A 72,089-nucleotide genomic window follows, 5' to 3' on the forward strand; every position below is an offset into this window, starting at 1 on the left:
AGCATTTTCATTACCCCACTCTCAATTTCCTATAATGGTATCCCAATCCTACAATAACAGTTTCTTTTCTAGAGATTGTTTGAATTTTGCTTCCCACCCAACTGAAAATCTCTCAGTATCTCCTTGGGTCAATGGACACCATATACATAGATTTTGAAAAACACCAACGATCGTTTGTCCAATTCTATTACATTTGGCATTATAATGCTATGTACACTCCCATGCTAGCGTGCAACTAAATATAATATAATACAATTTGTCTAATGGGTCAAAATATTTTTTTTTCACAGAAATTCAGAAGCTAGACCGACGTCCAGAAATGGAACCCTACAACTCATGCAACAACAATTTGAGAAATCACACAGTCTATAACTGTGTAAGTATTCTCTTAAAAACCTCCTTAATGTTAAGAACAGGTTTATGTATTTTTCAACCCTTCAAAATAATCCCGTACTTACACGGTTTTGCTCTTTCAGCCCGTCCATATTCAGTGTTTTTTGCCGATGAGTGCATTGGCCTTCCCCCGTATAGCAGATACAGGCTACAACCACGTCGCCCTTAAAACCATCAAACGATGAATTGAATTTATCTTCTTTCGGTTCTCGAAGTACACAAGGAACCTATCCAGCAGTATTGATGGTATCACTCCAGGTGTAAGCAATCCTCAGTGTGCCCCGAACATTCGCCAACTGTTTTGTAAATGCCATGGAGACCTTTAGATAAACATATTCTAGGTTGTCCTTGAAACTATTGTTTGCTTCTTCACCAATTGCAACCTTGAGGTGCACGATCATGATCGCTTCCTAATTTTCATTCGCCAAGATGAAACCATCCCTTTCATTCTATCACTTGCTGTTCCCTTTGCATGAAGATTACCTTCCTCCGGTTACGATATGACGACAACTACGACCAAACCATTCGTAAAGCCGGCCAACATACCCTCTTGAGGGACAGGAAGAACGAAAAATATATTATACATCATATTCTGCAGCAGACAACCCAGCATCGAGGCTTCTGGGGTCCGTCTTAAGAACGTACCAAAAAGTCCGGCAAATAATCCTTGACAAGCCATGACGGCTTTCATTCGCTACCAATTCGCAGAATTGAGTGGTTTTCTACGTCCTGGGATAGTGGGCATGGCATTCTGTAATAAAATCCCGAGGAATTCATGCTGCTTTAACTATAAGAGCCCTACTACAAAATCCTACTCTCACTTCCTGATATGATGAACGGCAGGCACTCCGCGCCATAAAACGAAGTTACCACCGATGATCTTCCAGATTGGGCCCTGCGCAAAAGGTCAACAACTTGCTCACAAAAATTACATTGTCATGGAACACGAAATTCATCCACGGAACGGATTGGATTTATAACGACTACCAAAATTCGCGAAAATGGAATACGGCTTTGAAACCTAGAAAGTACGCTCCCTGTTCAAGGTACTTCTTCATCAGATCGGAAAAAACAAGAACGATATTTTGATTCTCGACACCAAGCGATACTACAAAGCAGCATAAACCCCTGTTTTATTGTCCACGAAAAATATTGGTCAGCAACATTACGGTTTTTGGCTTAACCAAAGAAAGGATATGTCCATATCGGGTGTAAGGTAGATTTTTGAACGTTTGGCTGTTAAATGCATATGCACCAACAGAAAACAAAACAAACTCAGTCAAAAAAGGGAGAGTTCTTCAATCATCTGTCTGATTCACTCGAAAGACCAAGGTACTCCAAAGAGACCTCCGAAAAAGGCGCAGTGATATTTGCGTGGTATCTGATATCAAAACCTGTAACATAGAAGTCAAACTCACTTATCAGCTGATTGCGTTATTCACTTCTTCACCGCATACGTAGTCCAGACAGGTGGACCTAACGCGAAAAGGGGTATCTTTTGGCAACTTCTCGGTGCAAAAACAATGCATAAGAACCCGACATTTTACCACCGTCACTGACTACAATTCCTTGTGAAACCATCGCACCTCAACATCTGCAAGTTTCAAGGTGCAAAAACCTTAAAAACGTGCTTGTGGAACATTGCTATGCGTACAGAGAGCGGAAATCGAAGAAGATTGGTATTCCCACTTATTTTGCAGCTATTGTCAAAAGCTAGTTACAGAAACCGAGGCTTTGGTATGACACTGATGATAGACCCCAGGAGTACGTTATCTCTGCGCGTGTCCCACAGGGCTCCGTACTGGGACCACTGCTGTGGAACATCATGTACAAGGATGTACTTAATATTCCCCTTTCAGAGGAAGCCACGGTGTTGGACTACGCCGACGATATGGCCCTGGCTGTGGTCGCAAAGCACCCGAAGATGCCCAGTTATAATCATGCGAAGCGATCAGTGCTGTTAAGGGTTTCCAGAGAGTTCTGGTCTGACACTTGCGGAGAAAAAAACGGAAGCGGTCCTCATCACCAAGCGTCGTAAAAGAAATTTTGCCTGTATTCAAATTGGGAATCAAATCATCACTTGTAAGCCTGCCATCAAATACTTGGGAGTGATGATACAGGGGAAGCTTAGCTATAAGCAACACGTGCAGTGTGCTTATGACAAAGCATCCACTGCAAGTGTGGTCCTGGCAAGGATGATGCCGAACGTAGGAGGGCCACGGCATACTTCCAGGTTGATTATAGCTAGGGTAGTGAGTTCAATCCTGCTCTATGCAGTTCCAGTTTGGGGAAAGGCATTGCAGGTTACATTTAACGCTAACAAACTGAGTTCAGTCTACAGAAGAACAGCCTTAAGGATGTGCTCAATATTCAGGATTATCACAGAGGATGCAGCATTCGTCATTTCTGGAATGATACCCATTGAAATCTTGGCAAATGAGGTGACGAATATATATAATGCGAAATCTATCTCTCCTTTATCGCAGACCAACATCGTCGAAAGGGAGAGATCTGATGACACGAATGAGTGGACACACAGGCTCATCTTTGCCATCAAAGAGTGGTTGGGGAGACGGCACGGTGAGATTAATTATAATCTTACCCAGTTTCTCACGGGGCACGGAAGATATCGCCAGTACCTGTTCAGGTTTAAACTAGATACCTCACCCGATTATCCAAACTGGAATGAAGTCCCAGAGGACCCAGAGCATATAAACGAAAGGAAAAACCCAGAGCAGACTCTAGGAGAGGTGCTCGTACCAAAATTCGGTGCGAAGAATATTAGCATGTCAGGAAGACTGGAATGTGATCAACTCCATTGTCGCATCTATCCAGAGCAAACTACGAAAGGCTGGGGAGACTAGAGAAGCGCAGTCACGTACGCTGCGTAGAGACGAAAGGGAACCAAGCTAAAATGAGCTGACTCTGCCCCGTGATGTAATACCATATAGTGGTTCCACGGGGCCTGGAGGGAGTCGGGGGTGGTTTTAGTGGGTAAGAATCCTACACGCTAACGTGTCCACGCCAGTGTATTTTGAAGATTTCCACCTCAAAAGAAAAAAGAAGGACAGACAGGCAGATAGACAGACAGACACACATTGACTCGATTCTAATAAGGTTTTGTTTCACACAGGGTTGTGAAAGCGGTGCCTCTTGACATTAACAAAGCAAAAGAGTCGACCTACACCATCTTGTCGAAAATATGATAGGGAAAAACAGGGGCTTACCCCAAGGAAGTGTTTTAAGCCCGGTACTTTTCAATCTGTAGACAACCTCGCTTCACTCCAAACGCAATAACTAAACTGACATCTACCAATACGTAGATTACTTCATCATCCTGCCTTTATCATGCTCTGAGGTGCGCACCCCCCCCCCCCCCCCCATAAGTTCAAAAAGGCGCCAGTGCCCTCTAAGGAGCTGATAAGGTTCAAAAGATCTGCTCCCTGCTCCTAAAGTTTGGTCATAGATAATCCTATGGCAAAAAATGGTCTATCTATTATAAGAATTCCCAGCAAGCCTTTAATAACTTTATGATCTTTGAGGAGGAAAGAAGAGTAGGAAACCTGCTGATCTGGAGTGGGTCAGGGCAGGGAAGGAATGGGAACAGAAACGGTTGGGCGGTTAAAATCCAAAATGAAATAACCAAACTCAGGGACAGGCGTTTTGCCCTATATTGAACTGATGTAACAACATCGGCTGTGGTCTTCGGCTGTGCGATGGAGTCTGACCACCCTCGAGTCAAAGCTGGCTACAGGATGCAAGCAATGACGGCCCTCTCTGCTGAACTGAATGGAATAAAGATGCCCCCGCAAATGGTAAAGGAAAGATCAAAGAAGAAGATAGCAGTAATCACACACACATGGCAGTGTCCGGATAGCTGCGTGGTTAGAGTACAAGGTTATCGTACGGGAGGTCGTGGTTCAAATCTCACTGGTGGCAGTGGAATTTGTAACGTGATTTGATGTCAATTGTGAATGAATACCTGAGTTAAATCAGGGTAATAATCTCAGGCTAGTGCAATGCTGACCACATTGCCTGCTACAGGGCACTGTAATGCTGTAGTGGATTGTTGCGCCAACAATTATTATTATCATTAATAACCAAATCATCATCATCAACGGCTCGACAATCGATATCCGGCTAAGGCCTGCTGTAATAAGGAACTCCAGACATACCGGTTTTGCGCCGAGGTCCACAAATTCAGTATCCCTAAAAGCTGTCTGGCATCCATCTCAGGCAGGGTCTACCACGTTTTCTTTTTCAACCATAGATATTGCATCAGCCCCAAATTGGGACAGGGTATCGTCCGCAACCTATTGAGTCGGATTTTATCCACAACGTGACAGTCATGGTATGGGTCATAGATTTCGTCGACGCTGCCAAGCAGCTAGCTGATACCCTGTCCCCATATAGAGCTGATGTAACAGCGTTGCAGAAGATGTGTTGGACAGGGACCGGATTCCTGGAGAAGAGCTACTACACCATATATTATAGTGGCTATCCAGTAAACCATGTGATTGGAGTTGGTTTCTTAGTCAGCCAAAAAATGAAACCTACTGTTATCGGCTTTGAAAACATAAGCGAACGGTTGTGCACTCTGCGCTTGTGAGGCAAATTTAGAAATATAAGCCGCATTAACGTGCACGCGCCTCCAAAGGAGATGGCAGAGTCAGGGAAGGATACCTTCTATGAGGTAGTAGAACGAACTCTCGAAGCCTGTCCTAGTTATGACATCAAAATCATACTTGGGGATTTTAACCGCCAAATAGGGACGGAGTTCGTATAAAGGCGATACGTTGGTTCCCAAAACTAACATAAAAATACAAATGGTAACGGACTGCAAATCATTCAATTAGCAATGTCACACGAAATAGTTGTCGAAAGTACCGGGTTTTCGCGGAAAACGGCCCACAAACAAACATGGGCCTCTCCAAACGAGACCACTTTTAACCAAATTGACCACGTGTTGATCGTACGCGTCACCTCCCAACCTTGTAAAAATATATAGGGGGACCAATAAAGACAAGGATCACTATATCGTCGGCATGCTCTGATTACAACGCCACCTAGAATTCCTTCTACTAATCAAGTGAGAGTTAAACACCGAAGCCATCCACAGCACAGCCATCCACAATACCTATAATGGGGGGAATGGTGGAGAAGATGAAGCATCAACAAATGATTTTCACAATCACCTGAAGAACTTTATAAAAAATGCCGCCATAAAGATACCAGATTCCTGCCACAAAAAGAATCGGAACAGCTGATTCGACGGTGAATGTAAGCTAGCAACGGAACGGAAGAATACTGCATACCGAGTAATATTGCATTCTCAAAGAACGCGGGCACGCACAGAGATTTATCATAAACTCCAGCGAGCGATGAAGCGACTTTACAGACGGAAAAAGGAAGACTGGGGAACCAACAGATGTGTAAACTCGAAAAGTATAGAGAGCAACCTCACCGGGCGCGGAAGTTTTACCAACAAGTCAGTATACACCTCGATGCTCATCCTGCCGAGACAAGGAAGGAAATCTGATTTCCGACAGAATGAGCATATTGGAGAGATGCGTTGAGTATTTTGATGAACTGCTGAGCAACCAGAACATCAGCGAGCTGGAGATCCCGCCAGCTAAAGACGACGGACAAATGCTGCCACCACAAAGCATAGAAGCAACAGTCAACAAGGTGTGGGACAGCGAATCGATGCCTGACGATTGGCAAAGAGGCATTACCTGTCTCATACATAAAAAGGGAGATATTACGCAGTGTAGCAACTATAGAGATATTACGTTGCTGAGTGCCATCTATAAGATATTCTCCGCTATCTTGCTAGGCCGGATAGCCCCATACGCACACAATACCACTGGCCCATGCCAAAGAGGCTTCACTCCAGGCATATCAGCAACAGATCAGATTATCTCTGTGCGGCAAGCGATGGAAAGCCGCCTATGATAGCATAGCCAGAGTAAAATTGTACACGGCCATGGGAGAATTTGGTATCCCGGCGAAATTGATAAGACTGACTAGGATGACCCTGACCAATGTGTGAAGCCAGATAAAAGCAGCAAGATCACTCTCGGGACCATTCAACATCACCAACGGTCTAAAACAAGGGGATGCGTCCTCTTTAACCTGGTCCTGGAGAAAGTAATTCGCGATGCAGATGTAAATGCGAGAGGCACCATCTACTTCATGTCCACCCAACTCAGTAGGCCAGTGCCTACGCTAATGATATTGACATCATGGGGAGAACACCCCGAGATGTACAGTCTACCTTTATCCAGATCGAACAGGCGGCGCGAGATCTTGAACTGCACATTAATGAAATCAAGACGAAGTACACGGTAGCAACGTCAGCGCCGAAACCAAAACCAAAAGAACGAACAACTTCGAATCGATTTGGTCAAACGAAAACAATGAAGATAGGAGACTACAACTTCGAGACCGTTCATAATTTCTCCTATCTAGGGTCGAAAATCACAACCGATGACAGCTATGACGATGAAATCCGCTCACGGTTGTTGGCTGCCAACAGAGCCTATTTCAGCTTACAAAAACTGCTCCGCTCGAAACGTCTCACCATAGGGTCAAAGCTCTTACTGTGCGAGACCATGATGTTGCCAGTCCACATGTATTCCTCGGAGACTTGGGTTCTTATCAAGAAAAAGTGCAAACTCTTGGTCGCGTTCGAAAGAAGAAGCTTCCGAAGAATTTTTGGCCCCCTACATGAGGATGGACGATTCCGTAGCCTACATAACGATGAAATCTATAAGCGATACCATGGCTGTCAAATTGTGGATAAAATCCGGCTCATAGGTTGCGGTGAGCTGGTCACTTAATCCGTATGGATGAGGATGATCCAGCCCGGAAAGTCTATAAGGGCAATATCTATGGTAGAAAAAGAAGACGAGGCAGACCCTGCCTAAGATGGAGCGATGGCGTAGGTCAGGACGCCACCCAGATTTTAGGGATATCGAATTGGTGGATCTCGGCGCAAAACCGAGATGTCTGCAGTTCCTTATTACGGCAGACCTAGAATCTGATACCGGTTGTTTTTCTCATGACAACAAGAGTACGTAGGTATGCGGTAATAGAATCGGAGTATCACTGAAAATGTTTCACATGAAACGAAAAATACAGAAAGCACCCTAAGCTCACAACTGGTCATTCAAACATGTCTGTGTCCACCTTGGCTTGTAACCCCTATAAAGCTGTCAAGTTGCTACTGAGTAGATTCATCTTTTCACTATTCTGAGGGTAGTATTCTTCAATCCTGGCTGTCTTATGAGATCATTCAAACAGCAGCTCATCGAGAGAAGGAGGGATGAAATCTCTTTGCCTAGAATTATCTAAGGACCCCGGAATAGAGACTTTGAAATAATTAAATTGATTGTGAAACTTCCAAAATAGTTACATAATTTTCACGGCAGGTCCGGATTTTGTCCCTGCAACTCCGCATCTAAAATCAAAAAAGTATCATTTCACAGTCCCTAGGTAGTGGAAGATTGTCTTTTTGGTCAGTAATAATTTTCACATGGAATAATAGTTGAAAATGCCTAATTTGCAATACCTAGCATCCGCGACGCAGTGTGATCCTCCCAAACGTTGGTGGACTCATTCTCTGTAAAAACAATTTAGGTTTTCATCTAAAATTTACATTTAAACGCCATTAAAACTTCCGTTGCAGTCAACTTATTCCCCGAACGCATTAATATAATTTTGCATAAATAAATAAAAAGAATTGCATTAATAGTTGTCGTCACGGTGCATTGCAATCTTTTTTCAAAAGTCCTTAATAAAATGTATTAGTTCTGAGTGGAAATATGAAACCAACCGAAATGCATTGTTTCACAGCTGAATTATGTTCCCGACCCCAGTCGCGCCGACTCATCCAGTATCTTTAATATCTGAAAATCTGACTTGGGCCTGGGACCCATGCATCGGTTCAGATTGCAAAAAAGAGCATTCCCGTGATTTGCAAATGTGCATCGGCAGCTCACTCCCGTACAATCTTTTGTGGAGATTTATGCATGCATATTACCTGCAAAGGGGCTGGACGGAAATTTGGTAATGTTTTCAAGAAGATTAACTTTGCGAGTCCTGGAAATTAATTCAAGTAAAGTTGGAAGAGACTTTGTTAACAATTTGTTCATTTTAGAGCGTTTCAACTTACGGAGACAAGACTTAACGAAATTTCGAAATTTCGTTGCACTACTGACGCCATCCCCAAGGTGGAATGAGCAATTTACATTAAACGGTTCTGATGATAGTAACGAATTAGTGACGAACAATTTGCTTGAGAAGCACATTCAACTTTTCTCGAGATAGTTTCTAGGCGAACAGATTAGGGAGCAAACTTATTCGCTGGAACGTGATCTGAAGGATTCGAACGGAAAGAACTGGAAATTTTCGCGATAAATTCAAAATATTATTCGACAATTTCCCTGCTGGGCACTTTCCGTTCCGCAACTTGGACTCAAAATTGAATAATTTTATGCAGACGAGACAAGAGAAATGCATCAACCGTGCAGACCCCAAAAAGTTCAATGACTCTCCACCGAAAAATGTAAATACACCCAGAACGCCGGTCGTCGTCGCAGTCATCAAGATACTTGTATCTTTTCCTTGGCTCTTGTAATTTTTTCAGTCACCACTTTAGAACATGCAGCGTCCAAGTCTTTTTCAAATTTTTGGTTCGGCGATTCTCAGATCGTGCTAACAAAACACTTACAACACTTTTCCAGCTACTTTAAGAAAACCAACTTACAGAGCCATGGGATGATATACTATCCGGTCAATATGCGTCGGGAGGTAGTGGGTCATAAAAAGGCTACAAAGTTTGGATGCAGTTAAGTGAGGAGACTGGGAGAGGTTACCGCAAGGCATACCTTCAAGTCTTCGTCACGGTTATTAAAGTGTGATGTGAATTATGTTTCTGTGGTTCAAGGATCCATTTCGTCCCGGGAAAGTAATTTCAGCTTAATGGGAGACAAGAGATGAAAAACGAGTCGTCATGAGGAACGGAATGTTAGCAGAATACCAAATTGGCAGGAAGTGTAATTTACAATGTGGTGCTCAATAATGTTGATGAACTTCCTTCAATTTACTTCTTTACACATGAAAGAATGTTCAAATATGAGAAAGAAGCCAAAAAGTCGTTCATCATTGATTGGAAATGGATTATAGGCAAGCGAGTTTATAGATATTCGGGCTGTACCTCATACAAGAACCGTGGGTTGTTGGTGGGGCAGTCAGGGGCCTGAACTTCCAACATGCTGACCTACTGTATGCCAATGGAAGCGATCGACCCCGCACCTGCATGGTAGCCTCCAAAGACTTCCTGGCTAACCTGGTTAACGACCTATGTGATGGCGACACCACATCGGCTAAGCTAACCATAAAAAGTCAACAGGGAGATAAAGAGATACTATGGTGCTCTGCATATTTCCCATATGACGCAGAAGACGTTCCCAGTGGAACATTCATCAGAGCTATCCAATATGCCAAAAGTAGAGGCATGGGGGTAATAGCAGGATGTGATGTCAACGCTCACCACATATGCTGGGGAAGTTCGAACATCAATGCAAGAGGATTGAGACTACTGGACTATCTAGTAGGAACCGATTTGCAGATCCTAAATGTGGGTAATGAACCCACTTTCTTCAACGTGGTCAGGCGAGAGGTCATCGACATCACGGTGGCATCTCCTGACATCGCGGCTCTTATCGGGGAGTGGAGAGAATCAAACGATATCACACTCTCGGATCACAGACGCATTGATTTCGTTATGGGCATGGATCCACCTCTACCAACTCCATTTCGGAATCCGAGGAAGACAGATTGGGTGATGTACCAAATAGAATTGAGCGCCCGAGTCACGATCCCTGGGAAGCGCATCAAATCCATTGCTGGAATTGAGAAAACAACCCAGATGATCACAACTAACATGAGAGAAGCTTTCGAAGAAAGCTGTCCACTCAAGATGCCAAAGAAGGGTAAAACACCATGGTGGAACTCGGATTTGGCAAAACAGAGGAGAATGACAAGGATGCTCCTTAATCGTGCTATGAAGAGTGAATCAAGCACTAGCTGCAATCGCTATAAAGAGGCACAGAAGGCTCTAAAGAAGAGCATAAGATCAGCTAAACCATCATCTTGGAGACGCTTTTGCGAAGAGACTAACTCTTTTGAGGCAACCTCAAAGCTGAAGCGGATTCTGGTCAAAGAACCTAGCCAGAAATTGGGCTATTTACGTTTACAGAATGGGAAGTACACAGAAAGCGATGAAGAAACGGCAAATCATTTGCTTGAAGTACACTTCCCAGGCAGCATCCAAAATCCAATCTCGGGGCCAACAGGTGCATACAGCCCTCAACCGAGAGACTGGAATCTGGCATGCAAAGAAGTATCACTGGAGCGAGTGAAATGGGCATTTAACTCGTTCCATAGATACAAGCCTGCAGGTCCGGATGTCATCATCCCTGCGCTAGTAATAGAAGGAAAGGATGCCCTGGGTCTACACATTCGGAACACATATCGTGCATGCCTAGCACACGCTTATATTCCAATTAAATGGCAGGATGTGAAGATGTTGTTCATTCCCAAACCAGGAAAACCCACCTACACAGACGCAAAAAGCTTTCGACCGAGCAGCCTAACGTCCTTTCTGCTAAAAGGACTAGAAAGACTAGTAGATCGGTTCATAAGGGATACACACATTCCTAAGTGGCCACTTCACCATAGGCAACACGCCTACCAGAAAGGCAAATCCACGGAGATAGCACTTCATGAACTTACGGTAAAAATTGAAAAGACGATGTCCGAAAAAGAATACGCCTTAGGCGCATTCATGGACATCGAAGATGCCTTTAATTATACCTCATTCGCAGCAATTTGTGATGCGGCAAGACAGCATGGAATCGAACCGCTGCTAATCAGTTGAATCCTTCACATGCTAGAGTGGAGAAATATCCACGCATCGGTCGGCCAGAAGTCTATTAAAGCAGGATGTCTCAGGGGGTGCCCACAGGGAGGGGTTCTCTCTCCACTGTTATGGCTCTTGGTAATGGATACCCTGCTGTGGCTCCTGGAGGACAAAAAAGTCTTCGCACAAGCATTTGCGGACGACCTAGCCGTAATGCATATAATCCACAGCTGGTGCCTCCGCAATGGACTCACGGTGAATGCTAGGAAGACTGGACTAGTTATGTTCACTAGGAACGTCAAGTGAGGCAGCTATACACTACGCACCTTAGCAGGGGCGGAAATCCAGCTGGCACAAACTGTCAAGTATTTAGGAGTATATTTCGAAGAACGTGGAAGCATCATATCCAGGAACAATATCAGAAATCCTGCAGATTTCTCTGGTGCTGTAAGAATGCGACCTCGACCCCGGTAAGACCTGGTGACTTTCACTTAAATGGATATACTGGATGTATACATCCATAATAAAACCCATTTTGATGTATGCATGCATCGTCTGGTGGCCAAGACTCAACTTCGCTAACAGCAGGAAGCTGCTAACGCAGATTCAGAGACTTGGTTGCCTAAGTATTACTGGAGCAATGAGTACCACGCCGACTGCGGCACTTGAAGCTATCCTAAATTTACCCCCCATTCACTTGGAGGTGAATCGGAAAGCGGCCAACGACGCATATAGGCTCGATACCATTGGAGCGTGGAAAGGCGGCCAATCCAACGGGCATGCGTCTATCTGGAAATTCCTTGGAAAACATCGGTAGCCCTGATGCCGACCGATCATATGGTTTCCAGATTCGTCTTTGAAAAGACATACATTGTCGTAATTACCGAAAGAGAAGAATGGTCGACAAATGGCCATGAATCTTTTCAGATTACAGACCTAATAATCTTCACCGACGAGTCAGTCATGGAGGATAGATCGGGCGCAGGGGTGTTCTCAGAGAATCCGATTATATAACTGGCCCGACCCCTCGGAAAAATGACGACCATATTCCAGGCGGAGATATATGCCATTTCATTGGCAGTAGAAGAATGTCTGCGACAGAAATGGAATCATTCGAATCTGTTCCGACAGTCGGGCGGCATTATTAGCACTAAATGGCAACAACATATCAAGCCAGTTGGTGTGGAGTTGCCATCAGGTGCTGCTGAAACTTGGCCGACTGAACGAAACATTCCTGATGTGGGTGCCGGGGCACTCTAACATCGCCGGTAATGAGGCGGCTGACAGACTGGCTCGACGAGGGTCTGGATCCACAATGATGGGGCCAGAACCAGCTCTTGGAATCCGAACACCTACTGTCAAGTCTACTCTGAAGGGTGAAATTGCAAGGATTCACGCAACCGAGTGGAGAAATTTGGACTCTTGCCGGCAAGCGAAAATCCTTGTGAAGGAGCCTAGGGCCACTAGAGCGGCATTTTTGTTGTCCCTTAAGAAGTGGGCCGTGAAAACCCTAGTAGGGCTTTTGACGGGACACTGCCCCTTAAACTACCATATGGAAAAGATTGGAGTAGCCAATGTGAGGAGGAGGAGGAGACGGCCCTGCATTTTTTATGCAGCTGCCCGGCATCCTCAAATTTCAGACGAAGACACCTTGGCAAAGTTTTCTTCAATGAAGAATCTGCACACTCTCTGCCTCTGGAGAATAGTCTAAGATTCGCTAAAGCCTGCAAACACCGTAGGCGGGAAGCCATTGAATAGGCAACTTACGGAGATAGTACAATGGGCCTAACAATGGCCTGAGTGCTCGGAGCTGCGGCTCCCCCCAGTTAACTAAACTAAACTAGATATTCGGGCTAAATTTTCACCTAACGTTACCTATCTTTGTAACGCCTGCTGCGGTACCACGCTTTCTGATGCAATTCAGCTGCTGCATCAACACACGACGACTTTGTCGTCGATTCAACATGCAGTTTCAAAATCGCCGAAAATTCTGCCACCGCAAGCTGCTGCTTCATCTGACTGCCACTGACTGGCTTTGTTTATACCCCGCCAGCGACTGCAGCCAACAAAACTGGCACCTTACCTAAGTCGCCCCGGTCGACTAATTCTAATTCTCTGCGTCTATCTGCCATGCACTATTCCGGTGCGCCCATAAAAGATGGTATCAAACCGATGACGTCCGCTTGCCAAATGAAAAATCGTCCTCCATTCGAGGGACAAGTTCCCTACGCAGCATCGGATACGCTACGAACTTCTGGCGTGGATCCTACAGTCGCTGCATTAGCACCACCGCACGCTTCGACGCCCGCCACCGCTGAATCGCAGGCCTTTCCGACCTCATGTCGCCCGAGCGGCCCCCAATTGAACGTCGCCTCCCTACCGAAACAGCTGTTCGTGTCAATGCTAGCGTACTCCACCACGCCCGACGAAATTCTGTCCTATATTAGAAGCAAAACCAGCTCAACTTTGTCACCTCTTTTCTGTGTGAAGCTGACGAAGGATGGCTCTCCTAACCGAGTGATAGCTTCCTTCAAACTGACATATCCCCATGACTTCGATGCTATCGTTCAATCTTCCTTTTGGCCACAGGGGGTCTTCGTCAAGTCTTATGAGAGGTCTAAGCTTCATGAAAATTTTCGGCCCGCCCGCCTGCCTCACCGAACTTGAATGATTCCAATAACTGTACGCTATTTTATCAAAATGTAAGGGGTCTAAGGACCAAGCTGTCGGATTTCAAACTGTCTGCCTTAGCATTCCAACATTTTGTCATCTGCATTTCTGAATACTGGCTGGATGACAGGATTTTAGATTCTGGGCTCCTCAAAAGTTACTCTGTCTTTCGTTGTGACAGAGACTGCGCTGCCCTTGGCAAGGTGACGGAGGTGCCCTAATAGCTGTTAAGTCCCTTCTCCGTACCGAAATCATCTTTTCCTCCTCCTCCTCCTCCTCCTACGACTCTGTTATCATACGTGTCCTTCCGCCAAACGTATGTCCCTTTATCATATGGTGTATATATTTTCCTAGCCTAAGCCCGCCTTTTCTGTACGAGAATTTCTTCGACAGATTATCAGAGGCCCTAATCGTTTTGTTTCCCTCACTTCCTTTCATCCTCTGTGGTGACTTTAATCTTCCTATGCTCTCCTGGCCTCCCCTCCCTAACTTGACCCACCCTTCCCTTCCTCTATCCACTTTCATGTACACCTATGGCGCCGTCTAGTTTAACCTTTCTAGAAACCACTTAGACCGCACTCTTGACCTTGTCCTATCTAACCTTCCTGTGCGTTGTCTTTCCCAATCCCTTCATGCTCCGTCTTACGTTGCCCCTGACGCCACGACAGGCCATCATCCTGCTCTCGTTCGATATTCGAGTTCGATGTTCAGATATCCCGACTCCACTCTCTTGTCGCTCGCAAGCCTACCAAGTTCAACTTTCGTAAGGCGAACTTCAAAGGTCTGAAGTCAGCCCTGACGTCAATCAACTGGGTCTCCCTCCTCTCTCCATTTACGTGTGACCAAACACTCAACACTTTCTATACCATTTTATCTTCCTTCCTTCTTCCTTGTTACGTTCCCTCCTTTCTTAAGTGCTTACGCTCTTACCTCGTCTGGTTCACCACTGAAATTCACAAAAAAACTACGTCAAAAACAGACTGCGAGAAAGAAGTTCCTGTCTTCTAGAAACGTTGCTGACTTAGTTTTTTTCAAATCCCTTCGTTCCTCGGTCAAATCCTTAATACGTAAGTCCGTTAACGAATATTTGTCCAGCGTGGAAGACTCACTAAAACGCGGAAACCTGAAACCTTTTTGGTCCCACATTCGCAATTCCCGCTGCCCTGCCCAGTTATCCACTCCGTCCATTAAATTCTCTGGCTTCTCAGCTAACTCCCCCCAACTATCTTGTGATTTACTTTGCCGCTACTTTTCGTCAGTCTATGATCCCTCCCCTTCCTCCGAATCCCCCCCCCCCCGAGAGTGAATGTAGCCTGCCCCGCATCACCTACCATTCCCTTTCTTACCCTTATCCTTGTCGAATACCTCATTGGCAAACTTGATGCCAATGTCGGACCTGGCTACGATGGTCTTCCAAACCTCTTTTTGCTCAAAACTGGTAAGTCCATCTCCCTTCCCCTACCTCCTATTCAACAACAAAAGCCTCGAAGAGAATCATTTTCCCGGCTTGTAGAAAGAGGCTCTCATTATCCCCATTCACAAAAGTAGCGATCGTTCGCTTGCCGAGAATTACCTTACCATTTCCCTCCTCTCCTTCTGTTCCAAAATCCTGGAAAGATATGTCAGCGTCTGGTTGTCCGCCCACTTTGGCCAACACATAGTAAAAGAGCAACACGGCTTCGTTAAACGTAGGTCCACTGCCTCCAACCTGCTTGACTTTACCAACTTTGTAGCCAAATGTCTAAATTTACGGCAAGAAGTGCATGCCATTTACACTGACTTCGCGAAAGCCTTCGACACTGTAAATCACAAGATACTTCTATCCAAACTCTCGTCCCTAAACGTTCTCATACCACTTGTTTTATGGCTTGCCTCTTACCTTTCCAACCGATCCTGCCGCGTCTCTTTTGACGGCTGTACTTTCCGCTCCTTCTCCCTCTCTTCTGGCGTCCCACAGGGATCTATTCTGAGTCCTTTGTTATTTTTATTTTTTATTCACGTCCCTGTTTGCTCTATGCAGACGACCTTAAGCTGTTTTCCGCTATATCGTCGCCTCTGCGTTGTGTTTCCTTCAATCTAACCTGGACACTCTGGTTCTTTGGTACTCGACTAATAGTTTAGCGCTAAACGGCAGAAAGTGTCACTCTATGCGCTACTCCCTAAAATCCTCACTCACTTCTTTCTCCGACTCTCTTAATGGAATTCCTTATCCTGCTTAAATTCCACTCAAGACCTCGGAGTCACTTTCGACAATAAGCTCCGCTTTGACACCCACTGCCTCGATGTCATCAATCGAGCAGCAAAATTGTCAGGCTTTATACTTCGCTCCTCCTCTGATTTTGACTCCATCCAACCGTCCTTAGCTCTCTTTAATTCCCTCGTGAGGAATACCCTCGAGTATTGCTCCGTGATCTGGTCACCCTACCGTAACTGTTATTGTTTTACCCTTGAAAATATGCAACGTAAATTCACCCGTTCCCTCTTCTTTAAGGAAAGCTTCCCTCGTGTGGATTGCCCCTCCCGCCTCCGCTTTCTGAACCTTCCCTTCCCACAACAGCGTAGATCCTATCTGGACCTATGCACATTCTTTAAACTTTCCTCGGGTCTGATGGACTGCTCCGCCGCTGACGAGATCACCTGCCATCCTGCGCCTTATAACACATGTAGCGATTCCTAGGCTTTGCCGAAATTATAATGCAGAAGAGCTTGATCCTTTTAACTTCCCTACTTTAAGTAATTTTAAACGTAGGATAAGTTTTTTGCTTTCTCCTCCTCCTGAGGACAATAATTAATTGGAATTTACTCTGTTTGTTCTCCGTTAAATTAAATAAATAAATAAGTGCGCCCTGAAATTCCATGCCTAACAAATCGTCCTTGCAAATGAACTACATGCTCTTGATAGAATACATATACAGAAAGCCTTCTATCAAATAGACCTCCACCCCCTGACTTGTGATGTCGAAATATATCCTTACAAATTATTACCGAATAACAAAAATCAGGCGAATGAGGCGTCCCAACGTTCATTTATTCAATGCTTAGAAGGCATTAATTTCGTATTCCAGTAGTAAATAACTAAATCACGCATCGCATTACTGAAACAATAAATCCTAACACGATATTGTCAAATGAAAATATAAAAATGATAAAGTTTTAACGACTCCTTGTATGAGCCCCGCGAAAACATTTTACAGATTACATTTATGAATCATTAAACGGTCGGGAGTAACGCAATGCAGGAAGTTTCCTCGTAGGGTTTGATTTCAGGATCATGAGTATTGATATCCTGGTTTCTAGTTCTATCGAAAAAAAAAACTATAATCATACTAGCAGTGTAAGGAATGCTTTGTCGATAGATTAGATTTTGGACGAATGAATTCGTGCTTTAGGAGAAATCCCTTAAAGACAACATTCTCCCTATAGCTCCAAATAACCTGACGCTTCAAGTCTATAGAGACATCTTCCAGAACCAAGAGCACAACCTCATAATTGAACAAGGATATGATTCTTTTATTTGAGGGCCGAGTGATCCTCACTCAGTGATCCACTCATTCTTAAAAAGCGCTTAGCCCGAAAAGGGGCTACGGGGATCAAAAACATGGTAGGTATTTGAACCTGGACCGTTGGCGCTTCTTTATGGAATTCCTTTAAAAAGTGAATTCAGCACGATACACTTTTGAAAACCCAATTTTCAGAGTCTGTCGAGACAAAGAGTGTCATCCCGGATCTTGGCCGACGCGAAGCAGCCCAGCTAGTAACAACTTTGCATGTTGTTAGTGGGAACAAACTGATCCTTACGAGTCATTCCGTTGCAGCGATTTCTTCTGCGATCAATGCACAAGTATTTAGGTCCTGGTCCTGGATGGAGCCGAGGACGACAGGAAACATAAGCAGACGAAGACATAACGTTTCCCGCTGCACACTGTCAAGTGCTACTTTTACTTTCCGCTAAATTCCGTGTGCGGAGTTCTTTCTGTGACCAAAAAAAATCAGAAAAAAGAAGTCAATACTGACGCATCAAATCGCAGCGCACGCAATCCCCTTAAATTAACTCCCTCGGATCACATCTGATGTTCAAATTCCTGTTAATCGGAGATGATTTCCCAGAATTTGACTCCAGTCTGGTTGCTGCATTAACCGGCTTCAATATGAACAATTTCCCTTCTTTTGACTCATAGATTTATTTGTACAAAATTACAAATTTTCAATTCACAATCATTCTATCTCTAAATACACTACCTCACGGTCCGAGAGTCGTTTACAAATTGAAGACTCTGGTCCAGGTCATCAGCTGTCCCTGTAATCAACCGGTCCTCGGTTCCGCTAATTTCTGCAACAAAAGTGCATCCTCACTTGCCTCAACCAGATCAACCGTTAGGTCTGTATTCCGAAATATATAAACCGCTCAAGGTCGATGTACCCTTTTGACCAGTCATACAATATGTGGACATTGATGGTATATACGAATTGACAGGTGGTAGACTTTGATAAATGAAATAATGAAATGATTAATTTTTAAGGTTTGGTGTAAAACAAAACCTTATTAAAATCGATTCGCTGTCTGTCTGTATTTTTTTTTTTTTTAATAAGGAGGTGGAAATCTTCAAAAGACTCTGACCTGGGCATGCCAGAATGTGGGATTTTTACCTACTAAAACCACTTCCAACTACCCCGTGGAACCACGTTTAGGTATTACATCACGGGGCGAAGTTAGCTTACTTTAGCTAGGTCTCCTTCCGTCTTCCCGCGGGGTTCCTCATTTCTTCTGCTTTTCGCAGTTTATCCTGGATTACTGCTATCATGAAATTGATCGCATCCCAGCCTTCCTGGCAGGCTACCATTCTCCGGACAAAATTTTCCGGTGATAGCACTTCACCTGAAGTTTCTTCACTTTCTTCCACGAACCTAGGACATTGAAAGAATACTTGCGCTGGGTCCTCTGGGACCCCGTCGTAGTTTGGACAATTAGGTGAGGTATCCAATTTAAACCTATACAGGTATTGACGGTATCTTCCATGGCCGGTGAGAAACTGGCTGAGATTATATAATTTCGATAAGGGAGAAATGGACTGAGTGTTATAAATGTTCATCATTTCGGTGGCCAGGATGTCAATTGGCATCATTCCCGAGATGACGAACGCTGCATCGTCTGAACGGTCCTGAAGGCAGAACACACCCTTAAGGCTGTTCTTCTATAAACCATACTCAGTTCATATCATCATCATCATCAACGGCGCAACAACCGGTATCCGGTCTAGGCCTGCCTTAATAAGGAACTCCAGACATCCCGGTTTTGCGCCGAGGTGCACCAATTCGATATCCCTAAAAGCTGTCTGGCGTCCTGGCCCACGCCATCGCTCCATCTTAGGCAGGGTCTGCCTCGTCTTCTTTTCCTACCATAGATATTGCCCTTATAGACTTTCCGCCACCGTAACCTATTGAGCCGGATTTTATCCACAACCGGACGGTCATGGTATCGCTCATAGATTTCGTCATTGTGTAGGCTACGGAATCGTCCATCCTCATGTGGGGGCCAAAAATTCTTCGGAGGATTCTTCTCTCGAACGCGGCCAAGACTTCGCAATTTTTCTTGCTAAGGACCCAAGCTTCCGAGGAATACATGAGGACTGGCAAGATCATAGTCTTGTACAGTAAGAGCTTTGACCCTATGGTGAGACGTTTCGAGCGGAACAGTCTTTCTAAGCTGAAATAGGCTCTGTTGGCTGACAACAACCGTGCGCGGATTTCATCATCGTAGTTGTTATCGGTTGTGATTTTCGACCCTAGATAGGAGAAATTGTCAACGGTCTCAAAGTTGTACTCTCCTATCCTTGTTGTGTCCTTGTGTTTGTGTTTGACCAGTGCGGTTTGATGTTGTTGGTTGATTCGTCTTCGGTGTTGACGTTGCCACCATATATTTTGTCTTGCCTTCATTGATGTGCAGCCCAAGACCTCACGCCAATCAGCGCCTGCTCGATCTGGATGAAGGCAGTTTGTACGTCTCGGGTGGTTCTTCCCATGATGTCGATATCGTCAGCATAGGCCAGTAGTTGGGTGGACTTGAAGAGGATCGTACCTCTTGCATTTACCTTAGCATCACGGATCACTTTCTCGAGGGCCAGGTTAAAGAGGACGCATGATAGCGCATCCCCTTGTCGTAGACCGTTGTTGATGTCGAATGATCTTGAGAGTGATCCTGCTGCTTTTATCTGGCCTCGCACATTGGTCAGAGTCAACCTAGTCAGTCTTATTAATTTCGTCGGGATACCGAATTCTCTCATGGCCGTGTACAGTTTTAACCTGGCTATGCTATCATAGGCGGCTTTAAAGTCGATGAACAGATGGTGCAACTGTTGTCCATATTCCAACAGTTTTTCCATCGCTTGCCGCAGAGAGAAAATCTGATCTGTTGCTGATTTGCCTGGAGTGAAGCCTCTTTGGTATGGGCCAATGATGTTCTGGGCGTATGGGGCTATCCGGCCTAGCAAGATAGTGGAGAATATCTTATAGATGGTACTCAGCAACGTGATACCTCTATAATTGCTGCACTGTGTGATATCTCCCTTTTTATGTATGAGACAGATTATGCCTCGTTGCCAATCGTCAGGCATTGATTCGCTGTCCCATACCTTGAGCACAAGTTGATGAACCACTTGGTGTAACTGGTCGCCTCCATATTTAACCAATTCGGCTGTAATTCCATCGGCTCCTGGCGACTTATGATTTTTTTCATATTCGTGGCCTAAAACCTGCAGCACGTTTCCCCTAACTGGGATTGCATACAGCATGATAGAATTCACCACCTTGGCTATGAGCAGGGTCACCACCGACATTTCCGGCCAAGCCAGTAACCACTTTGATGGCATCAATGGTTGATTTGGCTTTACGGAACCCATACTGCCTATCTGAAAAGCCCCCTTGGCTCTCGACGACTGGGAGTAATCTATTATAAATAATCCACTCCAACATTTTCCCCATAGTGTCTAGAAGACATATTGGTCTATAGAAGGACGATTCCCCTGGTGGTTTGCCAATCTTAGGCAGCAGCAGCTTCTGCCGCTTCCATGGTGCAGGAAAGATACCCTCGTACATGCACGTTTCGCGTAGCTCCGCGAACATATCCGGTCTACATTTGACGGCAAGTTTGAGGACCTTATTCGGTATGCCGTCCAGACCCGAGGCTTTGCTGTCGCCTATTCGACTGCAGATCCCATCCCTGGTGACTGGTAGAATCGGCGTCACATTCAGGGGACGCTGGAAGGTATCAGTACCCCCCTCTTGTTGGGGAAACAATCCCTGGATTATTTTCAACAAGAGAATAGGGCACGTGATCTGCGAAGATGATCGGCCTCTGAATCGGCCTATAGGCATGTTCCTTTTTTCCCTTTATCGATCTTACCTATTGCCCTCTGAGCCATTCGTCTGGCTCTGTGGCAAATCGATCGAAGGCTGGCAAATTCACTATCCCACCAATAATTGGGTCTTCTAGTGGAGAATGAGCATCTCCTAGGCATCGACGTGTCACATGCTATAAAGATGCTTTGTATAACATGAAGAGCTCTATCCGTGGAGGTACCTGCTTTGCTAGGCAGGTCTAGCCACACTTCCATGAATGTTTGCTCATCCATCGCTTTTGCAGACCATCCTGATGTTGTTTTGGATTTCGGCTTCCGACCCTGCAATGATTGAGGTTTATTTGTATTAACGTAATTTTTTCACTGTAGTTAACGCCTTCCTAAATTCCGGGCATTAACCACTTCCGACAATATGCTGGTTATCCCGTCCCTTTTTCCTTTCGCACAAAATGCATTTGGGGTCTCTATTGCACTCCTTGGCAATATGTCCTTTCTCCCCACACCTTCGACATCCATCGAACCGATCGATGCCGCTAGTGCATGCCTTCGCGAAATGTGCAAACATTAGGCATTTGAAGCACCTCTTTAAAGAGATGTATTCCCTTAGTCGACAAACAACCCATCCAATCCGAACCTTCCCCACGGCCAACAACTTCTGTGCTGGCTCCACTGGCAGTCGCATTGTCGCCGTTTGAATACTGCCATAAACTTTTCTTAGGCTCACGATAGATCCTTCGCTGAATTGTTGCTTCAAGACAGTGCAGGTTTTTTCTATGGATGTTACCTCATCGAGATCCTTGCACTGTATATAGACCTCATGTTTTTTGGGAACGAATCGCGACATTCTTTCCAAGTGAATTTATACCTTGGTAACGACAGCCGTCAGTTTTCCTCACGCTGGATTTTTTCAGCTCAAACATGGGATCCCTTTCTGGGTCCTCCGGATTTTGCTAACATTTCCGCCTAGGTCTTTTAGGTCGGGGTCAGATTTCACCTTCTTCAGTATCTCCGCATACGTTAGATGTCCTCTGCTGGAGATTACAATTGCCTCCGGGCGAATTCGCACCTTTGGTTTCTTGTTTCTTTTTCTGTTCACGACCTTAGTCCAACCCCCGCTCTTATTTTCTTTCGGTTTCGCTTCGCTAGTCAACATTCCTACTTTGGGCACTTTGAGCCCTTTTGAACTTTTAGTTCCGTTTGTTGGACTGGTCAAGATTCCTTTTTAAGGTTTTGTGTGAAACAAAACCTTATTAGAATCGAGTCGATATCTGCTGTCCGCCTGTCTGTCTATCACACCCGATTTATTCGTAAACGGCTAGACCGATTGTCACGAAAATTGGTAGGAGCATGTGATGTGTTGTTCCTTTTACATACAGTAAGTGGCGCCAGTTTATGTTAAGTTTAAGGCTGGCTTGAATGGAGGGTGCAAAATTTTTTTTTCATAAAATCTGGTCATATGGGATATCAAATTAAAGGGCTCAATTAGTACTTTTCGTAACTGGTTCCATATTTGATATCGGGTGAAACATCCAACCGAAAAATCTGAAAAAAATCGCAGTGGTGCATCTCTACGAAATCTAGGCCTCCGGTTCTGATACCTGCACAAATAAAGTTAATAATGTTTCCACATTTTAGAAATTTACCCGACAACCCCGCTTATGACCATTCTAGAAGTACAAAATTTGACATGGGTATAATGCACAATTTGGTTTAGTTTGAAGAAAATCCAACTATTATTAACAATTTCGAGCACTCTACAACCTGTTTTTTAGTCATTTGTATATGAATGTCAATTGTGTATGTAGGTATATGGTGTATGCGTGCTAATGAAGTTTGTGGGTAGTGTCTCATTAAGATAGATATATTAGGTTGTTGCATATGAAATGGCCGATTTGGCAATTAAGTGAAGTTAGTTGCGATTTTAATGTATCAAACCAAGACCAGTTGACGCTATTGGTGTCGGATAATGAAGTATAAATACTCCTACATTTAATCAAGGAGTCTTTTCTGGTTTGACCATCGTTGTAATAACAGTGAATAAAAAGGAAAAAAGAATGGAAAAGAGCCAAAAACGTATACTTTTTCTGTATGAGTTCAAACTCGTTCATAAAGCAGCGGAGGCTACCAAGAACATTAACAGCGCATTTGGAGCTGATACGGTAAGCAAACGAAACACTCGGCGGTGGTTCGAAAAAACTCCGGTCAGGTGACGTAAACCATCAAAATGAGCCACGTGGACATCCAGGACCATCAATTGACAACGACGAGCTGCATTTGCTAGTTGAATCCGACACACGTCAGTCTGTGAGAGACATTGCAGAGAAACTGGGCGTACACTATTCGACAGTTTTCCGGCACTTGCAACAACTTGGAAAGGTGAAAAACTCAACAAATGGGTTCCACAAGCCCTTACGGAGCAAAACATGGCGTTCCGAATGGAAATTTACAGTTCTTTACCCTCCCGCAACAGAAGCGATGCCTTTTTGCACAGAATAGTGACATGTAATGAAAAGTGGATATTATACGACAATCGTCGCCGATCAGCACAATGGCTAAATACTGATGAACCACCGAAGCATATGCTGAAACTGAGCCGGCATTACCGAAGGTAATGGTGACTGTTTGGTGGTCTACAGCTGAAGTTATCCACTATTTTTTCTTGGCACCTGGAGAAACGATAAATGCACAGAAATACTGTGCCAAACACGAGGAAATGCACCAAAAATTGAGTATTTCACGGTCGAGATTAGTTAACAGAGATGATGTGATACTCCTTCACGACAATGCACGACCTCATGAATCCAGGACAACGGTTCAAAAGTTGAACGAATTGCAGTATGAAATTCTGCTTCATCCATCATATTCACCGAACTTTTCGCCAACCGACTACCACTTTTTTAAGCATTTGGATCATTTTTTGGCGGAATAACAATTGAGGAATGAAGCGGTCATCAAAATTACCTTCGACGAGTTTATCAACCCCTGAAAATTGGACTTCTACGAAACTGGCATACATGCTCTTGTATCTCGCTAGGAGAAGTGTTTTAAATCGACTGGCACCTATTTTGATTATTTAAATAAATATTTGTAAGCTTTACAGTCGTTTCAAATTTTAGTACCAAATCGGCCATTTCATGTGGAACAACCTAATAGTTTACATTAAACCAGCCGTATTTATTATACGTACTATATATGTACATATGTATGCTTTTGTGCACGAAGTAAATCGGAAGTATGGGTACGATCAATTTATATATACGTGCATGCATATATATGTACAGTATTCGGAAATAGACAGTTTGTTTGTTTAAGGTGAGCATAATATCTCTGGCTGGAATATGTACATGCGTTTTGTAATTTGAAAAAATATGAAGGAATATGTTGGATTTGTAGCTACACACGATAGAAAAATGTGCGTTGAAGTTTCTTACATAAGGTGAACACAAAACCTTTATACCCGAAGGGCGAGCTTCCAGTATTCCGACTTGTTTTTAATTGGGGCCATTTTCCCGCGATTTCATCCTTCAAATAAGTTGAAAAAGAACTACGTTTTTCCTTATCCTGTAAAAATTTTAATTTTTTCCCCCGCATTCAATTGTTTCGGAGACCACGTGCCTCCTTCCTCACTGCTAGTACCTAATCTAATCCTAATCCTTCAAATGCTCAAATAGCGCTATCTATTAGTTGCTGTTGGTGGTTTTTCCCTTCTCAAGATAGTCGATGAATATTATACAATGCGCATCCCAAAATACTGATGCCATAGCCTTGCCAGCCGACTGTTGCGTCCATGCACGCTTTCGCCAAAAAGCTGCCAAATTTGTTCACGTGTCTTTTGAAGATTAGGGTTAATAAAAACCATATGGATTTAATACTAATAGCGCCATCTGTGTGTTAGCCTACGAATTTTTCAGCCCACCTAGTGTATCAGTTGATATTTGGGTTATAGGTCCTATTTCGGTGCAAGTCCTTCGATGGAATTGCACTTAGGCGCGGGAGGATCTAAACCGCTTCGACTCCGTTCTATCTATTAAAAGTGCCTGAATCAGCAACAGGTCCGAACAATCTTGCCAGCTATCCAATCCTATACTGAGATTTTTTTCTTCTCATCAGTTATTATTTTTTGCACCTGTCTACAGGTATGTGTGTAGTTTCTTAGTGAATATTTTACATGACCTCAACGAGATGAAACTCTATGACTCAGTTTAAAGATATTCATTGCTCCTTCTCAATCGAACTATTTTTATTGTAGATAGCAAAAAAAACTTTGCAGCTCAGATAAAAATGCAACGAGTGTGCAAAAATTAACGAATATGAAAATTTAACAAAAATTGGCAATTCCTTTCCCTTCCATATCATTGGTTAAGTTTTCTGACCATAAATGCTTTTTACTTAGATAAATTCATTGGAACTACTTGAAAACTGCATCGGATCAAAAAACGACCACATTTTCCCGTATCTTACGTAAACTTTGTACCAACCCTAGTGAAAGTCGGTATCAGACCATGACTGAAGCATGAAACTTTCAACTTTCATCCCACACTTACTCGACAGCTTCTTGCTTTCGCATAATTCCATCGTACAATTTAGAGACATCTACACTCACCAATTTATTACCGACCAACAACTCCGCTAAAAACAACCAAACAGGATCAAACATTTATTCGAATTATTGTCGAAGCTGCAATAAAAATTGTATTGCGGAATTTAGTTGACGCGCTATTTTCGATATTATGTTCCTAGTCTTGGGGGGTTTTTAGTCAGGATTGCATTCAATGGCTCTTTTGACTCCTCCATCCTTGAGATGCCAAACCATTTGATTTCGAATATATTTAAGTTTTATATGAGTGGAAATTATCGATTCGCATCTTCAGATTTAATCAGGCAATGGAGTGTGTGGAGAGATCTCCGTTGATTCCGAAATTAATGCATTCATGCAAAGAAAAGCATTAAATAATATTGGCACTTAGGAAATTGTTGTTCATTTCACAAATTTTATGACCATTGAGAATTCATTGTCCAGACAATTAATGACCGCAGTGGATGGATATTCCTTCTTTTCCTCTATGATTTCCATGACTCGTTAATCAAAAATTTTAATCCTTGACTTTCATTAACCTAATTTGATAGCTATGCACATTATACGTTTTTCATGAAGGTCCTTACGAAAGAATCACATATTTACCGAAAAACGTAGATTATTAATGGCTCTGACAGTGTAGAACTCTTAGGGAGGAGTCAAGCTATCAAAAACATGGTGAAAGCCATTACAATCCTTTATAATAGGTTACATAAAGAAAAAAGAGAACCCAAGCAAACGCCGAAACCTGCCGTCCCAACCGTGGAAGCTCGGCGCTTCACGTATGAAAGGTTTCGTTGATCTTTCATGTAATATTATTCGAATACACGATGGTATCATTTGTATATAGTTCGTGGTGTATACATAGTATAGCCATAAGTTCTGTCAGTCAATGCGTATAGCGATAAATATTAGGCCGCCGAAACTGGCAACACTGCACACGGAGAGTACCTAACCATACCCCACTTCCGTCAGAATTTCAGGTTCCGAAGGTCAGTAGCGCGTGAACGACAACACGACGAAGTTCGGTAGCTACGAAAAAAGAATCGCGATTATTGCATTGCACCAATGTGGGAATACGCCGAAAAAGATTCATAGTTTGTTAAAGAAGATTCGTTTTTGGGACATTAGCTCGATACAGCAAAACAGCTGATGTAGTTGACAGGCCGCGGGAGGGGCGCCCGCGCTCCGTACGTCGCCGGAAGGTCGTGTATGCTGTGCGTGAGCGTGTTCGTCGCAATCCTCTTCGCAAGCAGAAACGAATGTCGAGGGACATGGGCGTTTCAACTCGAAGTATGAGTCGTATTTTACGAGAAGATCTCGGTCTCGGTGCGTACCGGCGGTGGGTTAGCCATATGTTCACGCCAAAACCGAAGGAAATACGGGATACTCGGTGTGCTTCTCTTCTGCAACGATTTCCCAGTAAAAAGTATCACAAAATTTTATTTTCTGATGAAAAAGTTTTTACCATCGAGGAAAAATTCAACCGACAAAATGATCGAGAATATCCTCACAATTATTATGAAGCCAGAAAAAAGGCTCTGCGAGCCTAATGTCGTCACCATCCGACTTCTGTCATGGTATGGTGGAGCGTCTCATATCACGGAGTAACTGATATTCATTTCTGCGAGGCCGGCGTCAAAACCAATGCGAGCGTGTACGTGTACGGCGTATTGAGTGAATCTCTATTCCCTGGAAAGCTGTGGTGCTTCCAGCAAGACTCGACCTCTACTCACAAAGTCAAGATAATTTAGCAGTGGTTAGCGGCGCATGTTACTGATTTCATAACCGTGGATTAATGGGCCTCAAGCAGCCCAAATTTGAATGCTCTGGACTACAGCCTTTGGGCTAAGTTAGAGGAGACTGCCTGCGATCGAACTTACACCGATTTGGAGAGTTTGGAGCGGCCATTTGGATAAATTTTCGTTTAAAAACTCGATATTTCCCTGGTGTAGTTTTCGACTGAATTGATTTATTACTTCTGAGAAATAAAGGTTTGTTTGACAGACAGAACTTATGGCTATACTATGTATACGTTGAACGTACCCGATATTCAATTCGATGTGGTGCAGACATTTTATCACATTTAGAGAGTATCAATTTGACGCAAAAGAGGAAACTTTGGCCTACTGTAACTTTATTGATAATATTAAGGTTTCTACCAAACTTTCCAATAGGCAGCTCCATATCAAAACCTATATTAATGTAACTTTACGAGTCTAGGATGAACTTAAGAGGGATTCGCAGTACTAACTTTAGCCGATATCCGAATAGAGCGTATTTTGGAGACGAGATGTCACATAGAGGCATCGCCATAATTTTCTTCAGATTTTTCTGATGGGAAGTTTCTGAGAATGGCCGCTTAATATAAATAGCCCTTTTATGACCTCTACTCCCACCGTTTCGTAATCGACTTTTCAACTAAGACCTGACCTGACTAAAAAATACTATTCGAGACCTTTCATTTAATACCCCACATTACTATATTCGGTGAAAAAAAAGATTTCATGCCTCCCTTTTGCATATATGGGGACTCGCCTTTAAATTCCACATAGAACGACGTAACTCAATGCATGCGTGGGAGTTCAGAGTTCCCACCAAATCGGGTGTTCATCGGTGCCACCATTTCTGAAAAAAGCGCATATGAAAGACTGACAGACGGACAGATGGGCAGACAGAAAGACAATACGGTCAATGTATTTTAAACCGCGAAATGATCTATACTGTTCCAAGAAAAGGAAAGCAACAACAATGGGAGTACCTACGGAAACGTCCACAAAAGCACTGTCCCCTGTCGGGACTCGGACTAGAGGTAACTTAGCAGTGGACCGCCTTCGAGACGAAAAAGAAATACCAGAGACTCGCAAACAACATAGGGACACCAATAGAGAATACCTAAAGTGGACTCCAAAGCCCAAGAAGGAAAAAATACAACCGTTGCAATCGCAATCAGCTTGCATACCCGGTGAAAGTCTATCGGACCATCCGAAGAAACACAATAATGACTCTACTTGGACTAAAGTAACAAGAAAAGGAAGACCGCAAAAGAAATCGCGACCCGACGCGCTGATTATAACAGCAGCCAATGAGCTGAGATATGCAGAAATTTTTCGAAGGTGAAGACAAATAGTTCTCACCTAAACTTGGGTGAACACGTGAACCGGATAAGACGCACGCAGAAAGGCGATTTACTGTTTGAACTTAAGCCTGGGGAAGTAAGTCTCACGATCTCCCTAAGACTCTCGAGTCATCAATAGGCAAAGCAGCGAAGGTAAAGGTGAGCCAGGACTCAATGCTGATTGAGTGCAAGGACCTAGACGAAATCACCACAACTGCTGAGATCTCCGAGTCCTTAAGATTCAGCTTCGACTAGATTCGATCCTTGAAACAAATGTGATAAGGCTTCGTAATGCATATGGTGGTACTCAGACAGCCACAATAGTCTTGTCATTCGAAGCAGCGAAAAAAGCTATTGCAGTTGGCAAAATTCGCATTAGCTGGGTCAGCTGTCAACTGCGAGAACAGATATCGCCTGAAATCTTGACAATTTTCGAGAAACTGTTCAAACAAAAACGAAAGGTCTAAGTTGTGCTGAAGAAGAGGAACATATTGCCAAAGAGTGCAATGGAAATCCTAAATGTCTGCCTAAATACCACATATTGCTCGAAGTATTTCATATCTAAACGTCGTTCTGGTAAATGCAGGTGACGTCAATACTTTTTGGAGACAGGATGTGGGGTCGGTGATAGAACTTATGTTTGTTAGCGACCCATTATCCAAGGATCCCCAATGGCAAGTTAGCGAGGAATATACGTATAGCAACCATCAGGCTATCATCTTCGTACTCAAGAAAACCAAGTGGTAACATACATGAATCCCGTGCCCGATTGTTACTGACATCCATCTTGACCTATTGACAGCATTTTTATGAACAATCGGGCTCCAAAGGGATTACCATCTAATGATCGCTTGCGTATTGCGCCCGGCGTTTCTCGCAAGGTTGGAGAGCTAAGATCTGCCTAGTTCAACATCGACCGCTTGTACGGTCCAGATATCACTCGATAATGGGAGAGCTATTTCGCTGATCCGATGCCAGATACTTTGAATAATTCACCCGAGAATATTGATGAGCACTGGACCCCCATTTAAAATGCTCTTTTCTCGAGCGCTACGCAGATCGTCGACCACGTTCCGAAAGGGCCTCATAAGATCTGGCTGAAAGGAAGGGATTGGAGACTCTATTGACCGTGGTGAACGATGGTGAGCGTGATACGCTCGAGATCCGATACCATGCGATATCCCAGGAAGTTCAACGTAGTTTGTGCCGTGATAAAAGGGAATTTGTTATTGCGCTGGCTGAGGAAACAAAATCCACTGCGAATAGCAGTGATTTCACAAGTGTACACCGCTATACGAAAGAACTCGCATGTGGTCGCAAATCTTCAATCCTCATTCACAATGACGAGCAACTGAAGGAATGGAAGGAATATTTCACCACGGTTCTTGGCAATATAATATCCGGTGTGGTTTCGCCTCCTGTGGATGAAAATTCTGAACTTCTCCTTCAAATAGAAGAGAAATCGTCTCGGCCAACAATGCATTCAAATGCTTTTGGGTTAGTATAGCTTCCACCAGGTATTGTTTGGTGGCCTCAGCCTCTGAGGACCACGCAATCAGGCGGGTGGCTTTGGTCTTCGACCCAGACAAATAAGCGTTAAGGATCGATTGCTGGCGAGCGGCCTTGAATAGGAAACGACGGTAGAAGTTTAACATACCCAAGCACCTTCTCAAATTCTTAACCGTGTTTGGCAGCTCGAATCGCGAAATCGCCCACACTTTGACTAGATCTGGTTCGATGCCTTCAGAGGATATTAGGTGGCCGAAAAATCTTTCGACGTACTCTAAAGGTTCAGACTCAAACAAGGACGCGACCGATAATCCAAATATACTAAACGAAACTAAAAGTTTCGTACCACAAAGTAGAAGATGGGTACCTGATAGATTTGCGCCGCATAGCGCAGTCCAAAAATCATCCTAGTGCCCTCAAAGAGTCCAAAGGGTAAGCATCCTGCCGTTTTCGAAATGTCTTTGGGGGCTACAGGAATTTTACGATATACCTTGACCAAGTCCAAGGTCGAGAGAATACGGCAGTTTGCCTAAGAAGCTTTTCAAACTCTTTTCGCGCAACTGCGGTAGTAATGACCGCACTTTAGAAAAGATAGGGAAGCCAGTAGGGACAACATGCCGCTGAAAGTCAAACTTAACCATCTCAGAGAAACTACGCTCGTTAATGGTGTCGAGGCATTTTTGAAGAAATGTGCCAACACCTAAGTAGGGGAAGACGTTGCCTAGGATTTGGAAAGCACTCAGACTTCAGGGCCCGTATCCATTAATTCATAGGTGACATAGTGCTATACTTCAAGTAGCCGCCACCACAGCTCCCGGCAAGCTGAGTTTTTTTTATGAAGAATTTCAGGGACTGGTAGATTCCATGGCTTTTTTGGCGAACCTACGATTGTATATACACGCCCCGCCACGAAGTACTACCCGATCGCGCTTTTCGGGAGGCGGATCTAAACCGTGATCTAGTCCTACTTCCCGAGCGCCACACACCGATGACCTTTGCCAACTTAGAAACGGTTGCTTTTAACACTGCCACCCTCTGCTGCAGCTGAACCACCTGACTTGATGTGTTACGGGATACCTCGCAAATCACGGGCCGTGCGTAGATCTCGAGGATTTTGTCCGCAGTAGCAGCCAAAGTCTCCAGTGACTCCGAATCCGCACATGCAGGATGGCTTGTGTAATCTCGGGGCACCTCAGCAGCCAAAAGCACAAAGACTCTAGCAGCTCAATGCCGACTTTGTCACCATCCTACCTCTTCATTTCGCAGAACAACTGGCTTGGCGCACGGTCACCTAGCGTTAGTTCTGTCAATAAATGGTGAAGTTTGGCCCTTTCACATACTGACAGGCATTTTATGAGCTGCTCCTTTCGGCTTTTCTAGGAGCAGTCCTCGAGTACGTCGAAGATAAGCTCAATTGTCTCCTCATTTAGCCCAAACAGCGCGTGATTGAAGTATGTGGCGTCACGATGGACGCCCGCCAAAGTGAATTGGGCCTCGCTGCCGGTTCCTACCGCCGCGGCAGATACTGGGGAACTTGAAACTATCACTGGACATACTGACCGAAAGCGAAACAACCCACAAAGATCAACGACACGCAAACAAAACGAGAGCTGAAAAGAGCAGAAAGAGGAGAGGAAAAGGAAATGGAAAACGATCCTGAGCTGTTTTCTTTTTAATATACTAACAAGGAGTTTCCCAGCCGCGTTCGACTGAAACTCGTTGATGGTGGCCAGACGGTAGTCGGATGTTGATGACGCTGCTGCTGCTCTTATCTGACGTGGAAATGTGCAATTTGCGTGGGGAGTACGTTGACCCATTAGAAAGTGGATCGTTACCAAGATGCTGCTCGTTGCTACTACGATGGATGGACCAAAAACGTTTCAGCGACTTTCCCCTCTTCACGGACGATAGTTTGATGTCAACGACGAATTACTTTTGGAGCTCCTTCGCTATCTTTCCGAACTTGGCAGGCTAAGCGTTAAAATTTGTTTCGTTATCTTGGATGTGACGACGTGAAAGGCTTTCAAAGAAGAAAGTCTTGAATTACGTGAAGGGGTCCTTACGAACTGCATGTCGTTCGCCTATTTGGTCTTGAAAGGAAGTATTCGCAAACTTTTATTACAAAGTTTATCTCTGAGTGTTCATATCACCCTCACCCTTAGCCTATTTCAGCTTACAAAAACTATTCCGCTCAAAACGTCTCACCATAGGGTCAAAGCTCTTACTGTACAAGGCAATGATCTTACCAGTCCTCATGTATTTCTCGGAGACTTGGGTTCTTAGCAAGAACAATTGCGAACTCTTGGTCGCGTTCGAGAGAAGAATCCTCCGAAGAAGTTTTAGCCCCCTACATGAGAATGGACAATTCCGTAGCCTACATAACGACGAAATCTATGAGCGATACCATGACCGTGAGGTTGTGGATAAAATTCAGCTCAATAGGTTACGGTGGGTGGGTCACTTAATCCGTATAGATGAGGATGGAGCGATGGCGTAGATCATGATGCCAGACAGCTTTTAGGGATATCGAATTGGTGGACCTCGGCGCAAAACCGGGATGTCTGGAGTTCCTTATTAAGGCAGGCCTAGACCGCATACCGGTTGTTGCACCGTTGATGATGATGATGTTCATATCACCCCACACACATCAAGTTAACTGCCTCTGGATGTTATTCAGATGACCCAACAAATGTGGAGCAAGATTTACATCCAAAGCCGATTAGATGCAAATGTTCAACGTAGATGCAAGTAATCAGCTTGAAGCACAATGGCCCAATGGAAACAGAGTCATTGGAACCCGCAGTGTGACAACAGCTATTGGAATTCCTTTAAAACTTTTTGATACAAGGTAAGGATAGACACAAAAAGTGAAAACTAGGAAACCATCGGCTACCTGTTGCGCTCAGAATAGTTCCTGTTGTTGGTTGTTTTTTTCGACTCGCTGCCAGTAAAGCGGAAATGACCAAAAGTCTGTTGAATGCATTTCCCTTGGAGGATAACTAAACTCAACTTGTCACTATGAGAACAGCAAGGATTTGACCAGTTAATGGTAATTGATTGACTGATATCCTCAGATGACTTGACAGAAACTGCGACCGACAATCCTGGCAGAGTAATCAAAATTTCTATATATATCGTTCGCGGTTACCTGAAATGCGCTTTGGCTTCCTGCACAACTTTCTGACACGTCCGCGCTATTCACATCGTGTGCGGGTGACAGGCCTGTGCGCCGACCAAGATCTTTGTTTGTAATAGTATTAAGCCAGCGTACTCCAATGATACCACGCCAACTGCTACTGACGAAGGCTTGGAGCCTTCGAGTGGCAGTGGAGGTCACCTTCTATGTGCTATTCTCAAATAGCAACGCAAAAAGAATACTAGCACAGAACAGTCTCTACTTGATCTTGGTATTGAAATAACTGCAATTCCAGATTTTAAAGAAGACAGAGAAAGTAGATCTAGCATTGTTAATGCGTCGGGCAACTTCCACTTCGGTGCTACCTTCGAAAAAAATCACGCTTCCTAGATATACAAATCAATCGACGCCTTCGATGCTGTTTATTAATGCAGATAAGGAGAGTGCGATGACACGTCAGACTGACAACCTTAGTTTTGTTGGTGTTTATATTCAATCCCACTCTGCTTGCCTCTCTTGCCTAATCCAGAGTATTAGCAGTAACCGAAAGGTTCTAAAATGGAATGAAAATTAAGGGTTTTGTTCATAACTCTTTATTTTTACTGCCTAAAGTATATACATTGCAGAAAAAAACACTTTCAAGAAAATTTGGCGTTTTTTCACCACAGCGCTTCCTCTTACAAATTAGACGACCAACACTACATCAAACATCGTACGATTTTGTGCTGAATGGAACCAAATTAAGAAGAAAAGGAAACAAACTGAAAACCAAACGGATAAATCGAAAACGAACTACAGTAAATGTTATAGCGACGGAATGAATGAATTATTTATATAGTTATCTTGAACGATATAACGTACTATAAAGTAATAACAATTAATACATTTAATAAAACTGACGTTCATTAGTGCCCAGTTCGTCGGATACAATTTCTACGTAAGGCACATTTACGTTGAGCGTAAAAACTGAACGCTAGGAATACTACATTATTCCGCGGTATTAACAGTGATAGTCTTTCCCTTAGGATCATCGAATCGATCCATAGTCCTGATGTCCATCAACCAGGTTACGCCTATGCTCATGATCGCCAGAAGAATAACAGTCACCAGCAGCCCAGACCAAATCGGAATGGAAGTGAATCCAACGCAATTGTAGGGATCATTGAATTTGTTGATTTGCGGGTTAGTCGAGAAGTTGGGTTGTATTTGCCACTTGGTCCAGGTCAATGCTTGTCCTGCTTGCAAGGTATATTTGGTGGGTGGACCGCAGTAGTAGCTGAATCCATCAGCCGCTCCGACTGTTCGGTCTGTTACAAAATTATCGTATTTGCCGTATTCGACGTCAGTCACTGACCAATAGCCGTCAGCTCCATTGGTTACATTGAATTTAATTGTGTCGTCTTGTGTGACCATTGTTACCGTGAATCTGCTCTCATCGCTTGTTTTGGAAACGGAAAGGGACTTAACTGTAAGGACTTTCGTATCCTTGTCAGTAAATGTAAGATTGGTGAAGTACATGAGGATTTCCGGGGCTTGCAAAATAGTTCCATTTGAGGATTCCATGGGAACTGAACCGGATGATGCAGTTGTTGATGTGCTGACTGGGGCTGCAGTTGATGAGCTGGCGGGAGCTGCTGTTGAAGATACCTGACGAGCTTTACGTACTAAGCTACCAGATGATTTTCCCGTGTAAAGAGCGACGACGTTGGCATCACCGGCGGCTGATATGACATTGTTGTAGATTTTCTTGATGTAGCCATCTGCAAGAATTTTATGTAGTTAAACTAGGTCAGTAAATACTACAAATTAACATAAAGGTCGTGGTTGAAAGACACCAGAGAAAAAAACCTTAACCACTCAACTGACCGAAGCGCAATACACAAAAGCAAAGCTTGGATCGGCTGCACAATTAAATTGAAATGTGAAATGAGCGCTTCAGCGACAGAATCATCTCGTTGATTGTCACTAGAAAATTTTGTTAATGAATTTTTCTTATCGCAAAGATAATAGCTAAAATAATCCTGCAACATATCAAAGAACACCTTGAAAGCTTGATGAATAGAGAGCAAGCTGGTTTTCGATCTGAATCGTCCCGTATTGACCACATTAACACCGTCTGGAGCAATGTGCGGAGTTTAAATCACTTCACCTGGCAAACTATCATATCGGCAAAAGGGAGACGAAATGGACATACGAGTAGGATCGAGTCAAATTCGAAACGTCGGGACTGAAGCATTATCCAAAAATTCATGCCTGGTTCAGGTCGAGATGAAGTACCAACCCCCCGCTTATTGAGCAGAGCAGTGAAAACACAAACTTTGCAGAAGGCACCATAGATGTTATTACAACCCAAAGCAAAGCAAAGTCCTTAAACGAAGAAAGATGTGGAAGGAGCCAGTCCCACAGCGCAGGCAACATAGATCCAAGCTTAAGACTCTCAATCTGAGTCAGTTTTGCATGAGGCGATCATTCCATTTTTGGACAAGTTGCTCGAGAGCATTTTTGCTATCAGATGCTAGGAAAACATCATCTGCATAAAGCAGTGTGTAGGGCGCTGGACGTTGGATATCCCGTGTGACTGTGTCCATAACAAGGACAAAGAGGAGTAGTGAGAGGGCACTTCCCTGATGAACACCAACAGAGACACGAAGCAGTTTTGATACACCCGCCATACTTCGAACTTTACTTTTCGAATCGTGGTAGAGCAATTGAACCCAGGTCACGAGTTCTTCCAGCACTTCTGGCACACCGTCAAATGCTTTCTCTAGATCCAGAAATGCAATGTAAAGAGGGCGATATTTCTCCATGAGTGACCGCGCAGCGTGTATTGCGTCAGTAGTTCCACAGTTCTTAACAAATCCTGCTTGATCCACGGTTATTTCAACGATCTTCGCTTTCCCTGATTTTATTCGTTTTATTGCTTCCTCAATTTCAGTTGCGCTGACAGAAGGCAATAAAATTTCAAGTGCAATAAAAAGGGCGCGAACGGGATTAGAGACATCGGAAGTGGGACACACTTCGAAAGCTCTCTTTAAAAGACCCATAGGCGAAAATCTCCCAGAGGTAAAACCTAACGAATTAATGACCTCGAGGGAAGCCTAGAGGGAGGTGTTTACTCCTCTGAAAATTGTAGCTGCGCTCAACGATTTCCTGAAGTCAAAACTAAGTTCGGAGCAAGATAGGGCAGGTCCTATACCGAGCGAAATCCCAAGAAGTTCAGCGTAGTGTACCCCGGACAAAAGAGAATTTGCTAATTTGCTTGCGGAAGATGCCACAGAATGCAATGATTTCACAAGTATATAATGGATCACAAAAGGGCTTATATGTGGTCGCAAATTCTTCGATGGGCCTGCGAAGAATGTCAACGGTCAACTTCTCATTCACGATGACCTGCAACTGAAGAGATGGAAAGAACACATCACCACCGTTCTTAAACGATGATGACATCTGTTTGCTCTCTCACCGGGTCCTGCATTGCACTCTCCCTATCTGCATTAATGGGCAAAGCATCGAAAGCGTCGATCAATTTCTATATCTAGGAAGCGTGGTGTCTGTCCACAGTGGCGCCGAACTGAATGTTGCCCGACGCATTAACAGTACTACGTCAGCTTTTGCTGCCCAAAATCTGGAAATGCAGTTATCTCTACACAATAATCAAGTTGAGATGGTTCTGCGCTAGTGTTCTTTCTGTGTTATTAAATAGGAGTAGCACATGAAAAGTGAACTCTACTGTTACTTAGCAGCTTCCAGCTTTCGTCAATACCTGTCTGCGTCGAATCATCGGAGTGCGTTGGCCTGACACTATCTCAAACAAAGAACTTGGTCAACGCATAGGCCTGTCACTCTTATGCACTTGATCGGAAGACGGAAGTGGCAGTGGATAGATTTATGGAGAGCGATAATTGCATTACGAGCTACGCCATACAGTGGAATCCACTCTCCCAAGATGGTCACGGCTGGGTTGCCCCAAGGGCACTTGGCACAGGACAGTAGAGGAGTGCTAGAGTCTCGGAAAGTCGTGGGGATGCTGCAGGGCCGTAAGGATGGCGCGTAGGTGCACTTGACGCACTATAATTGCAACCATAGAATAAATAATAAAGGAAACACTTTAAATGTGTTTTTCTCGGATTTATATTTTTTCAAATTGCGGACAGTTAATCTAAGGATTGACTCGACCGATTTTAATAGATCTTGAGGGTTTTTTTTCTATGAGGATGTCTCACGTGACAATTTATCAGAATATCATAAAAAATTCAAAAGAAAAATTTCTAACGCAGAAAAACTTCGAGATTAGAGAAAGAGATAAATATAGTTGGAGTTAGTTCACTATGTTAAATTCTACCTGATCTCCCTTGGTGACAGATCCCGCTGCAGACCGACAAAGAAAATGCATCCAATGTCGTTAAAAACAAATTGATAGCGTTTTTATCATGCACTTCTCGGTCTTGACGAAGAGAAAGTCGGGTTAGTCACGGATATATTAGAGGACGGCTCCGACGACCGGCTAAAGGAACAGCTCATATGCCGGCTCTCAGTGAGTAAGGAAGCGAAGCTGTATCACTTACTGAACGAACTGACGCTGGGCGACCGTACCCCTAGCCAGCTGCTTCGAGAAATGAGACAGCTGGGTGGAGATCAGGTCGACTCAGAGCTTTTGAAAATGCTGTGGTTGCAGCGGCTCGCAAAGAACGGCCGCCATATCTTAGCCTGCGCTGACTCGGGGTCGCTGGAAATGTTGTTCGCCACGGCCGACAGAGTCCACGAGGTGTACGCACGCCCCATTGACAGCACAAAACTACTGCTGCGAACTCCTCTCCCACCGCACTTACGGCTACAGGTAGGTGGACGTGAGTCTTGGACTGCGCCGAACATTTTCATGGCGATTAGTTTTGGCGGACATTAGCACCCCCATTTTAGGCGCAAACATCCTTTGTCACTATGGGCTATTGGTGGACCTGTAGAACAAAGCCTTCATAAACCCCGTAACCTCTAGTTTGTTCCAGCCAGTTAAGCACAATATGCACCACCACATCAACACTACCGGCTCAGGGCATTTGCAGACCTTCCAATAGCTGTTGGTCATCTCCACTCTATTTGATTCCTAAGCCAAACGGCAAATGAAGGTTATGCTCACACAATTCCCGAGTGGTACCTTATTCCACTCATCCGTGATTTCGCGCATTCACTTACAAACTGCCGTATTTTCACGACTTTGCATCTAGTCAAGACGTAACATCAAATCCCTGTAGCTTTCGAAGGCATACCGCACACCTGTGGGACTCTTCGAGTTCACTAGGATGACTTCTAGCTTGTGCAACGCTGTGCAGACATTCCTTTGTCCATTGTCCATTGTCTTGCGAAACTTCTCGAAATTTCCCGACCACTTGATTACCCCTGATGAAATCCAACCTGAACCCGACAACTTTGAAGTTTGAACACGGTGAAGGATCTGCGAAGATTCTTGGGCATGTTAAATTTCTATCATCGTTTCTTGCCCAAGGCCGCTCATCACCAAACGATCCTCAACGCTTACTTGTCTGGGCCCAAAACCAAAGACTCTCGCAAGGTTGCGTGGTCTACTGAGGCTGTCCAAGCGTTTAAAACCGTCAAATAACAGCTTATTGATGCAACACTGCATCAGCAATACCTTTGACAACATGTGCTGAGGCCCTCTGTCGAAAATGGATGCCGCTCTTTGGTGTACCAGCCGTAATCATCACGGACCCAGGAATGCAGTTTGAGTCTACTCTTTCCTCGGAGTTAGGCAAGCTCATCGGTTTCAAACGGCACAGGACTACCGCTTCCCATCCACTGGGATGCTGAAACATTGGCACCGGGCACACCTTAGTGGGCGGGCCCTAGTGGGTCTCCTTGTGGAGACTAAAGAGACGGAATGATGGGACGGAACATCAGAGGCACGAACCACGGATGTATCGCCGTGGTGAATTTGCTTCTGTCGACGCACTGAACTGCCATCGCCACAGTTAGCGGCCTAACAGGAGACCGAAAGACCCAATTACTACCCAACCGACTTTTAACTCTCTCTCGCTCTCTGGACGAAACGCTCAATCAACTTTTTCTTTCTTTTCTTGGAAAAGTTGGGTGTTTCACCCAGAAAAGCGCGTGGACTACGAAAGAGGAAGTAAGTTGCTTCCCAAGTGGTCCGATCCGTCACCAAGTGGGTGCGGACTTAGGACTCCAAGCATCCTCAACAAAAAATTAACTTCGGCCTGGTTTAAGTCTGAACTTATGACGGCTTTCACTTGAATATAATTCGTACCCATTACGTGTGTAGGATTATATATAAATGGAGCGATTACCATCTGTCGTCACGCTGCTCCCAGGGCAGGGGTGAGGCAGCGTCTGACGAGTTGCCTCTTTTTTTGTTAGAATTTGATTTCGTGAAAAAGTGAAACAGGAAAAAATCACAAAACATTTTGAAAAGGGACCTGGCTTCCATTAAAAAGCCCCCGAGACTCCTGACAACTGCGGCGTAATAAGGGGTCAGTGAGGGAGGGGGAAGAACGTTGGATTAATTCCAACCTACGAGAACATTTGGCGAAATTGGCCACGCATTTGAGGAGCGCCGCCGACTCCTTATCGGCGTTGTCTTGGACAGTCGACCGATACCAATCCCTAGAAACGTGTGGGCCCGCGCATTTGGCACATCTGGGATTGTAGCCGCAATTTGTAGAAACGTGGCCAAATTGTTGGCAGTTAAAGCACTGAGTGACATCCCCTTTTCTAAGTTTCTCCCAGCTGATCCGCTGATGTAGGAGGGTTTTTAGCTTAGAGAATGTGGTGACACCTGCCTCGGAATTGAGAGTAATGCGAAAGAACGTTATGCTGATATCGTTGGTCCGTGACCATGGCCTTGAGACGTGAATCGGCGTAACTTTTTCTGATTCCTTGATTTCCGTTGCCACATCGTCAGAAATGAATTCGTGAGGGGAGATTCCTTTAAGTATGAGAGTTGGCTCCCTCTCCTCCTTAATGCTGAAAGAATGGCCATCTAATTTGGAGGCCTTGATTGATCGGAAGAGTCTCTTACGTGTGTTAGGACAATTGAGCCGAACTTTAAGCTTATCGGCAGGCAAATTAATAATCTCGTATTTTACGGTTTTGTCTATGTTCATAATAACTAGACACAATGCCCTGGCAGTCAAAACAAAAAATATTGGAGGGAGAAAACGAATTTTACCACTATCCTTAACTACTGGCTGATTTCGAAGTTCCGGGGCGTGCGTCGCCTCGGGGCCGTATTCGTTGCCCGCGAGGTGATGGTAAAGATTTTTGTTGCCGGTGCCTCGGTGTCCGAGATACCAGAAACCGTTTGTTTTCGCTTGTAAACCGACTTACATGAGGCTAGTCGGAATTCGACTTAAAGTGCGTGGTTATAATTGATCAAGGAATTTACTTCGCCGTTCCGGGCGTCCGGCAGATCCCCTGAAAGGGAACACTGATCGTCGTCAATGGACAATTTTTGGTGATTATGTCTTCGGCCGTAACGGCCTCAGCGGCCGGAAGAAGGTGTTGTGTGATGTTGTTAGAAGTACCCTGTCCATGCACGGCGATGTTGTATACTGTTTCTGCATCCTTTACACACAGGGATTTAGGATTCCTCGAATAAAGGATTGTTTCTCACTCGCAGCGAGGCCTGTTCCGATTTCACTTTGCTTTCAAGTAAAGCACGTGGAATAAATCTCCGACAGTCGCTGGTTTCCCACAAGCCGGTTAAACACTGAATAACATTATTAGGAAACTTGGCAATGACACAAAAGCAAAATCCAATCGCAGGCGTGATAAATCGGAAGGAGCCCTGGTTCCACATCACTTGACGAAAGCCCGAACTAATTGGGAAGAACCTATCTCCCACTTTTTTGTCCATAGAGGTGCAGCGACTTCTGAAGAATTATGTCTGCCCTTACTCTGAGGACCTGCTAATGCACCGCATGAAACGTATCATAGTCAACTGTGAAGGTAATTTCTCCTGTTGCAGTTCCGACAGATTCAGAAGTCGGGGACGCCTCCACTTTGCATTCTTTATGTTCGTCGAGGGCTAAGTCAGTTCCATCCAATCAGAGGCAAGCGTAAGCGGGGAAAACCAACTACTCACATGCTTTTATGTTAAATATAATCGAGCGTTTTTGCTGATACAAACATGTGCATCCAAATTAGTCGTTTTTGTGACGAAAAAACTCTGCCCTGACCAAATATTTCTTCCCAACATAAAAGAAAATAAGTTACTCATACCAATTATCGAAGCTAGACTGGGAACGGATAAAAACTACGAGCGGGACTCAATAAAAGTCGGCTATAAAAAACAAAACGACTTAAACCTAATTTTCAATCGACATTTTTGCGCAACTTCAAATCACGTGAACGCACGCCGCGACACCCTTCACTTACCATGTTTCACCAGATTCTCCTCTCGGCTCAGCTCTGGGTCCAACGCCAAGGAAACGATCACCACCTTAGATTCCTTCAATGGAATTTCCGAATCCAATTGGCCGTCCTTGTCGACGTACACGTACCTCACCTCCCCCAGGGTCTCCTCGATCCGCTCGATTGGCTGCGAAACTTGCACATACGACTTGGAACTCAATCCAGACAAGTAATTGAAGCACGACTTCCTCGACTCGTCCTTGCACTGTGAAATATCTTCCGCAGTAAGCTAGGATCAGACAAAAAAGTTCAATAATTAACGAAAATGGTCACGCGAGCTCACAAAAAGTCGCCCTACCCTGTCTTCCGCGAAGGCCAAAGTCAACGAGCTATCCACAACCGCGTCGATTAGATCACTTTCGGGATTCCCATTCAAGGCGGATGTTAATTTGCTGCAATTGAATGCGTTATAAATTTTCCAGGCCATGAAATTAGATAACGAGAGATAAAGAATTTTCCACTTACCTGCCAGGACCCCACATTACAACCGGCACTGTGGCAGCAAACGCCCCCGAAATTGCACATACAAGTGCTAGGATAATGGGGAAACGGGCCATTTTCCTGTTGGTGTTATTAGACGAGAAGAGCCTGCGAGGAAACTTGAAAGATTTAATGGAAAACTTGGGCTCGTCTACGAATGAATCTCATTCCACCAGCACCTATGTCAAATGTCATATGACTTTCCCGTGACGAATGACAACGACTATTGCGAGTATCGAAACGATTAGAGTGAAGAGCATTCATAGGGCGTTGCCTGATGGGAAGAAATGATGTGGGTAGGCACCGAAATGTGTTTCTCTTATATCCGGTGGGGGATGTGAATTTGCAGACTTTTGGTGCAAAATGGGTGAATACGAAACTGTTTTGTGATATCAACTCCAATGAAGCACTTAATCTGACCGTAAAGAGTAAATAAACGGATGAAAAAATGGAAAGAGTTCCAAGTTAACAAAACTTCCCACCGTAACTGTACATACTCGACATTCTCCCACCACGGCAACTCTGCCCAACCATCTGCAAATTAATCCCATGACAGCTCGCAATTATCTCTCGCTCTCCGCGGATTTCCGTCAAAATGTTTACATCTCTCGCTTTCCGTAGATGAATTTCGCAGCCGTTGCACGTCAACAAAAATGCTACCAAGATTCGCCGGCTGCATCGAAAATGCGAGTGAAGTTCCTGCAACGCTTGATTCGTGACAACGCAACCACATTCCGGAGCAAGCGCCTGTGGTTCCTGATAATCGCGGTGACCGTTTTCGCCTGGCGGAAGGTAAGATGCTCGCAAAACATTTTCTGTCCACGTAAGCTCCGCAACCAATTGTTCGTGTTTTCTTCCAGAGACCAAATATTTTCTCCGCCGAGCCGGTCGACCAGGCCGCCTGCTGCGAGCCCATTGACGTGGTCTACACCTGGGTGAACGGGTCCGACCCGGAGTTTATCAAATCAATCCAGAAATTCACGCCGGATTACGACCAGGCACGGTTCGACGATAAAAATGAGCTCAAATATTCGCTGCGGTCGCTGGAGGCGTTTGCACCGTGGGTCCGGCACGTCTACATCGTAACCAACGGGCAGATCCCGTACTGGCTGAACATGGCCTGCGAAAGGGTCACTATAATTTCGCACGCTCAAATCGCCCCCGAGAACACTCTGCTTCCGACATTCTCCAGCTCCACGATTGAAACGTTCATTCACCGCATTCCAAGTCTTTCCAAAAAGTTTCTGTACCTGAACGACGATATCTTCCTGGGCGCCCCGCTCTACCCTGAAGACCTCTTTACAAGCTCCGAAGGGACGAGAGTGTACACGGCGTGGACCGTGCCGGACTGCACGCTGGGCTGCCCCTGGGTTTACGTTGGAGACGGATCGTGCGACGCGATCTGCAACATTGAAGAGTGTCAGTTCGATGGCGGTGACTGCCAGGACCACGTGGACTATTATGACGACGAGACCTCCACATCGACGACCCCGAAAGTTGTCTACGAGGTCCCGAAACTTGTCCCCAAAAACAACATAACTTCGCTGAGCGTTCGTTATGTAGCCAAGCACCGCAAACCTCGCAACTTTGACGAGCTCCTGAAGAAGCACCCGCCCAACAACACCGAGCTCAAATCGTTCGTCGACCAATTCAACAATAACCAAAAACGCCAACATTCCAAAGCGACCCCCACCACTGAGGCTGCTCAGATTTCATCCTCGAAGGACATCTACGCCCAGAATCTGATCCACACCAACAGAATATTGAACAGTTTTTATGGATATCGGTCCCGCAAAGTCCTGGCGCACGTCGGCTTTCTTCTGGATCGCGACTATGTCGACGAATTATTAAAACGGTTTTATCCACATTTCGAATTGACGGCAAACAACCGTTTCCGCCATCCGCAGGATGTGCAGTTCGCTTTTGCTTATTATCATTTTTTGATGAGTGAAGCTCGCAAACTGACCGTTTCGGAGATATTTGACGAACTGGACACTGACAACTCGTCAACGTGGTCCGACAGAGAGATTCGGACCCTGCTGGCCAGGATATATCCACTCCCGTTGGACTGGGCGATTGTGAGATATTTCGAGCAAATTGTGGTGAATTGCTCGAGGGAATTGGGCGAGGATCGGGAGGATAATGTCCAATACACCACGCTGGTGTATGAGCGGTACGAGGATTCAAACATTGTAAGTACATGCATTTTTTCCAGTTCTTTTCCATCTTTGCTAGTGCCAAAAACTAATTTCACTGTGGTTTTCGGGAGTTGTTGCCTGCAAATGTCTCAATCCCCCTTACCGCGTCCTCAAATTTTGGCATCAGCTCGTGGAACGTGCTTCCTGAATCTGATCTACTTGCAAAGAACCAGAATAGCAATCAAACCAAGATGTTACAAGCTCACATAGGAAAGCAGTTCTGATCAGGAGGTTGCATTGTGTCTTTCGTGCCGTTTAATTGCAGTGGTAGGGCGTAGTATGGGTTCTAAAGACTCAAAGAAATTTGACTTATTTGGAGAAAACTGCGAAGCCGAACTGGGTGGTCAAAAACCATTCTGAGTGGCCGGAGACATCCAAGAGGGGGAAGCTATCTCAAAAATCTAAAAAGATGGCGAAATTGACCGTGACACGCTGAATTAAAACACTACTCTTGGTTTCCATTAAATTATATTACACAATTTTAACATCTTCCTCTAAACAACAAATGCAACAATTATGCGTGAATTAAAATAATTGAAAAGTTGTCAAATTATATAAAACTTTCGAACTGTCGGGGTCGGCGGACGTGACTTGACTTTTTTTCTAGTTTTTGTTGCAAAAACCGACTTCTCTGACATTCCCTTCGCCCCAGTCTCATGTCAGACCGCCAGGTGTTTCTGCGGCCACTAAATGCAGCGGTGGAGGCGAATTCATGTTGGCGCCTAGGTTCGCGCCCACGATGTGCCGCCACAAAGATTCGCTCGCAAATATTGAAGCCCCATCGGAGTGCTCGATCAACATGTGCTTACACGGCTCTGTGTTAGGCAGACTGTAGAATGTAGCTCCTCCCCCTTACTACAAGACCCCCCCCCCCCCCCCGCCCCGTCTTTTGAGCAATTCGATCCCTCACGTGTCACCAAAATGCACGTCTCCTTCCCGGGACGTGAGTACGTACTGGATCCTGAAAAATAAACAAACCAAAGGCATCTGTTAATTAATTAATTCAATTTTAGTTATTCAATGCAATTCTTTAACTAATTAACTATTTTTATTTTACATTCCTTTGTAATTAACACGCAATTAAAGAAATTATATTTTTAGAATATTTAAACAAATGATCGACGAGGTCAACGGTTGACTGCAGACTAAATCTATTCAATTATTTTTACAATACAAATCAGTTGGCAAGGCCTACTACGCCACGGAGAGCACCGGTGGTGGCATCTGTCTGTCGAATTAACAATATTCGAAATAAATTTTGAACGTTTTTAACCCTGCTGCGCCACATCACTCCGCCCCCAGATGAAACCTAGGGGCTTCAGCAACCGAACCCGAAACTGCGTTCCCATCATTCGGCGAAGCGAACGCGACGTTGCTGTGGGGCGCGCAACGGGCTTCAGCCTGGACAAGGAGAGAGCCTTTTTGTGTTCGTTGCTCTCGAGCTGGAAGAAATGTGCTCCCAGCTCGAGAACACGGTACTGGCCTTCGTATGGAGGCTGCAGCGGCTTCCGGACAGCATCCGTCCTGACCAAGACGTGCGTGTACGTGTCCAGTTCCTTGGGAACGCAGGCAGGTGCGGATGTGTGTCAGGTGGGAGGTGTGGGTTTAAGACAGTGGAGGTTGTCTCTCAGCAGACGCAGCAATCCAGAGTCTGTAAGACCCGATCTCTTGTCGAAGAGAGAGGCACTTGGGAGCCTTAGGTTCTCCCTATATACCCGCTCCGCGGGGCTGGCAACAAATTCCTCTCGGCGGGTTGTTCGAAGGCCAAGTAGGACGAGAGGCAAGACTTGAGTCCAGGACGGATCGTCGCGGGCCATAATAGCGGATTCCACCGCCCGGTGCCAACGCTCTAGCATCCCATTGGATTGCGGGTGGTATGCAGTAGTCCGCTGGCATTTGAATCCCAGGAGTTTGCCTAACTCCGAGAAAAGGGTGGACTCAAATTGCATACCCTAGACAGTGATAATCACTGCAAGGACATCGAAGCGAGGGATCCACTCTCGACAGAGGGCTTCGGCACAAAATTGCACCGTAATATCCTTCAGATGTATTGCTTGGGGCTACCGCGTAAACCTGTCGATGATTGTGAGGCAATACTTGAAACCGTGCGAGTCTCGCAAAGGGCCTACGATGTCGAGGTGTATGGTGTGGAATCGTTTGGTAGCGCCTGGGAATGAGGTCACTTCTTTTCTTACAGACCTGGTGGCCTTACACGTCTGACATGCGATGCAACTCTCTTCCCGGGGAGTTGACGTCCTTATTCATGGAGGGCCAGAAGTATTTTTCGGTGTCTAGCCGATTTGTCGTCCTGATGCCTAGATGCGCTAAGTCGTGAACCGCGTGGGACACTTCCTTGCGAAAGGTGGCCGGAATGTATGTCCGGGGTCCCTTTTCCGAGTACTCGCAGCAGAGAGAGAGGTTCGAGCCGAAGATGGACAACTCCCAAAATTTGTATTTGGGGTTGAATTTAAGGCTCTGAAGCACTGCGTCATTCTCCTGCGCCTGGCGATAGCCGAGAAATCGAGTGAGGCGGGGATATTAACCTTGGAGATACGTGACAAAGCGTCAGCAACTATGTTGTCCTTGCCGGCTCAGATGTCGAAGCTGACGAGGGGACGCTTTGTCAGGCTTTTGTTTTAAAGCATACGTGAGGGGCTTATAGCCCCTGAACACTGTGAACGGCCTGCCTTCTAGGGGGTGAATGTGAATGGGGTGGGGTATCGGTCTGGAATCGTCTGAGCATTTAGACGTCTGTGGTCACCGCAAGGTCTCCATTCGCCATTGGATTTAGGGACCATGTGAAGTGTCGAAGGCCAACAACTATCTGAAAGTCTTCAAATACCCTGTTTAAGAAATTCTTCGAATTCTTTCCGCGCAACTGCGCGCTTCTGTCGTGGTAATGGATCTGCCGATTGTGATGATTGTGATATTAAATTATTGTGCCGGGCTACGGGAAGGACCGGAACTTCAGCGCCTGTATGGACCAGATAGTTGCGCCGGCTCAAGGGATCGTAGATTGTGAGGCAACGTGCCACTGCATTTCGGATAGCAGTCGCCAGAATTTCCAGCAAATCTGACTTGTTTGATGGGAACTTGCAGAGGTAAATTTTTCGATAGTATCCGCATGCCCCGGTAGTTACCGAAGGTCCTGACGATCTAATAACCGATCGCCCATTTCGGGAGGCGGATCTAGACCTTGATCTAGTCCTATTCCAGGAACGCAAAGCACGGATGGCCTCTGCCAACTCAGAGACGGTGGCTGTCAACGCTGCCACCATCTGCTGCAACTGAGCCATCTGGCCTAAGTTGACGCGAGACATCTCACCAACCATAGGTCGCACTCAGACCTCATCAATTTTGTCTGCGATAACGGCTAACGTGTACAGAGACCCCAAATCCGCACATGCCAGGATGGCCTGTGTGCTCGCCTGAAGCCTCTGGAACCACAAAAACTGTAGCAGCTTGGTGCCTACTTTGTCACCAACCAACTGCTTCATTTTACGTTGTAGTTGACTTTTCGCACGGTCACCTAACTCTGTCAGTAAGTAGTTAAGTTTAGCGGCCTCATTTATTGACAGGTGTTTTATGATCTGCTCTTTTAGTTGTTTCGGAGACTATCTCCTCGTCCAGCGCGTAATTGAAGCGGACGGCATCCGGTGTGAAGCCCGCCAAAGCAAATTGGGCTGGAGGAACCACGCTGTCGGGCTCCTACGGCAAAACGGCGGAATCCATACGGCTACGATAGTTGCCGCTAGACTTGCCTCTATTTCGGAGGACATAGTGAAAACGAACAACCCACAAGAGAAAGAATGCACAAGTAGCACGAGCGGAGAAACGAACAGAAATAGCAGAGGAGAAGGAAAACCGTCCCGCGCCGTATCTTACGGCGTTCTCTTCTTTTATGATAAGAGAAAGAGAATGAAATCCTGGACACGACTGCAGGCTTCGGCAAAAGGGTGCAAGCTGGTTCGGCGGGAAGTTCAGAAGCTCTTCCGACACGGAATGGTAGTGCTGGATTCTCGTTTAAGTTGAAAAAAGCCAACATCCTGAGGAGCCTCGCTACTGTTATCGAGGAGCGTATGCAAATTTCGGAAACCAATCATAGTCCGTTTTCGATTGCCAAAGGTTGTTGTCGTGAGGTCAGTCCTTATTCGAGGCGTTGTTAACGTTTCAGTTGCAGCAAAGGTTTAAAATTGGCAGGTTACTAACCCACAAATTTTTATCCCTTTATCTTGCGGCAAGGAGGGAAGACTTTAAGTCAATTCTTAAGCCCCAACTCACAAGGGAGGGTGCTTTCTCAGTGTGTAACCTGTCAACTGCCACTTCATACTTCTAATCGACGCTCAAAAGCTACGCAAATGGATGTCTAGGACACTGGAGGTAAGATTGTTTGGGTTGAAGTCCTTCGCGACCTCATGACCACTCATGGCATCTCTAGGTTTGTGCTACGTAACTGAGTGAAATTCAACTCTCTAACAGCACGGAATGAAGTTTTCTTGTTATGGCGACATAATTGGTATTGGTAACTAGGTCAAGAGGTTTATATGCGGAAAGTTTATTGCCAAGCTGATTTTTTTCGGTTGTGATTACAGATTAGGTATTCCATTGCGGACGAAGCCCTCCTGCGAGGCGTCTATAGGAGATTTCGTCCATAAACCCTCCGATTTTTTGTGATGGCGAATGTTAAACCTTGCAACTTCTCTAATCGTGCCGCTTTTCGTGAACCATGCGAGCTAACGAATCATGTAAGGCTTGTTTAATACGTATACGGTTCCATTCAATTCGATTTGTTTTCGGTTCTGTTTAGGTCGCTGTCGACAAGTGAAACAAACTAAAACCTATCTGTTCGTGGGAACATTCCATGCTATACAGCTTCAATTAGGTACCCAATAAACACCGAATTTAAAACGACATATCATTTTAGACTTGTCAGCAGCGACCGAAACTGAACCGAATGGAATCGTATACGTGTCAAATCAACCAAAATCTGTTGCCCTGATCGATTCCATTTTAACCACAGTCAAATCGGAGGACCCTCAGTTGGGACATAGATAATCATGTAAGCTCTTCCCAGCATATAACAGAATTCTTTCGAGTGGTAGCATCAATTGTCATTTTTGGGGCCCTTTTTAGTGGCATCTCCAATCCAGGGTACCTGTATCAATACAATGTCAATACTTTTCTCTCTGAGAAAAACCACAATTTCCTGTTACCAAAGATTTCTACTAACATTAGTGGTGTGTGTCGATTAGGTCTAGGTTGTCGTCTGGTTTCAGCTAGCAGAAGACTTTTTTCTTTACATGATCTTAGTAACGCATGCGATAAGAAAGCCCAAAGGCAACTTTTTCCATATGCCACGCCATGTTATCCCCGGAGAATCTACGAGGAATCAAAATATTACCACAACGCACTGTCGAGAAGATATTCGATTATCATTTCTGAAAGCGTGGCCTACATACCTCTGGCGACAACTATCCGCCAGGAGAATGGCTATCAACTAACCCTGCCTCACTGTTTTATTTTTCGACGGGGATTTTTCGGTTTTCATAGTCTGCTGTATCGAACTTCTAAGATTGATTACCTTTGGCTGCATCGTATAAGTGTTGTATTTTGTATAATTGTCTAATTTTCTCCCCTCAAATTTTCCGTTTTTTTTTTCTCGAAAAAAAATGTTTTGTACCACGTCCAGAATTTTCGACATAAGCTTTTTCAGATCCAGAAATAAGAACAAACTTTTTAACTCTTCCATGATAATTTGTTAGGGAGGATGACTTCCCAATACCCAGAGACCAAGCGACAACGAAAAATCCAAGGGAGAAATTCTCATAAACTTTTCAGTGAAAAAAGTACTATCGGGAGACGGTAGTGCAGTGATCATTTATTTAATTCAGCTCTACGAGAAAATGAAGGATATGTAGCTCCATTCGCCAAAGAAAAAAAGCCACAGGAACACCTTCACTCATTCGATACCCAGCTCCATAGTTCCAGCGTGAGACGTCTGATTTGAAAGGTTCTATAAAGCTTGAATAGCTGAGAAAACTGATCTTCCTAAAATAATATTAAGTTAAGGAAAAGAAAAAAAAATATGAAAAAGCTTACGCTTTCATTTCCCACTTCACTTTCGACTTAAGGTAAAACATATCATGTTCTGCTTACTTTTCAGCCACGGGTAACAAAACGACTTGTTACTCAATGTTCGCCATTAACTGAAGTCCTTCTAAACAACTTTAGTGAACGCCCCAAATACAAATTCAACGTTAACCAGAAGACTGGGATGTACAGCAATTTTAAAATGCTCACATCAAATATGTCGGAAGTTGTGGACGCGCTTGATGAACTACGTAAAAATCCAAAGTAAGTATCGGAATTAAGGGCAAAATAGGTCGAACATAAATTCTACAAGAAAGACTGTAATAGGGTCAGCCACCCTGCATCCTTCAAATCCCGTCGTAGACATCTAGCACTAAAGAAGGAGACAAGTGGTCTGCAAGCCAAAGAGTATTCTAGTGAAAGCGACTTTTGGTTCAAACCTAATCGTCCTAATCACAATCATTCCTTTTTTTCTCCATCAGAAAATTCAACTGCATCAACGACAATCTTGATCCAGCATACCCAGACGAGAATCAACTTATCAAATTGATCCTTGAGGACTTCTACCTGTCGTTCTTCCCGCGTCGCAGCCAGTTCGAGCTTCCCGACAATTTACGTAATCGTTTTACACATATTGACGACTACCTGGCCTGGAAACAAGGCAGAGAATTTGTCATGTTTATTTTGTATGTGTTCAGTGCCATTATGTGTGCTATGGGATTGAAATATTTTTGTTGTCATAAAGCGAAATATGCCCGGAAATTTATTCCTTATAAATGTTGTGATATTTAATGCGATTCAATGGTGAAAGTTACAAGAGGCCCCAGATGCGTAATTCTTATTGATTCCTTAGTTTTTTTGTGCCCCAGAATTCGACGAATTTATTTTGAGATTATTTTTGTTTATTTCAATGTATTTTGTGTGAAATGCAAGTAGGTTTAAGGTAAGCTAAAAGTAGATATCCATTTGAATAAATCATCGAAAATATTTACAAATATATCTTGTTTCACTTGTGAAGAAAGGGGGGATTAACGGCTATTAATTTGCGAAAACAGCTCTTTCACACTCAAAAATCTAGCTTAAGTTTTTTATAATTTCCCTCCATTTAAAATTCTGTCTTTACTACAACTTACGTCAAAGATAGCCTTAATCCCGACTTAAAGGAAGTGTTGGTGTATTATCTGGAGCCCACCAATACGGCTCACAATGACTATTTCAGACGGGCGAATAGCATACTTTTGACTATAACGCCAGCGCTATCGATAAGTTGTCTTCGACCAAAATTGCAAATAATTTGTTCTACACATTGCAATCTTTTCCTCCAGCTTCTTTGAACCTTAAGTGTGTATCTACGGTCTGTTTGAAGTTGTCAAATCTCCCAACAAACAACATCCCCTCTTGCGGATAAGTTAACACTCGGCGAATGTGTTATGGGCACGCCCAAGAACACTATACACAGAAGTTTTGACTCCCAGCACATTCTTTGAAATCTTATGGAGACGGAAAAGTCTTGCACACGTTCCACCGCGACGGGAATTGCGCGAGCAAAATTCTGCGCATAACGGCTGGTGCCGTATATATGATGCGATGCATAGCAGCAAGTTGCTGAAAGCACATGGCAGCATCTGTCATTACAACAGACATTGCACAGCTGTTCATGGCTCGGCACATCCCAGTGGGAACCAAAGGCAAATTCCTCTATGGGAAACTTGGCGGAAACGAACACGCCCAACATTCTCGGCAATAGATCCACGTTTGCTCTCCTAGGAAGTGAGAAGCAAATAAATAGATGCATCCAAGATCAATCTTTCGGATGCGCTCCGTTTCCTGCTGGCATAAAATGAAGAAACACACACAAGAAAACCATTTAGGCGACAGTGACACACCAATACCAATCTCGGGCCACTTACCTACCTCGTCCCTACCCGAAAGGTGCACAACGAGATTCTAAGCCCCTTGGCCGCTGAAGCTGCTTCTCCTGTGGATAGTCTTCTTGGCACGCACATGTACGCATCCAGAGATGTGCGTGTATAGGTAGGCTTATGCGCAAGCCGGATAGGAGGGAACAACGAACCGTGGATAAAAATTAGCTATCGGAAGGATCCCCAGAATACTATAAAACCTAACATGGAAGAGATGAGGAGAAATAAAGTTACGGTACAGGGCTTCTGAAACCGAATACCGACGGTTTTTGAGAGTGAGCAAGCGGGCTTCCGGCCGTCGATATCCAATGACCGCTGTGCCTCATCAGTGGGAACCTCCACTACTGTGGCATCTAGCGTCACAGACTAGAACTGGTTTTATTGATGGACTCATTCAGAAGAAGCTTGATTCTTCCCTAATCCCGATCCACGCTGACACAAACCTTCCCAAATGAAAGCACTTCCCCCAGGGAGGACACGCAAAAGAATATAGCTTCGACCCCAAACCACCCGAGCGATGTAAAATGCAGTGACCAGCCCGCATTAGACTGTCGCAGAAAGCAGACGTTATTTTGGAGATAAAAAACCCCAAGGATATAACCGTGGACAAATTCTTGAGCCAAATCGGAAAGTCCTTAGGACAGGAAGCGGTCATGGGAGCTATTAGGCCGAAACCCACTATAGCCTGAATGGATAAACAAATATGAGATTACCACAAAGCCGATTTTCAGACTGCAAGAGTCACCAGTGAAAACGCCATGGAAAACTTACCGTGAAACACAAACCCCCATTATAAGGCAAACCTTCGAGGTAACAGCCACACTGCTGGCAAAGGGAGAATAAAAATAGGCTGTGTTCGGAGCAGGAGCAGGTGGCACTGATGCGACATTTTTCTTGTGAAGCTATGCACATGCTCGAATGACAGGTCGAAGCATTCAGATGATACGGAGCAGAAGGTCACAACAGCAAGGACCGTATAGTTGACATAAATTCCTTACTGTGCAAGGGAGTGTAGGGTGTGGATAATAATCAAATTGCACACAACAGCGAGTGACCGGAATACAGAAGAATCTTCAACGCAAATCGCAAATGAGATTGATACAAACGCTAACTCTGCCAATTTGAACCGAATTAAAGGAACGTTGGCTGGCATAGGTGTATTTTTTAAGTCTGGTCCAGAATTACTTACCCCTCCCCCACCTCTGGTACTAGACGAATGGATTAACGGAGATATAAGCGTTTAAAGTTTATGCCAGGATTCGTCCAAATTTCAAAAATTTTTCCAGCACCCAGACCCCCCAACCTATATACCATTTTGAAGCTCAGACCCTCCTCCAATAGGAGCTTAATGTGTGATCAGTACGATCACACATTAAACTCCTTTTTGCGAAATTCTCAATATTAACGGAGATATAAACGTTTGAAGTTTTTGCCAGAATTTGTACAAATTTCAGAAATTTTTCCGGCACCCACACCCCCCAACCTACCTTATTTTGAAGCTCAGACCCTCCCTCGACAGGAGTGATCACAAATTAAGCTCCTTTTCGCGCAATTCTCAATATTAACGAAGATATAAGCGTTTAAATTTGCTGCCAGGATTCGTCCAAATTTCAGACCTTTTTCCGGCACCTTCAAAATGGTTTGAAGCTCAGACCCTCTACTAACAGTAGTGATCACAAATTATCTCTTCAAATCAGTGGGCCAGCCCTCTCTGCACATGGTGGCCAAAGCTGGTGGCAAGTGGCGCGCTACGGGTGATTACCGACAACTAAATTCGATCACCCGCCCGGACCGATACCCACCGCTCATCATAAAGGATCTGTTCCAGGAGACTAGCAACTCGATATTCTCGGTCATCAAGCCTTTTACCGCTCCCGCGGACGTCTGCAAAACAGCCTTCACTACACCCTTCAGCCTGTTTAAGTTCGTGGGCATGCCATTGAGGTTGAAGAGTGCAATTCAAACACTGCAGAGGACTTAAAACCACCTCTTCAGGAAGCAGAATTTCGTCCGCATGCTCGCCGTAACTAATTATTATACCACGCTGTCTATTACAGGAAGCTTATAGGCACGATCTAGTCGTATTTACTGGGCTCACTTCGCCGCTACATTTTTCACGCCGTTCACGAACTGACCCAACCCAGCGGTCGGATCACAGCTAAGCGTATAGCATTTAGGTTCTCTTAATCGAATTTCCGCAAGGACGTCTTGAACTGGGCCAAGCAATGTGTGCCATACCAGCCCTCAAAGGTGTACCGCCAGAACAGAGCAGAGTTTTAAATGCCTAGCACTCATTTCAATCACATCCACGTGGATGTCATCAAGCTTTCTCTTTGCGGAGGCTGCGGGAGTCGCCTTGCCATTATTGATCGATATACTCTTGCATGGTTCCCAAGGAGTTTCAGCCCCTCACCATCGCGCGGGTCATATCTCCATTTTTGGCACGCCTCTGCACATCAACGTTGATCATGTCATCTCATCATTATGACCTCCTCCGAGATTTCATGGTTCCTTAGGCTATGTACCACTTTCAAAGAGGATCTGTAAGCCTCTTCAGCTAAAAGGGCTTTAGGCTGTTCACTGCGTGGACCGCGTCAGGACGTAAGCAACTTAGTCCGCACACAACGAATAAAACAAATACGTGTCTGCACGCTAAATGTTGGTACCCTAACTGGAAAGACGCAGGAACTCGCAAGAGCCCTTCGGATAAGGTGCATTGACATCTGCGCTCTGCAAGAAACCCGATGGTCTGGTGCCAAAAGCTGCGACATTGAACGCGAACGCGGTAAAAATGGCTACAAACTTCTCTATTTTGGTAACCCACACACTCAATATGGTGTTGGCATTGCCATCTCAGAGGGTTTCCGTGATGCCATTAAAGAAGTCGAACGATTTGATGATCGGCTGATGAAGCTCACCATTATATCAGCTGACCACACTATTCACTTCTTCACCGCGTATGCACCACAGACAGGCCGACCTGATGCCGAGAAAGATGCCTTCTGGCAACTTCTGGATGAAAAGACTTGTCACGTGCCTGCTGACGATTACATAATCATTGCCGGCGACCTTAATGGTCATGTGGGTGAAAAGGCAGACGGTAACAGGTGCCATGGGGGAAAGGGGTTCGGAGCGCGCAATGAAGGTGGCGAGCGTATAATCGATTTTGCGGACACCCATGACCTTGTACTTATGAATACATGGTTCATCAAACGATTGTCTCACCTTCCCACATTTTATAGTGGGAACAATAAAACGCAAATCGACTATATTCTCATAAGACGCCAACATTTTACCACTGTCACTGATTGCAAAGTCGTTCCCTATGAGACCATCGCACCTCAACATCGGCCGTTGATTGCCGTCCTGCGAATTAAGCCACCGATAAAACAGCGTGAGGAACGCACTGGCCCGCCGCGCATTAAATGGTGGCGGTTTGGTGAGGAGAAAGAAGAAACGGTCTCACTCATACAATTGCCAACCATTACGAATGTGGAAGAATCATGGAACCAAATGAAAGACACGATCCACAAAGCGGCCTCTGCAATCCTCGGGGTCACCCAGCCCGGTAAGCGGTACATCAACCGAGATACTTGGCTTTGGAATGATGATGTTGAAATGAAGGTCCGTGAAAAGAAACGCCTCTACCACAAATTTCTCGACGATAAAACGCCTGCTAATTGGCAAATTTATAAGAATGCCAACCGGGAAGCAAAGAAAGCGGTCGCTGTCACCCGAGCGAACCATTTCAAAAATCTTTACGATAAACTGGACACTCGGGATGGCGAGAGAGATCTGTATCGACTTGCTAAAAGCCGTGATGAACGCACACAGGATATCGAACACTTCTGTTGTGTTAATGACAAGAACGGCACTTTGCTTACCAACCGTCGAGCCGCAACGGATAGATGGCGAGAATACTTCGAGCAGATTTCAACTGAAGAATTTGCTCATCCTCCACTTCCACAATCATTGCCGACATTTCGAGCAGTTCCACCAGTCAGCGCAACTGAAGTCGAGGAGGCAATAAAACAAATGAAATCGGAGAAAGCAACAGGACCTGACGACATCGCATCTGAGCTCTGGAAAGCGAAGAGCTGGGACCCAACACTGTGGCTCAGTGAATTCTTTAACCGGGTTATTCGGGAAGGAAGAACACCATCTGACTGGCAAGAAAGTACCACTGTTCCAATATGGAAAAAGAAAGGAAGCTCAGCAGAATGTTCAAATTACCGTCCGATCCGGTTACTTTCCCATACCATGAAGATTTTTGAACGCATTCTTGACAACCGTATTCGCGAAATCGTTGAAATAACCGTGAATCAAGCCGGATTTGTCAAGAACTGCGGAACTACTGACGCAATACACGCTGCGCGGTTACTCATGGAGAAACACTGTGAGAAGCATCGCCCTCTTTACATTGCCTTTCTAGATCTAGAGAAAGCGTTTGACCGTGTACCACACGAACTCATCTGGTATTCTTTACGACAACACTTCGTGCCAGAAGAACTCGTGCGCTGGGTTCAATTGCTCTACCACGATCCGAAAAGTAAAGTTCGAAGTATGGCGGGTGTATCAAAACCGCTTCGTGTCTCTGTTGGAGTTCATCAAGGAAGTGCCCTCTCACCACTCCTCTTTGTCCTTGTTATGGACACCGTCACACGGGATATCCAACGTCCAGCGCCCTACACACTGCTTTATGCAGATGATGTTTTCCTAGCATCTGATAGCAAAAATGATCTGGAGCAACTTGTTCAAAAATGGAATGATCGCCTCATGCAACACGGTCTCAGATTGAATTTAAACAAAACTGAATTTTTGACGACCGATCCCCATGAAACAGGCACAATCACTGTCAGCGGCAGTGATCTGCCCAGAACTGAGCGATTTAAATACCTCGGGTCAACGCTATCAGCTAATGGAGAGCTGCGTTATGAAATTGCTTCACGCATTAACGCAACCTGGATGAAGTGGCGTTCCACAACTGGTGTCCTTTGTGATCGACGTATCAACGAACGTCTCAAATCTAAAATTTACCGCAATGTTGTCCGTCCAGTCGCTCTCTATGGTTCTGAGTGTTGGCCGACCATAAAAGCCAATGAACGGCGTCTTGCGGTAATGGAGACGAAGATGCTACGTTGGACTAGTGGCGTCACACGTTTAGATCACATCCGAAATGAGGATATCCGCGATCGTTATGGGGTTGCACCGATCGTGGAGAAGTTGCGAGAGAGGCGTCTTCGATGGTATGGTCATGCAATTCGTGCAAACGAGAATTCACTTGCCAAGATTGGTCTGAACATCGAAGTCGATGGTAAACGACTAAAAGGCAGACCTAAGCAACGGTGGCTTGATACGCTGGATGGGGATTTGAAAGCCTCGAGATTGCACCCAGATCAGGCATTCGATAGAGCCAAATGGCGAAGCCGATCACGACGAGCCGACCCCGCTTGTGAACGGGACAAAGGCTGAAGAAAAAGAAGTGCCGCTTTCGATAAAAAAACTGTTTTGCAATTTTACTCATGTGCTTGGGATCATTATCTTGTTGGAAAATATAAACACCCAAGCATAAGTCATCTGTACTTTTCGTGAGGTTTTGTTTTAAAATATTTACATAATGCGCTCTAGTTATTTTTGAGTTAATTTTCGCCAGCTGTCCGACCCCTGCGGCAGAGAAGCATCCCCATAAGGAACCATTTAACCGGGGCTGTAATATTCTTGGGTTTTTAATTCCTGAGAAGGCTCACGCCACACTCCTTCTTTTTTTTTTTAATTTTTCAACTCAAATTTTAATTCAACCGATCAAATTATTCTATCCCAAAACGATTCAGGTATGTTAATATATTTTTTTTGCAAATAAGAGTCGTTTTCTAATGTCGGTTGTACGTAGTAGATTAGAATAGAGGCTTCTTTTTGGAAAAAATAAATCCTCATTCCTGCAGTAGTTTTCCGCTTTCGCCCACACAATTTGTTAAAACTTTCGGTCGTTTTGGGTAATTTATATTTTTCTTGCTCCAAAAATGGAAATTTTATATTTTGTTGCCAAATTTTCATATCCTTACCCACTACCACGATCATTTATTAACAAATTGTTCGCTTCCTTCGGCAGCGGCTTCATTGCAAAAACCTACAAGCCCAACGATCCCGAATGGAATTTTATGGAACTTAATCTAATAAATGTGATATTACCTTTATGTTTAATCACAATACTCTTTTTAGATTTTTTAGGAACAATGTGCTCTTGACAAAAGCATATTTTGGACCTTATTTTGCCCGAGTGCGAATGTAGAACTATGTGCTGTACAAGGCTGTAGCCAAAGACGGAGGAATATCCTCTGTCTGCTTGAAAAAGGAAGATGGGACATTCACCGAGAATGAGGAGGACAGGGTACACCTGCTTCTCAGAACTCATTTCCCGGGGTCCTACCCCTCGGCGGCAGGCGACAACAGTCTGCCTGACACCCCAACAACGAATAAAAGGGGAAGGAAAGAGAGCTGGAAACTAGCAAAAGAGGTATGCTCAGAAGCTAAGCTAAGATGGACAGTGGGAACTTTTCAACCAATGAAATCTCCCGGAGTAGATGGCATTTTCCCAGCACTTATCCAGAGAGGCCTAGGAATTATCTTAGAGTCTCTTCTGAGGGTGGTAAAGGGGGAGCATAGCACTGGGCTACATACCAAGGGCATGGAGACGGGCAAAAGTGGTCTTTATTCCGAAAGCGGGTAAAAAGGATCCTTTTCACCCTAAATCTTTCAGACCAATCTGCCTAACATCGTTCATACTCAAAACAGTGGAGAAGGTCATAGACAACTATATTAGAACTAACGTTCTAAAGCGTAATCCCCTACATCACTGCCAACACGCTTACCGGGCAGGACGGTCAACTGAAACTGCTCTGTATCAGCTGATAGAGGTACTACGGGACGCCATAGAAACAAAAGAAATTGCACTGTGCGCGTTTTTGGATATCGAAGGAGCATTCGACAAGACATCGCACACAGAGATACAGGATGCCCTGAGCCGCAAAGGAGTGGGAAACACCCTGGCACTCTGGACGGGTAAAATGCTAGAAAGCAGACAAATAGAGGTACAAACAGGTACCAATTCTATTATCATGAACACCACTCAAGGCTGTCCACAGGGTGGAGTCCAGGGGGGAATACAAGTCCAGGGCTACGCGGACGACATTGTTCTAATCTGTAGGGGCAAATATGAAGATACCCTATGTGATAAAATCCAAACTGGATTAAGGGTTACTAGTGCCTGGTGCAGGAAGGTGGGACTGCGGATCAACCCAACCAAAACCACCATAGTACCATTCACTAGGAGGCGTAAGCTGGATCACCTGAAAGCCATAACATTACATGATATGGAGGTGAAACGAGAAACAGAGGTCAAATATTTGGGAATCACGCTAGACCAAAAATTACTCTGGAAGACACATGTCGGAAACACTTGTCGAAAAGCCACAAGGGCTCTGATGACTTGCAGATCCATAGCAGGACAAAAAATGGGGTTGCAGCCCGAAGATACTACTTTGGATATATACTGCAATAGTAAGCCCAATGATTACCTATGGAGCGGTAATCTGGGCAGAAAGAACCCAACTCAGCACACAAGCCAGGGAATTACATAAACTCCAAAGGCTGGCTTGCGTGTGTATCAGTGGGGCAGTGGGACATGCCCAACGGCATCCCTGGAGGTCCTTCTGGGATTAACCCCTCTCCATCTGCACATACAGATGCAGGCAAGGAGATCAATATTCAGGATGGCCGGGAATATGAGTGAGGCGGGGAGCTGCCTAAATCGAAGGAAAATTGATATCCTTTCTAGGCGGTATCCCGAATTACTGATACCGAGGGACAACATGACAACGAGGTTTCACTTCGATAAGAAGTTTGAAACACGTTGGAGTAACAAGACAAACTGGCAATTGGGGGATACGAACCCATGCGTACAAAGGATTGCTTAAACCTCACCAAAAAGAACCCCCGAATCATAGTGGGAATTCTCACTGGTCATTGTCGGCTGAACTATCACCTAGGGAAGCTAGGGATATCTACGGACACTGCCTGCAGGTTCTGTGAGGAGGAGGACGAAACCTCTATGCACGTCCTGGGACAGTGTCCGGCACTTGTGCAAAGTAGGTCGAGACATCTGGGAGAACATTTAATACCAGATGCAAAGCTGAAACATCTGGAAGTGGGGAACATACTAAAGTTCCTAACGGTTACAGGCCTGCTTGAGATACTATCATCAACAGGTACACTATAACCAGTAAAAGGGGCACAATAGTTCTTCAAGGACGCGGTGCGACTTTCCCTTAACAGAATAATAGTAATAATGTGTTTGTTTCGATTTTAGCTTGCTAAGAAGTCCATAGTTTGAAATTTTATATTCCAATTTTATTTTAAGGGGAATTCGCATTTTATAAATAAAATGTAACAGTGCATTGGTAAGTTATCTCTCATAAAAACCGTTCTGATTTTGCAATGAATGTTTGCACTTTATTTTGTTCGATAGTGTATATTAACAAATTTCAAAAGTATTACAAACCTCGAAAAGCATTCAACTAGACTTTTATATGGTTTGATAACAGCGGTTCCCTGTTTAATATAATTAAATTTCGATACTCGAAACGTTGACGTCGTTTTCCTACTGAATTGTCAATTTAAGACCAAGTAAACACGTCTGCTGTCAAGTCGCCGGCGAAATTCCGATTCCAAGTAAGTTTGTTTCTTGGTTTCTTCAACCATTTAGAATATAAGAAAACATTGAAATTTTTTGCCGGATACCAGCCGCATAGCAGGTTACAAGGCAACACGTTTATTTGTTCTAAGTGCAGACGGGAAGTAAAAATGCACGTTAGAACTCTTTGCAGATGACGTGTACATTGTTGTGGGTGACATGATTGCATGCTGATTGTGGGCCTACGATTCTGATATAAAACGATTTATGATTCCTCCTCCTCCTTGCAGGTTCCCTGACTAGATCGAAGAAGCAAAATGATCACCGATGTACAACTTGCTGTGTTCTCTAACGTTTTGGGAGTTTTCCTGTTCCTGTTGGTGGTGGCGTATCACTACATCAATGCCAATATGGGCAGGTAAGGAGCGACATATTTGGGTCCTTTTGCATTAATATTTTCATGCAGCAAAGAAATATATGATATAGTATAATTGGGAAATATACGTTGCAATGTGGTTGCTTCTACCATTTCAATATGTACATGATTTTGGACAATGCCGTGGTCAGGAAAGGGTCTTGGTATGTTCCAACTGCTACAACGATGGTATACGCTAGAATCCTCAGTCCATTCGAGTGAAGAGTCGTTTCACTTACGCTGAGTTAACATTTTATATACCATACATGGTGGCTCAAAGCGAGGGAGCTATATTCGGTGTCAGTCTACTTCCACTTGATCGTTAGACGGACTCATTGTCATTCAGATGAGTCTAATCAGTTTCGTTGGAACTTCAGATTCAGACAATATTTTGTACCGTGTTCTGAATAATTGATAACGAACTGTAGTGTGGCTCTCTCAAGTCAAAGAAAATTTGAACGTTATATTGCCACTGCGCTAGCTGCTTCCAGGCGTCGAGCTCAGGCGCAAAGGCCTCCTCTCAGCTTTTGTGTCACTTGCGTACTTTGCCCAGTACGCGCGTCAGTAATGATGTCTGCGCATAGAATGGCTCGATTTTCTGCCGCAACAAACACGCCGAGTAATCCGACACGGATCATTAAAAACCAGGCACTGGAGGAACTCGCCACAGTTGCTAATGAGGCACACGACGTGGGTCCTTCTATTATGGGTACCTGACATCAGTACACCCAACAATCAAGTTACACTTCACCAAGCCCGTCGCCGGAGCAGACCGCTGTGGAACTCTCGGATTTACGTGTGGCCATCGCGCAGCTTCCCAGACTGACACGCGGACTATTACAAAGGCGCTACGCAGCGACCGCGGTCGCTCTTACGCAACACCTGGCCGGATCAAAGGACCCGTTACTCTTGGTATCATACTGAATTCAGTGCCCTGGCCCAACGTTGCAATCAGCCGTTCTCTTTACCTGGCTAAATCTACGGGCACGTCGGAAAACTAAGGTTGCTGGCAATATATTCGGCGACCAACGCCGGCGCTTCCTCTGAAAGCCGTATCTACGGATCGCAACTGCACTCCAACTCGTTTCTTGGTGGACTCCGGCTTCGTGTCCTCCATTATTGCGAAGCGACTCACGCCAGACTATTTACCAAACAAAGTCTTGTGCTTCAGGAACCTAAGGAACGCCCATCACCATATTCAGCACTTACCGCCTCATCTTGGACCTTGGCCTGCGCTGGCCATCCCAATAGCCATTCGTCATCGCTCGTGTTCACACAGTCATCCTCGGAGCCGACGCACTCAAGCACCACGGGTTAATAATTGACCTACGGCACCATTGCTTCCTCGATGACCTCACCAGTCTTCCCCTGATTTGCGCGCTCGGCCCCGCTCCACAAATTCATATCATCAGCACCGACTCTTTTCAATTGAGACTTCGTAAAATTCCGGTGTACAAATATTGACAAATTATCGGTTCTCAAAGACTGCTTTTTTGCCTCGCGGGAGACACCACATCGCATGTTGGAGCGCGGTGTTATTCGGCTTTCTTCGAGTAAGAGGGCCAGCCCTCTGCATATAATGTCCAAGGCTGGCGGCAAGTGGTGTGCTACGGGTGATTACCAAGAACTAAACTCGATTACCCGCTCGGATCGGTATCCACTGTCCATAATAGAAGATCGTTTTTTTCGGTCATCAACCTGCAACGAGTCTTCTACCATATTTCGACCGCTTCCGAGGATGTCTGCAAAACAGCCGTCATCATGCCCTTCAGCCTGTTTGAGTTCGTAGGCATGTCAATGGGGCTGAGAAATGCAGCTCAAATACTGCAGCGGACTTTAAACTACCTCTTCAAGAAACTGGATTTCGACCGCAGCAATTAAGACGAGATTCTGATTTCCGCACACGACCAGGAAGAACAGCAGCGTCACCTCGAGGGATTTTTTTGCTCCTACAGGCAGCCAAGCTCAAATTAAACTGGGACAGATGTCAAATCGGCCTGTCTGAAGTCGTATTCACTGGCTACCACATTAGCAAGAACGATTTTCTTCCACCAGAACTCAAAATCAGTTGGATAATTGAGGCTGACTCCGCGTTTGAGCATTACAAGCAAGGCATCGCTTCTACTGCCAATTAGTCTATCATCAACCCAAAAGACCCACTTCAAACGGGGCTATCGGTGCGGCCTTGGGTCAACAGCAAGCGGACGGCACATGGGCTCCATTAGGCTTCTTCTCAAGGAAGCTTTCGGAGGCTGAACAGCGATATTCCAGTTACGACCGCGAATTTCTCGCCGTTTTCTGGAGGGATGGCAGTTCGTAATATACACCGAGTGTCGCCTGCTTATTTTCGCGCTGATCTAGCGCTCCGACACGGCCTCACCTTATCGGGCCAGGGAGCTCAACTTCATCGGTCAGTTTAACACCCGCCTCGAGTACACGCCTGACGGTCAAAATGTTGTGACAGGCGCGTGAAAACGGTCTCTATGCCCATCTGACTCAGTTCGCGTGCTATTTGCCAGGCATAGGCGAAAGACGAACAACTGCCTCATCTCATCGCCAACGCTGGTTTCAATTTTCACCGACTCCGATCAAGCCGTATTATCGGTTTCACTTTGCCACCAGCCTTTTGACATCATTCACGCACTGAAAGTTCTGGGGGTTTAACCTGCCTGCCGTGTAGGTATAATCCCATGGTCCTCTTCGCACACGGATTGATTTTGGGACCACAATCAGAGCCCCGCCATGACTAGCACAGCGGTACTGGTTTATACTGAGTGCAAGCTCAGCATTCATACCTGGATGCGAGGCCTATCTGACAGCTCTGCCGCAACTAAGGATAGGCACCCGAGTTGTACAGCGCAACTCCACGCTTGAGCTCCGAGGAGCTCTGCCCGCGATGTAGGCATAACCACAACCACCATGAAACCCCCACCAGGGGGCCAACCGCAAATAACCGGGTCGAGAACACATCCTCCAGGAATTCTCCTGGAGCATATGCTCTCAGAGGGCCATCCCGGTTCCCATGGTACCAGATAACCTCCGGTGAGGTTTCGTGGCAGGTTTCATGATGGGGTGTACATTTCGAAATCATTACGATTTGCTGCTCTTCTGCCGAGCGCAACAGCAAATTCTCTCTTGTCACGGAAAACATTCAGGGTCGATATGAGAGAGAGATAAAGTTTGTAAAAGAAGCATACTTGATGGTACGGTTCTTGCAACTCGATCCGGATCAAATGAAGGAAATGTGAAACGCGATTTAGACGATTCAACCTAGCGAATGTCTGTGCTCGACAAGTTTTGCTGCGACAGTATTCTATAGACAAGAGGAGGTGAGAGAGGACGAGCTCGGAAAATTGCAGGCACTATTTTTAATCGGAAAATCTGAAAATATCTGATGTTGTTTTCTTATATTTTTTTACATAATAATAACCAGACGGGGTAGGGAAGTCTCCGCATTTACCATCGCCATCGTTTTCATTGATTTGTAACATAACACATTGTCTTGATGAAAAAGGGCCACGATTTTTTCCTTTAAAAGTTCCAATAACGCTATGCAATAATAGTTGTTGATGGTTTAACTTTTTTTTTTTTGAAAATAACGCATGAATATGATACCATGGGGTTCCTAAAAGGTATTAGCAAAAACTTTTCTTCGGGCGGCTTTCACCGGCCTCTCTCCACTCAGCCGATTGCCTATTGGGTGCTGGTGTGTAATAATGCATCCAGGTTTCATCTATTGTCACATGCCGACACAAGAAGTCCTTTTTATTAGGTTCGAACAGTTCCAACAAATGCTCTAAAACAATAACACGTTGTTTTTGACCCAATGTCAGTACCGCAGCATCCATTTTGAAAACATCTTTATAGACATACAATAGAAATCCACTGCCTTTTTATATGTTTAAAGAGTCAGCTTTATCTCGTAATTTCAGTTTTCGGTCATTAAAAATCATTTTGTGCACTTTTTTGACGTTTTCCTGTGTGGCCACCTCATTTGGACAACCAAAGGGCTTCGCCATCATCAGCTTTCTTATGGCCATTCTTAAATTCGGAAACCACTTTCCAACCGTTGATAAAGCATTTTTTAGGTCAAGTAGCGATGATAAATCAAAACATAAGATCGCTTAGAGTCCTTTTGTTTACTAATAATGAAAATAAAGTCACCAAAACAATTACCACTCAAGTACTAGTGGATGAAATTACGTGAAATTTTGACAAGAATCATTGAAAGTTCATATTTTTTTGAGAATTGTGGGGTCCTAAGTCCGCATCAGCTTGCCGTACCGGACCAAATGGAGAGCAACTTACTCCCTCTTTTTTTGGTCCACAGATCCCTCGTTTAGGGCTTAGCACCCAAACTTTAAAAAAATTTCAGGCGATGACGGCTTTACGGTTTCTTACCAGGGCAGAGGCAAATCGTCAGACGCTGCCTCACTTCTACCCTGGGAGCAGCGTGACCGAACCGGCTCGCAGATGTTATGTGCTCCTTTATATAATTCGCAGAACACAACATGACTACGAATTATATTGAGCGCAAATCCGCTTTATTGACCAGAGCTTGGCCAGAGCTGAAAATATCTTCCGGCATTAAGTTGATGCGGACTTAGGACCCCACAATTCTCAAAAATATTTTTAGCTCTGGCCAAGCTCTGGTCAATAAGGCGAAAACGAGATGGTTTATGCATAGTGGCGACGTCTATACGTTAGGTTGCTGACGTATTGACCCATGTTTTAAGCAAGGAAAAATCATCAAATCTTTATATCTAGAAAAGTTTTATCCTCGGTTACTGTTTAAAAAGTTCATTACTTTAGCGTTTCTATCTGCACAATCCTTTTTTGTCTCTCTCCATATAAGCACGGGGCACTGGCCCATAGGGGACCTTGCTGCTAGGCTCGGCATACCCTACAATTCGCATTGCCGAAGCTGTGGAGAAGGAAGGAAAACCCTCATGCACTTTCTCTGCGATTGCCCAGCTCCGGCTAGAGTCAGACTGCGGACACTGGGTAAACCATTCTTTGGTGACCTCAGAGAGATTTTTAGCTGCAGGGTGGGAGAGCTGGTTTCTTTCGTGAATGCTGCTGGACTCTGTCTTCCTGCTCCCATAACAACAGTCACGGTCTTAGGAGTTTGTGGCATCAAAACGGCGCACCGAACCGCTAATTGGGCTCCTCGGAGCGGCCACTGATACCAACCTCCATATAAGTTTCTATTATTTAAGTTTATACTTGCCAGCAGTAAACTCGTATGCTCAAGGGCATTCACCCTCCTTTTATATTCCAACACAAAACATTATTAATTGGAAAGTTACACTTATCCCTTAATTTTCCAGATTGCGTTACGTTTTTCCCTTTTGTTTTTTTTTCTTCTTAATTTAAATCTTTGATCTCAACAGTTTTATTGATTTTCCTTTTAGCGCGGTAATAACCCGAAAAAGAAAAAATTCTAATGTAAGGTAATAATTTTGAAGAAATGAACGCGTTTGTACATGCCGGAAAGCACCGGCTTGGATTTGCATACACGATTGCGTTGCGCTTCAAGTTTTTGATAAATTGTTTGCCCCCAGAGTGCTACATATTTAACAATAGTCTATTTGCCTAATTTTCGTTCCATCATGACAAATTTTTTGGTGAAACTTAACCAATTCAGTTTGCTTCCGTTTTACATCATGCAAAGAATTCGAAGCACTTTTAATTTCTGTTTGTTGATTTTTCTTTGTTTTCCATTAACACCTGTTTACTATATTTCACAAAATTTTGGCTAACTGTATTTAAAGCGGATCACTTTACACAAATACTACTTACATCAAATCAAACGTAACATTCAAGTGTTTCTATTTAATAGCTAGAGATATTATAGTCAAACTGTTTTACGAACAAAATTAACTTACATTTTTTTCTTGTTTTCTCTTCCAGGGCGCCGTTATCAGTCAAGCATAAATAAGTAAATAAGTAATAAGCGTATATGGGAATCAGGCTGGAGTTACAAGTGTGGCACCATTTACAATTAATTATTTCCTTATTTGGTTTCTTTCCACTCCACTCCACTCTCCATGTTTCAGTTAGTCTGTAAAATCACAAATCATAAAATTAATCTGTAATTTTGTATATGCTAAATGGTTTGATGATAATATATCAATGCTATTCCACAAAGTTTGAATATCATTTTTTTCTTCTAGCGTGCTCCTAAAATTAATAGAATGACTTTAAAAAAATGGCGAAAATCCAAAATTCAGCGTGAGCAGCAGTGTCACCCTACGTCCTTCGACGTAAAAGCGCTGTTTCCAAGCGTACCGATGAAGGAAGCTCTACACTTGTTCGAGCAATGGATTACGACACATGAAAACTCATCCGAATAGAGGAAGAAGGCTAAGTTGTATAAGAAACATTCAGGAATCATCATCATCATCATCAACGGCGCAACAACCGGTATCCGGTCTAGGCATGCCTTAATAAGGAACTCCAGACATCCCGGTTTTGCGCCGAGGTCCACCAATTCGATATCCCTAAAAGCTGTCTGGCGTCCTGACCCACGCCATCGCTCCATCTTAGGCAGGGTCTGCCTCGTCTTCTTTTTCTACCATAGATATTGCCCTTATAGACTTTCCGGGTGGGATCATCCTATTGAGCCGGATTTTATCCACAACCGGACGGTCATGATATCGCTCATAGATTTCGTCATTGTGTAGGCTACGGAATCGTCCATCCTCATGTAGGGGGCCAAAAATTCTTCGGAGGATTCTTCTCTCGAACGTGGCCAAGAGTTCGCAATTTTTCTTGCTAAGAACCCAAGTTTCCGAGGAATACATGAGGACTGGCAAGATCATAGTCTTGTACAGTAAGAGCTTTGACCCTATGGTGAGACGTTTCGAGCGGAACAGTCTTTGTAAGCTGAAATAAGCTCTGTTGGCTGACAACAACCGTGCGCGGATTTCAACATCGTAGTTGTTATCGGTTGTGATTTTCGACCCTAGATAGGAGAAATTGTCAACGATCTCAAAGTTGTATTCTCCTATCCTTATTCTTCTTTGTGTTTGTGTTTGACCAGTGCGGTTTGATGTTGTTGGTTGATTCGTCTTCGGAGCTGACGTTGCCACCGTATATTTTGTCTTGCCTTCATTGATGTGCAGCCCAAGATCTCGCGCCAATCAGCGCCTGCTCGATCTGGATGAAGGCAGTCTGTACGTCTCGGGTGGTTCTTCCCATGATGTCGATATCGTCACCATAGGCCAGTAGTTGGGTGGACTTGAAGAGGATCGTACCTCTTGCATTCACCTCAGCATCACGGATCACTTTCTCGAGGGCCAAGTTAAAGAGGATGCATGATAGCGCATCCCCTTGTCGTAGACCGTTGTTGATGTCGAATGGTCTTGAGAGTGATCCTGCTGCTTTTATCTGGCCTCGAACATTGGTCAGGGTCTGCCTAGTCAGTCTTATTAATTTCGTCGGGATACCGAATTCTCTCATGGCCGTGTACAGTTTTACCCTGGCTATGCTATCATAGGCGGCTTTAAAGTCGATGAACAGATGGTGCAACTGTTGTCCATATTCCAACAGTTTTTCCATCGCCTGCCGCAGAGAGAAAATCTGATCTGTTGCTGATTTGCCTGGAGTGAAGCCTCTTTGGTATGGGCCAATGATGTTCTGGGCGTATGGGGCTATCCGGCCTAGCAAGATAGTGGAGAATATCTTATAGATGGTACTCAGAAACGTGATACCTCTATAATTGCTGCACTGTGTGATATCTCCCTTTTTATGTATGAGACAGATAATGCCTCGTTGTCAATCGTCAGGCATTGATTCGCTGTCCCATACCTTGAGCACAAGTTGATGAACCACTTGGTGTAACTGGTCGCCTCCATATTTAACCAATTCGGCTGTAATTCCATCAGCTCCTGGCGACTTATGGTTTTTTAACCGATGAATTGCACGGACTGTTTCTCCTAAACTTGGTGGTGGCAGTATTTGTCCGTCGTCTTCAGCTGGCGGGACCTCCAACTCGCTGATGTTCTGGTTGTTCAGTAGCTCATCAAAATACTCAACCCATCGCTCTAATATGCCCATTCTGTCGGAAATCAGATTTCCCTCTTTGTCTCGGCAGGATGAGCATCGAGGTGTATAAGACTTCATCCTGCTGACTTGTTGGTAAAACTTCCGTGCCTGGTGCGGTTGCTCCCTGTACTTTTCTAGTTCACAGACTTCTTGGTTCTCCCAGGCTTCCTTTTCCCGTCTGTGAAGTCGCTTCTCCGCTCGACGGAGTTCGTGATAAGTCTCTGCGCGTGCCCGCGTTCTTTGGGAATGCAACATTACGCGGTATGCGGCATTCTACCGTTCCGTTGCTAGCTTGCATTCGTCGTCAAACCAGCCGTTCCGACTCCTTTCGGGGCTGGGGTCAAGTATGCTTGTGGCCGTATCCATGATAACGTTCTTCAGGTGGTTGTGAAGATCATTTGTTGATGCTTCATCTCCAGGCCCTCTGTTGACTGCGGTTATTGCGGCATCCATTTCCCTCTTATAGGTGTCGCGGAGGGTTGTGTGTGGCTTCAGTGTTCACTCTCACCTGATTGTCAGAGGGGATTCTAGGTGGTATTGTTATTCGAGCTCGGAGCACCATGCCAACGAGCTAGTGATCCGAGTCTATATTGGCCCCCCTATATGTTCTGACATTCATCAAGGCTGAGAGGTGGCGGCGTTCGATCAACACGTGGTCAATTTGGTTGAAAGTGGTCCCGTCTGGAGAGGCCCACGTATGTTTGTGGACCGCTTTCCGCGCAAACCAGGTACTTCCAACAACCATTTCGTGTGACCCTGCTAATTGAATAGTCCGCAGTCCGTTATCATTTGTTTTTTCGTGTAAGCTATGGGAGCCAACGTATCGCCTGAATACTAGCTCCTTCCCTACTTGGCTGTTAAAATCTCCAAGTATGATTTTGATATCATATCTGGGACAGGCTTCGAGGGTTCGTTCTACTGCCTCGTAGAAGGTATCCTTCTCCGACTCTGCAGTCTCCTCTGCAGGGGCGTGAACGTTTATGAGGCTTATATTTCTAAACTTGCCTCGCAAGCGCAGAGTGCATAGCCGTTCGCTTATGTTTTCAAAGCCGATAACAGCAGGTTTCATTTTTTGGCTGACTAAGAAACCTACTCCGAGCACATGGTTTACTGGATGACCGCTATAATATATGGTGTTGTGGCTCTTCTCCAGGAAACCGGTCCCTGTCCATTGCATCTCTTGCAACGCTGTTATATCAGCCCTATATTGGGACAGGGTATCGGCTAGCTGCTTATCAGCTTCATCTCTGTACAGGGAGCGCACGTTCCATGAGAAAATGCGCAAATCGTTGTTCCTTTGTCGTTGCCGGGTCCGTCGTTTTAAAATCCGTCCTATCCGAGGCTCCTGTTGTGGCTTCGTAACAAGTTGTTTTCCGTGTAGGGTTGTCAGCCCTACCCAACCCTCAACCTGGAAGACCAGTTGGTACAATTTGTCCCGTTTTTAGGCGCGGGAGACTCGCCTTCATCCTTCTCCGTTTGCAGCTTTTCGTCAAGAAAGAGCTCCCAGCGGTCACCACGTGGAGGTGGAGATAGGGTTTGGTAGTAGGCTGTACTGCTATGGCACCGGTGCAATACATCACCAGGCATAATGCTGTATGTAAAGTTATCCATCAAAACCTTGCATATAAGCATGGGCTTATCACGGGAACATATCCGGTTTACCCATATGAGCCGCAAGCAGTACTTGATAGTTCTGCTTACAGCATGTATTGGGACCGGCAAGTTCTGACTGATCGCCATACCGCACACAACAAGCCTGACGTACTGTTAGTTGACAAGACGGGTCGCTCCGCGTATATTATTGATGTTGCTATCCCCCATAATATAATAGCAACATTGAACGGAAATACGTGGAGAAGAAGGTGAACTATGAGCCATTGGCTCGGGAAATCAAAGAAATTTGGCGTCTCGAGCGCGTGGTTGTAGTTCCCATAATATTGTCAGCTACAGGTATTGTACCTAAATCCCTGACGGCTTCGCTTGATGTTCTGGGACTTTCGCACAGTCTGGTTCAAACCATACAGAAGCACACCATTCTGCATACGTGCTCGATGTTGCGGGGAGCTCTCGACGGATTCTCCCACTGACCTACCACCGGCCACCACCACCAGCGCCCC

At 44.8% G+C, this 72,089-nt stretch overlaps 3 protein-coding genes across 4 annotated transcripts; 2 read left to right on the forward strand and 1 right to left on the reverse strand.

Moving 5' to 3' along the window:
- Positions 1 to 34,261: 34,261 nt before the first annotated feature.
- On the reverse strand, positions 34,262 to 42,826 carry LOC119657909 (V-type proton ATPase subunit S1). The gene is made up of 4 exons (XM_038065083.1): positions 42,595 to 42,826; positions 42,428 to 42,521; positions 42,094 to 42,358; positions 34,262 to 35,444 (listed from the first exon to the last, which is right to left on the reverse strand). Exons 1-4 carry the CDS (start codon positions 42,684 to 42,686, stop codon positions 34,672 to 34,674), a joined length of 1,224 nt encoding a protein of 407 aa, XP_037921011.1. The 5' UTR covers positions 42,687 to 42,826; the 3' UTR covers positions 34,262 to 34,671.
- Positions 42,827 to 43,153: 327 nt separating this feature from the next.
- On the forward strand, positions 43,154 to 51,894 carry LOC119661752 (N-acetylglucosamine-1-phosphotransferase subunits alpha/beta). Its single transcript, XM_038071222.1, has 4 exons — positions 43,154 to 43,401; positions 43,470 to 44,801; positions 50,971 to 51,161; positions 51,380 to 51,894. The coding sequence occupies exons 1-4, from the start codon at positions 43,231 to 43,233 to the stop codon at positions 51,687 to 51,689; spliced, it is 2,004 nt and encodes a 667-aa protein (XP_037927150.1). The 5' UTR covers positions 43,154 to 43,230; the 3' UTR covers positions 51,690 to 51,894.
- A 9,515-nt stretch (positions 51,895 to 61,409) lies between these two features.
- Positions 61,410 to 68,073, forward strand: LOC119647171 (dolichyl-diphosphooligosaccharide--protein glycosyltransferase subunit 4). 2 transcript variants are annotated; one of them, XM_038047976.1, is made up of 4 exons: positions 61,410 to 61,546; positions 61,799 to 61,926; positions 67,338 to 67,376; positions 67,837 to 68,073. In XM_038047976.1, exons 2-4 carry the CDS (start codon positions 61,826 to 61,828, stop codon positions 67,862 to 67,864), a joined length of 168 nt encoding a protein of 55 aa, XP_037903904.1. In that variant the 5' UTR covers positions 61,410 to 61,546; positions 61,799 to 61,825; the 3' UTR covers positions 67,865 to 68,073. The 2 variants fall into 2 exon arrangements, with proteins under 2 accessions (XP_037903904.1, XP_037903905.1); XM_038047977.1 differs by lacking the exons at positions 67,338 to 67,376; positions 67,837 to 68,073 and having other exon boundaries at positions 61,799 to 61,930.
- Positions 68,074 to 72,089: the final 4,016 nt, after the last annotated feature.

This window comes from Hermetia illucens, chromosome 1 (genome assembly GCF_905115235.1).
Source record: "Hermetia illucens chromosome 1, iHerIll2.2.curated.20191125, whole genome shotgun sequence".
Lineage (NCBI taxonomy): Eukaryota > Metazoa > Arthropoda > Insecta > Diptera > Stratiomyidae > Hermetia > Hermetia illucens.

Coding starts and splice junctions, on each gene's coding strand:
- LOC119657909 (XM_038065083.1), bottom strand. CDS start 42,686: ATGGCCCGTTTCCCCATTATCCTAGCACTTGTATGTGCAATTTCGGGG. Junction 42,522..42,594: donor GTAATGTGGGGTCCTGGCAG/GTAAGTGGAAAA, acceptor ATTCAATTGCAG/CAAATTAACATCCGCCTTGA. Junction 42,359..42,427: donor TGGCCTTCGCGGAAGACAGG/GTAGGGCGACTT, acceptor GTCTGATCCTAG/CTTACTGCGGAAGATATTTC.
- LOC119661752 (XM_038071222.1), top strand. CDS start 43,231: ATGAATTTCGCAGCCGTTGCACGTCAACAAAAATGCTACCAAGATTCG. Junction 43,402..43,469: donor CCGTTTTCGCCTGGCGGAAG/GTAAGATGCTCG, acceptor GTTTTCTTCCAG/AGACCAAATATTTTCTCCGC. Junction 44,802..50,970: donor GGTACGAGGATTCAAACATT/GTAAGTACATGC, acceptor CTTACTTTTCAG/CCACGGGTAACAAAACGACT.
- LOC119647171 (XM_038047976.1), top strand. CDS start 61,826: ATGATCACCGATGTACAACTTGCTGTGTTCTCTAACGTTTTGGGAGTT. Junction 61,927..67,337: donor ATCAATGCCAATATGGGCAG/GTAAGGAGCGAC, acceptor TTTTCCTTTTAG/CGCGGTAATAACCCGAAAAA. Junction 67,377..67,836: donor AGAAAAAATTCTAATGTAAG/GTAATAATTTTG, acceptor TTTCTCTTCCAG/GGCGCCGTTATCAGTCAAGC.